Source organism: Varroa destructor, unplaced genomic scaffold (genome assembly GCF_002443255.2).
Source record: "Varroa destructor unplaced genomic scaffold, Vdes_3.0 BEIS01000004.1, whole genome shotgun sequence".
Taxonomy (NCBI): Eukaryota; Metazoa; Arthropoda; class Arachnida; order Mesostigmata; family Varroidae; genus Varroa; species Varroa destructor.
Window position 1 is genome coordinate 4,249,026 of NW_019211457.1, and position 69,401 is coordinate 4,318,426.

Here is a 69,401-nt window from a genome sequence, read left to right on the forward strand (position 1 = left end):
ATTTTTTTGTATGTATAGGTACACGATTCTCACAAGAGTTCTCACAAGAAGAAACAACGACTTCCATGCACTCATATACTAGATTATCTATATCCTGCTTCTTCGACGGCCTGCTATTCACTTAATACAATGGCAAAATTACCAAAAAAAATTAACCGGTAAGCTTGGTCCTTGTCATACCGTACGAATGTATATTTGGCCATTTGATGATCCTAGAACCAGTTAACAAAAGATAGCAGTTCATGTGAACATGGATCAAGTACGTTTTACGTTATAAGGTAGTGTTTCTAGGTAGTATATTTGTGCAGTCCCTACCCAAAGTCTAAAGTGAAATTATCTACTGATGGATAATTTTACCTAAAAACGCATCGCGAATCAGGTCAGTAGATTATTAAGCCGAGAAGAGAATAATTTTTTGATTTTACGCAAAACTAAAAAAATATCACATTACTTTTCCTTTACGAGAGGTTGTTAACTACGTTAAGAACGTTAGGATCGAACCGACATGATAAATGATTACAAAGTGTAACATATACCACTCAGCCACCCCAGTTATCTGTTGAAAAAAGCTGTCGTATAAAATTATGTAAAAACTACCCAGCATTGCGGTCATTAGAATTAAGGTACTACGCAAATATATTCCAGAAAATCTAGAAATTGTAAAAAATCTAGGTCAATGTTTATTGAAGCCTAACGAGAAAATATTGGTACATTTTGTGTTAGATCCTGCTATGGATCGGTAAATAATCCCTGAATTTTACTCCATATAATTACGAGTCCATTTACCGTAAATTCAACGCCACAGAGACAAATACATATAATGTCTAAATAATAAAGTTCTTTATTTATTTAGTAATCGTCTCCTTCGTTTTTTTTTAGCGTCAATATATTTATACAGTCCAACAGGCGTGGGACCACAATTCAGTGGTCACAAAGCATTATACTACCATACACCTCCTAGAGGTGTTCATATTATTAGCTTACCGTTGTTTTTTATTGTTGTTCTTACTGTTATTATTGTTTTTTCAGTCTGTTACTTATTTCTACTAAATACACAATATACTCTGTACATAGCATCGGGTCGGTGTTCCTTCGGTTTTTATCCTGCACCAGCTCGACAAGCTGGAATTTCTCTCTAGGGATCAAGCACGCTTATTTGCTTCAGAGTCCAGCCACTAGTGAAGAGAGTTCACGAGAATCAGAAGTGCCGCCTTATAACGGTCGAATAAACTTTCGAAACAGACTCATAACGTAACCAAATACTCCTTAGTTTTCTGGCAGTTTCTTTTCTCGTTTTTTTATCTTTTTCTCTGGGGATTTATCAGTTAATACACAACACATATCAACGCACCACAGGGCATTTTTTCGTCAACAGCGTGCCCACCCCGCCCCTAACGTGTGGGGTTTTCATGCTAGCCTAAGAACATGTATTCGAACACCTAAAAAGTGGTAGCCATTCCAAGTTCCTGTCTTTTTTTTAACCTTACTCAAGATACCTTAAAAGGTTACTCTGGTGCTATTATTTGTTTTAGTTATCTCGCATTATTCCAATAATTTGTCCCAATACAATAATCTATCCCCATTTAATAACCATTAACATTAAATCAGATACGGCGCCTATATAGGTGTAATCACGTATGTTGCCACGGCAATTTTTTCATTACATTAACTCCTTTATATTCATGTTCGGGAGAACTCACATGTGCAACCCCACATTCACTAACTCAAACCTAGCAAATTAAAGGTAAGCAGTGTAAAATTTGCAAAACAGAAAACCAACCTTTCTATGAGTACCAAAATGTCTGTGTGGAAAAGATTATTCAAATTTGTGTAAATGAAAAGCGCGACAAACATAAAGTACTCATCTGTTTTACCAACCTGCCTTGCAATTTGCAAAAAAATTTAGAAACAACCATCAATTGCCCCCCCCCCCCCACAAAAACAATCATCTACCCTGTTCGCTTGTTTTTTACGCTATCGAAATATATACGCTAAGGACAATGCTGCTACTATGCTGCGTCAAGCGTTGTATCTTGTCTCAATTGCTTTTCAAGCCTTAAAGCTCTTCATACGTTTTGAACTGATTAATGCTTACACAACTGCTGCGACAACTATTACGATATCTATCAAAATTTGATTTACCTCTTTTCACTGGCTTTCTGTCATTCAATTCAAACTCTTGTTTCTCCTCCCCAGCCGTTCTCCACAATGAGTCTACAAAGATGCGAGTTTGCAAACTATTAAAAATAATTGAGAATAATCGTTACCGTAATAATAGTATCAGTAGTGACGCGTTATAAATTCGTGTACGGGGATCCCTTCGTGCCACAGCTCAGTTACTATTTCATCCTTCATTAATCGGCGAACTAATATTTTAGTTTCTGAGCCATGAACGCATTTACTTTTTTAGGGCATTGTGCTTGTTGTTGTGTTTCGGTTTTTACCGAAACAAAAGATATCTTTACCACTTCTTAAATCTTCTCGGTTATGAAGGTATGCTGCATCGCTTGATTGATTGTTAATCTCTTCGACGGATCGATGGCAAGGATTTTATCGAGAAGTTCACGCAGTTGCTGTACCTGCGACAGCAATAAAAATATGTTAACATATATGGTTAACGGATATAAAGATACTGAACTGAAGTTCATTTAAATTGAACCACCTATTTGCAGTTGAGAGCATGTTCTGCACGAAGTATTCTCCGATATAAGGTTTCTGTTTTAGTATTAACGATCATGTAGTGCTGATTATAAATGACAGAGGAATAGGCTAAGAAGGGCAAAATCTGTCATGAACATGGAAACGCTCCTATTTCTCAAGCATTACACATTTCTAACGCGCAAATAATATTCCACTCATAGCTACTTACTTTGTTTAATTGGGCTGGTGGGTTTGAGCCGGTAAGTTCGTTACCAAGGTCACGTGCAGGGTTAATGTTTTTCATTACAATAACCTTTTCCTGTAAGCAAAACCGCACCCAGCATGGATAGTATATAAGCTTACGAGTGGCCGAAGTGTAGCAGTACTTGAGTATATCAGGCTTGAAGTGATTGAATATCATAATACATTGGAACAGAAACTCAAATAAAAATAGAACACAGTTTGTAATATATACCAATGTGACACGGCGCATGTATGATTTTGTCTTATGTAAAATTACTACAATCACTTGCTGAGTCCAAAGGCCTATTTGACTGTATCACACTGTTGTGTACCTATTGCATTTTTAAACCTTAAATCCGCGTTTACTAAAACTTACTCTTTCTGTGACTTTATCGACTTCATAGTACATGAAATTCATATCTGCGTCAAAGTGTTTGTTACGCAGCATTTCCGGACTCTTCTTGATTAACTTGTTGGGGAAGCGACCTTTAAGCTCCATGAACATCTTCAGCATTTCGTTGTTTGTTTTGCCAGCGAACATGATTCGTCCTGTGTAAAGTTCATACAAGGTACAGCCTACCGACCAGAGATCGATGCCAAAATCATGTCCAATTCCAAGTATAATCTCGGGTGCTCGATAGAATCTCGACACTAGATATGGTGTGATCTCCGAGTCTGTCCCGGACGACGCTGAACCGAAATCACACAATTTTAGCTGCATTTTATTTCCATTAACCAGGATGTTATCTGGCTTGATGTCAGCATGCAAAATGTTACATTTCTTTAGTAATCGCAAAGCGAGAAACAGCTGGTGAGCATACGATCGAACGGCTTTAATATGTAAACCCAAATCCTTGCCGTACTTCTTCAGAACCTGAAAATCACATAATGATTACGAAGATAAAAATAACTACATAACTTCAAGTTTAATTATGTATTTTTTGTCCATGATGAGTTTAGATTTAATATCTATGAGAAATCACTGCTACAATATCGAATTCCTTTTACGATTAAAATAGAACTATTGGCAATTGCAGTTTCAATAGGCAAAGGTCTAATACATACACTTAAATTTTACTTGCATTGAAAGTTCACAGAGTCATTGACTTTTGACTTAAATATGGACGATATATCTGGAAAGCACTACTCCTTGATTTGTTACGTCAATCTATTCACGCAAAGGCAGTGCTCACCTCTCGTAAGTTCATGCTGAGCGATTCAAAAACGAGACATAAATGCTGGCGATGTGAGAAATTTCTATACAACCGAAGACAATGATATTTATCATCAGGGTCAGCATCATTGAGTTTTTTGAGAATCTCGAGCTCCTTCTGGCCTGTCTTCATCATAAGGTCATTGTTTCGTATAATCTTTATAGCTACTTCCATGTTGCCGCGTGCCCTATCTCGTCCACGCACTACCGAAGAAAAAACACCTGTGAACAAATAGAGGAAATGAGAAAGAAGAAATATATTTAGGTAAGGCCGAGACGCTTCTTTCGTGAGCACAAAACTGAGTCGGAACATTTTAGTCCGTTATGATCAGTAGATTCAGTGATTTTAATTATCTATGGCAGATGCAACTTAATACATTCTATATTGTAAGCAGTGCATCCCACAAGATTTTTGCCTAAGCGCAAATTCAGACTTGAAATACTGGTAAGCAACAGGATTCTCGCTTTGCCGATTTCAACGATCACCTTTACGTGGTATAATAAAAGAGAACGCATTTTCAAACCTACATTCAACGACACGGTTGTTTTGTATGATCCACGACATGATAATAGTGCATACCTAATTTATTATAAGTCTTTAACCTCTAGTACGGTCCTACCTTGCCCAGTGTAGCCGTAAACTTCATACCGTTGATCAAGCACTTCTCCGATGCGTACCCGATAGTAACCCTCGGCATCATCCCAATTATCGTTGAGAGCCGGATTTTCGTTTGCAAGAGACCGGTTGAGTCCTTTTGACTTCGGTGACGAAGCATTATAGTGCTCTGAAAACATGTCGTTTTCTTCATCCCCGGACCCGCTACGACGTCGGCCGTCATCGGAGTCGTCATCATCGCCGGTAACGCCGCCCAGCTGGAATCCACAAAGAACAAACAAAATGATACACGTAAAGCGTTAATCTTGCACTAAAATTACCTCATACTGATACCTACAAAACATTATTTGCCTACTAAAAGTATTGCTGAGAGAACTTCACGGTAAAGCGAGTCTCAATTATCATCTCATAGTTACAAAGTGTGGGACGTAACTAGTTTTTTTTAACTCACCTTACTAAATGTCGTATCTCCATCTGAATCAAGGATGACCGGTTGAGGACTCGTACTTCTTGCCCGTTCATGTGACCTCGTCCCATCCTGTGTTGAAGTACCAGGCGAGCTAGCGCTAACGCTAAGAGCTGCTTCCGGAGGCTCCACTTTCTCGTCGGAAACTTGATCCTTTAACGATGTTATTTTACTGCTGTGGTTATCTCTGTCTTTACCTTTACCGCCCGTTTTACCACCCTCTAAGCGGGCGACAAGCTCCTGCCTTTGACGACGCCGTCGTTCAATCAAGGCCTCTTCATCGAGGTCTTCCTCTTCATCCGCGTCATCTTCATCCTTAATCTCTTCATCGCTGTCCTCCGAAGATGAATCCCTTGCGAGTCGTCTATTTCGTCGTTTAGAGCCCAGTCCACTCGCTCCTGCTCCGCCTCCACGTTCATCTTCTCGATCGTCTCGACTGCGGCTTCGTTTTCGATCTCGGCGCCTGTCCGCTTCATTTGGAACATCTCTGCTGCGACGATTTCTCGACAGCTCGGAATCTGCCGTTGAGCCGCGATCCTTTCGCCTCATGTCGTCCCGATCATCTCGCCCCCTAGCTCGGCCGTCAATGGATCGTTCTCTGCCACCCCGATCAAGGTCGCGATCTCGACCATCTTTTTCTCTTCGTTTGAGACGATCGTCTTCACGGCGCTTCTCATCGTCCCGACGACGATCGCGATCCTGCGATAAAAAGGTTGATTAATTATGTTTTTTGTTTATTTAATCACACCTGTCGTGTAGCATATGTTGTTGGCGTAGTTTAAGCCAGCGGCCTCTATAGTGTCAGCGTAATTATTATTGACTGATTATGTGCATTCTAATATATCAAAACGCATGGACTAAAATCAGTTATATACCGACAGGCCAACGTAACGCATTTACTGTCAGAAGCTCTGCTTAGAATTCGATTTACATCGTGTGTGCGGAACAATTTATGTCTTGCTAGGAATAATGATAGGTTACACACATAAAAAATCGTCTTTGAGATGAAGTCCAGTAGAATACTTTGTGAAAAACTTAAAAGCATCATGGATCAAGCGTCTAGTAAAGATTTTGTCATGTACATAACTTCTAAGTGACTCAAAGCAGTATATTAGTTTGCAGTTCTACAGCCAATATAAACTTTTGATCGCCTTGACTTTTTTTACCGATCATCATCTGCAAAACAGGGAGCCACTTTTAAATGCCCTCGATTTTCACTGTTTTCAATTTCAGGCAGCTATATTCGACGGCTGCACCGGGTTGGTCGAACATACCCGTTCACCATGGAATTTTCCACAACCAGATTGCTGGTGGTCTTCGTCGAACCCCCAAATTTTCCATGGCAAAATCGTTCTGCTGAAACAGCTCAGCGTCCAAAAATGGCTGCAAAAAGTTGAAAACAACGTAAATATAGGACAATCATAGGGCGGCCTCAGTTTCTTCTCAACAACCCTCTATAGTGTGTTCATATGAAGCAAAAAAGTTCTTTTATTATAAATTGTGTTAAACTGTTTAACCGGTTGGTTACCTTCAAAGACAAAATGGATTTCAAGTGTCCAGTCGGTTCAAGTGACTTCATTCGTGCGATGATATGTTATTATGATCACAAACGCCACAAATATTCCGCAACACAGCCTGCTGAGTAAAGCTCTTCTTACTAAGAATTACCTCAAACATCGTATCTCAAAGAAAACTGAGTCGAGCTCACGACAAGCACAGTACGATAAGCTCAAGATATACATGGACGACAGTCCTGTAAACCGATTCCATTGGAAGTTTTAAGGCCGCTGTGTCGCTGAGTTAGCCAGCAACCAAGAAAAAGTGTCACATTTAGCAGCTGCACAAAAAAGTCAGCAATCCAATTACATAAATGTACTTTTCTTTAGAATACATCGGGTGTCTACTTATGGGACACCCGGAACCATCTTTCCAATAGTTTTTAGTGGAATGCATGCCCGTACTGGCTGAGCCTAGCCAACCCTATAATTCATTCTATCAAAAATCCCACCGGCGTTCAATGTCTATAAGACCAACTTTTAAACATATACCCAAACGAACGAAAATAGATGCAAGTTCTTTTGAAAATTGTACTGAACACCAGTACATATATTTGCTTCAACTGGTTTTTTTTATTAGAATAAATGGTAACAAAATGCTTTTATTACCTCAGAAAACATCCTCGAATGGCTGGTAGGTATCCCCCGCCTGGTTATTACACGCAAAAAACTCTTATATTTTGTTACCCATTTTTAAACTTCTTGTATATTGTGAAGTATTATACTGTCTATTATAGCACACAGATTAATTTAAACTGATTAATTTCCTGTTAGTAGACAAAGTGGTAATATCAATCAAGCAGTTTGAGATGAATGCAATTTATACAACAAACCGTAAAAAAAACTGGCGAATTTTTATAAGGTAAACTAAATTCCGATAGACTTTGTCTCACTTCAAACAACTGAAACATTCATCGTTTCTCTCACGACTTTCATGACATTCAATCAAAACGTTCTGAAATCAAGATGAAAATTTTCTTTATTCTACGCCGCCATTTATTTAAATAAACATCTTAAAAGAACACTGCTTTTCTGGGTTCTTCTCCAATTCTATTTGTTGCTATAAAAAAAATCCCCTCATTTTACCAGCCATACACTTTTGAAATGCGTTTTGAGTTTCGCATCCGGTTCTACTGCCATTAGGTATTGCCTCAGACGATTGGCTCCTTCCAGTATAAAACAAATTGTGTGTAAGCTCAGTTTGAACCCTCACCATTTAGTGTCTGGTGTCTGTAAGCAGACAAACACATTACCACTGCATCATCGTCCAAAACAATCGACGTTGTTCCTTTAGTAAAGGGTATTCTTTTTTGAATTTCCTGCCAGATTCTCGCCATCACCTTCATCATTGCCTGCAACTTACCCGCTCTCTCTGGCGATCCCTGTCACGTTCTCGATCCCGTTCCTTATCACGTTCGCGATCCCGGTCCCGGTCCCGTTCACGCTCACGATCCCGATCGCGGTCACGATCCCGTTTTTGTTGCTCTTTCTCTTTGTCACGCTGACGCTGGCGTTCCTTTTCTTTGTCACGCTGCTGTTCACGCTCTTTTTCTTTTTCCTTTTCACGTTGTTCCTTTTCTTTCTCACGTTCCTTTTCCCGCTGCTCCTTTTCACGCTCTCTCTGTTCACGGTCTTTATCACGTTCACGCTCTTTGTCACGTTCACGTTCGCGGTCACGTTCTTTGTCACGTTCGCGTTGCTGCTGTTGTTCTTTTTCTTTCTCGCGTTGGAGCTGGTCACGCTCGCGATCTTTATCACGCTGTTGTTCGCCAACAGGGCCGCTGTTGCCGCCCCCGCCGCCACGTTCAGATCGTTCTCCGCCTTTTACCAGCTGCTTCGGTTTGTCTTTGTCGCGATCCTTATCTCGGGCCACGCGCTTGTCGCTATCGCGATCTCGTCGCTGAGAAATATTGGATATAGAGGAAGTGAAAGAAAGGAAGAAAAGAATACGGATGGCATAGAGTTACATCAATAAGAGTTCGATGTGAAATATTACAAAGTGTGCCTCTTCATATGGTACGTAAGCAAAATAGAGTATAAAATAAAAATCGATCATTGCGCTGATACACGTTTGTTTCTCTGCTCTTTTTCTATCTACTTTTTAATATATATGAAGAACATCAAATAGCTAACAAGGTTGAAAGCGTTAATTTTAAAAGTTAGCTAGTATTATTTTACTATTTATGCCAATTTGATATATAATAGGACGTGACGTTAGTAGCTAAACAATGTATATTTTATACGCTGAATTCAACATAGAGTAACGTGTACCTATTGATCTGTAGCTTTGAGTACCATTCTGGGATTTTATATGCACCAACCTTGTCATCGCGATACTCCGACCTATCCTTGCGATCATCAGGAGATCTGGACCTTCGACGTTTTTTATCATCTTTAACTACATCTTTATCTGACTGCTCCTTGCTGTCTTTCGAGTCTTTCGTCTCCTTACGACTGATTTCTTTGGCAGTCTTTAAACTGGAGCCGTTTTTCTGTGGCTTTTCAACAGATTTTTCTCTATCGCTTTCCGAGGCGGATATGTCTTCTGTGTCACCGTTCGTAACTGTTATTTTAGTTTTTAGCTGAAAAGAGGAAAACACGTAAACTGTATGTCCCATGCCTATACGAACCAATACGTGTTGTGCAGTGTATGGTAATTATCATTACTGTTATTATTTTTATTATGGTTTTTTATAGTTAAAGTAGGCTCATACAAAAAACCGAACTTTTTGCCTCGAATTGCTATATAAACCAAAATAGTGTATTGAATATGTTTTCAAAAGCATGTTCTAACCAATCTCATTCGAAATTTATTTTAGGTTCTTCATACTAGTTTTAGAGCAGGAATACTTGTGACTTCGCCGTTAGGCAAATCTTATCCGTTAGCACGAAGACCGTTGCGTCATTTTAACATCAGGTAAGCCTTAGCTAACTGATGCAAATGAGAAAAAAATTCTAACAAGTACTCTTCATTTTTAGTTTCAGATTCCGACCCAATATTTTAACAACTACAAATCATAAATAAGCATACAGTCAAAAATGTACGTAACAAGGAAACAGTATTTCATTCCATACCGCAGTGATTTGGTCCTTCTCGGTAGCGTCTTCAACTACAACTCGCCGATTACCTCCTCGTACAACTAATTGATTCTGCTCTTCCTCATCCTGGTCGACCATCTGTAGCGATTTGAGTAGTTCCAACTTCTTACGCTCGAGTTCTTCAAGCTCCATGTCACCCATGTCGGCCGCATCAATACCACCAACAGATGGCAGCGCTCGCCCTTCGCCATCCTGTACACAACGATAAAGACAATATATCAATACGAACAGTACTTGAACCGGATTTATTGCGCCGCTTCTTACTTGAGGGCATAATTGCGCGCATCGCCAGCACAATAAATCGAAAAGGGCCAAGACAGGGTAGATCGTGCAAGAAAACTATGATGAACCAATGCGCTTTGGGCTATTATGACCTGTTGCATTTTATATTTTGACGTGGTAGCTGCCTTACCCTAGTGTGATCGCGGTCACTCTTATGACGTTTATGCTTTTTGTGTTTTTTGCTGCTGCGCGAACTTCGATCACCTCTTCCACCCCCGTCACGCTCTTTTCGATCCTTGTGCCGTCGCTTCTTGTGTTTTCGGCTTGACGACTTATCTTCACGCGGGGAATCCGACTCTGAACTGAAATTCCGTAAAATTCAAGAGCAAAGACTTTCAATACGGCAACGGTAATACCTATAATAGTCGCATAGTTTTTCAGGGAACATCTTATTGTATCTTCAAATTAACAGAATTCCGATAACAAGTTGAAGAATCTGTATCACTGCAGCTCGGAAGGAGCAACAGTCAGATTAAGTCCCTCAAATCATCATCATATCACCATGATCAAAATGTTTGGCATAGTGTTTCCTGTATAAATTCTGTTCATGTTTTTGTAAAGGACTACAGTTTAGGTAGCTAACAAATTGTTTCCAGCAAGAAAAAGAGCTTTGATAATATACTACGAAAAGCATGTGAAGACAACTCGAGTAATTAAATAGATTTGAATTATTTTGTCTGCTAACGGCGCAAATTTATTTCTTTGCATTATACGTGTCATTAGTTCCACGTGAATTAATCGATGCGCCTAGTTTGCGTTCATACCAAACACAGCTTATACTGTCACACGGTATCATCGGTGCATTCTACCCGACTAGGAAACACATCGTCGGATTTAACAACAAGCGAAGGCAATTTTCCCATAGAAGATGCCGCGGCATCGCCACTATAAATGTTGCACCAATCAAAGGTTAGCCTTTTCTGCTTATGACGAAGAGGTCGAAAACACAACACGACGCGGATGCCGCTAACGGGAAAGCATCACAGCGACGACAGGGGGGACAATCCACCAAAAAGTAGAATCGCAACGTACTGCACTTTGTCACTGCGCTCCAATTTTTTCTCTCCACTTCTCCAAACAATATTTGAATTTTCGCCGCTCTGCTTTCTTGTTTTTGAACTTCGCGCTGTTGTCGACACTTCGGAATATCTGTGATTCGGTCTGCAATATATCACCAGGCAAGTAGGGGTTAATTAGAACGTATTGTATGCATCTAAACAAGGCATAAAATTGATATTAGATAACGGTATTGCGAGTGAAACGAATCCGGGCGATAACCACACCTGATGATACCCGTAACGAGCACTTGACGATACAAAAACATAGAAGCATAGCTTGAAACAGGCAAATGTGCATAAACCGTTTCGATTAACTGAGTTAACGACAATAGTTATGTTATCTTTTTTGTTTGGCTCACATGTACTGCATCATTTTGGTAGAGCGATTAACTTAGCGTTCAATTTAATTTATTGTCGATTGGTTGTCTCAATGGCCGTGAAATTCGGTGAGCGCAGCGCTTCAATTGGAGGGATTATCTCTCTGAGGCACGTCAGCATACAGAAATTGTTATTTCTAGAATTCATAATGGCTTCCGACAAGCAGGTTTGGATCTCGCAAATCTCGAATTCCTCTTACCTATTCGCTCTAATCGAAAGCTTCGGCGGATTCCCGCAACAACGTATTTCTCATACTGTTCCTATTCTAGATTATATCTTGTCAGTATCACAATGCGGTCAATTACAAACAATTTAGCAATCAACTGCCTATACTTCATCGCGCAGAAATTTCACACGAACGCATTGATACGTTTTCAAACTATTGTTATAATTAGTGCTACCAGCACTCGCACAATCGATCACCGATACACTGCGACGCGCACATTTTTATACGAGCCTATATACCAAAGTAAGATTTTGATATATATTGATTATATATACTCAGTATGCATACGCACTAATTATATATCTATGTGGAGATATATAGAGCAAATTTATGGTTTGCAGCCGGGTACCGGTTGCGAAGTGCCACAAAAGCGGGATTTAGCACCGGAGCTAACTAGCCCAGCTTTTCCACGGGGAGATCACACTGACGTTTGTCATACTCACCTGATATCTGCGGCTCCTGATCTATCTCGGAAATCCATTTTTCACTCGAGAAACAGAATTCCGCCGACAGAATGTCTGGTGTGTTTACATCGGCTCTGTCGACTAAATCGCACAGGGAGAACCGGCAGCGGCGAGGAGGTCTTTAGCAGGACTTGTCTAACCCCTCAAGTTCGTCGTATCGATGAAGAATAGTCGAGCGCCACACAGGAGCTTACCGTTGCGTAAAAGGCCGAGTAGCTACGACGGACACAAATATCTTAAAATTGTGCAGAGAAAAATGCACTCTAAATGCACATACCGAGAAAAATTTGACTTCTTAAGAAGTATACCGCATCATTTTTACACCATTCATACTTTGGCAAGATGCAAACCTTGCTGAAGATCGAAGACCGGAAAGGGTATAGAGCTCACAGATCCTAAACATAATCTTACGGGCTGAAGTCAGCTTGCCCTCATCAAATACCCATTAGGCTCAACGACAAGCCCATTTCTGGTACGGTTAAATTATTCATTGAAATTATCCTAGATGATTATACCAGCACTCGTTTCCATCCGTCAAATCCTCATTCCTATCGATTATTTATACAATAATAACGAGTAATAGGCGCCAGTTGCTCGTGGCGTCTGCTTGGCTTCGCGCCTGCTCATTCACCGAGTAGCCACCGCGATCTAGTGTTTAACAATGTATTACTGAATGAACTATTCCTCTATGCGTACGCAATATGCAGTAGCAAATAGACCCCGTCTATTATTGGGTTAAAAGAGCGAAACAAGTGAGTTCTGCTCACGGCAGCTTGGCTCTCAACGAGAAGGGTGTATTGTTATTACTGACGATTGTATTGCCTACCGTGAGTGGTGGGCGATGTTGAAGCGTTCGAACCGAGGAGCAGTGGAGTCCTGCAGACTCGGAGCGCCACTGTGAAAGGACAGCAGCGTAGTAAATGGCTGCGCTCCGATTGCATGAACGAGCTGTTGTGATTCGGAGTAATCAACACTCAAAACGAAGCTCGTGCGGGGGCAGTATCGCGATTTAGTACTCGTGTGGTTGTTTCTGGATGAGGTATCTACCCCCAAAAACAGTCGCTCTGATTGTGTAGTTGGTCAAAGCTAGGGAGACACAGATTCGCTTGCAATTGTCGCCCACATATAGAAAGCACCATTTGGTTGAGTCATTGTCTTTTTTCTATTGACGTGATTCTCACTGGTAATTTAGAATTATCGTAGTTGTGGTGATAATAGGAGTAGTAGGGGCTGACCATTTCAGTACGCGATTAAACTTTGTTGACTGAGTAACTTTTTTGTCAGTTACTCGTTCAGCTGGTTCACCCAGGTAAACTGCTGCCTGTCCACTTAACTTTTGACACATAATTTTACGTCTTTCACCAGCTGTTTTGTGCTCGGCCACAAATTTTTTTGTCGGCCACACAGACTGAAACAGAATGAGTGGATGCGTATCGGCAATTATATATTGAAAAGAAAAAAGGAAATATATCTGTTTACGGTTTATTGAGTGTAACCCTCAACACAGACCAGAAAAGTAAGACAAAGATTATCGGTATACTCTAGTGACCTGTGAAGTGACTGTCTCCACACCGCAGCTGACTTAGACCGTAACCTTTTAAGATTTGGGAGCAAATTGTATACGATTTGCCTTTCGTCGAAATCCGAGAGCGACTGAAAAGTAAGGGTAGACGTAACAGTGCCGCGCAAATACCGTAGGGGAGGGGGGGGAATACTTTACATAAGAATCGCGGACTCAAGTAGATACAAATTACGATAGTGGATACAAGCATTAGGGATAACTGTTAGCGGCAAGGTGTGCGGGTGTTTATCCAGTGAGTGACATTATCTGAAGAATCATGGTAAAAGATCGAGCAGACGAGGCCGTCACCCCAGTTCAAACGGGGTCTGGAAATGGCGCATCTGTTGGAGCAGGAGGCGGCGGCAGCCGTGCAGGCGGGGGATCAGATCCTCCGTCCAGGGAAGGACTTCAACTAAGCAGATCGCTTCGCAGGACGGTCAGGTATGTATAACACAAGTTAACTAAATATGACGGGATATTTTCTAGACTGGAGACAAAACACACACCGCTTGATAGATCTTTAAAAGGAACGTTCGATCGGCATTGAATCGTAAACAGCAAGATAAATTAATTTAAAACTATTAACTAACCCATTAACGATTAACTAACCCATATATTCATTGGATGGCTACTGAACCGAGCAAACCCTGAAGATCTTGATGGGCCTAAGCATATTACCAAAACATTTTCACATGGAGTTAAGTTATACACTACATATATGTATTATTGATATGTGTCCAAGTCCATTTCCAAGTCGGTAATGAAATGGCAGATTAAAAATAATTCAATCAACAACTTTTGGAAAATATCGTAAAGTCGGCATTCATATTGCACAGAAAGGTAGTTCTCTTTGTTAGATGACTCATTTAAGGTGCACCGAAAGCAGTAGCTAGTTGGTACCATAGCAGTAAGTGAACGGCTTACGTTAACAGTATTTCGATTTTCAATGTATCGAGTTCAGCGTAGAAACGACGGTGATGATAACAATAATAATCATAAGCATCTCTGTTATGTCGGAAAATTTCGTGGTGAAAAGTATAGTTTTATACTTACGGGATGTATGCGTGTTAGACAAATAACGCGGCGTTGTGGTTTAACCGAAGAGTGGATTGGTTAGAAATTGTGTTGCTTCTACTGTCTAATGGAAGTGAATATGTTTGTTATGTTCGAGTTTGAATTTCTTTTTCATTTTGGCAGAAAAATCTACACATTTATCGCATACACCATCTCTATATATTAATATGTAATTAGATAAACATTACCAAAACCATTTTTGCTCGTTCAAAATCTACTTATCTACAAAGAAGGAACAAAGAGACCAAGTTACGATGTAAACTACCGAGTCCCGTATTGATTACGAAACCTTTTTAAGTCGAAAGTATTTCAAGTGACATTTTCAATACAAATTAGTGAAGACAATGTAATGGCGGCACAGCTCTAGCGGACTGGTATATTCGAAGTGAAACTGTTAATATTAATTAAAAGTTGACCTGAAGATGGGCTTCCCATGAATCTTCTACTTTGCCCTCGTAATGATACTGTGTATTTGCTTGCTAAACTAAAGCACACAAGAGGTAATCCGTCTTCAAAGCTAACTCTATATATTTTTGGTTTTGCACTGAAAGGGCCGTCTGAGACAGTCCGTAAGTAGGGCAGTGCCGGGCACAACAGTCAAACAACTGAAGTACTGCTTCAGGTTGGCTTGTTTAATATGGTTAAACTTATAAAGAAAAGAAAATTGATTAAAAAACATAAGTGAATGCAATCGATTCTGTTGGATATGCCTTCAATCAATTCCTACCAACGATACAGTCTATGCAACCTGTGAATAGAGAAAATTATAATATTGACATTTTCTCTCATCTCTGCATCTGTAAATCTGATTCTGGAATAGGTCTTTCTGTGGTGAACAGAAAGGTCAAATTTGAACGGCCTTAATTTGGTAATAGCAGACATAACTTAGCGGTAGGTACTTCCTATATTTGTAATGTTTTTTACAAAATTTCAGCATAGACCATCTGTCTGTCAATTTGTCCACCGGGTTTCGTATATGCACCAAGTATTGATGAAGTGGCATATGACTATTCACTTAAAAGAGCACAGGTGTAGCCACGCAGAAGGTTCCGCGATAGCGCAGTGGGCTACGTATTTGTCTGCTAAACTTACGAACACTTACTGCTGTAGACTCGCATCGGGCCGTAGACACTTCGCTTCGTGCTTAGGGGAGCCAGCCGTCTCAAGTAATGCCCAACGGCTTGAGTACCGGACGTAAAACACGAAAAATATAAGGCGTAGGCACGCGGGCCTATTCGATCACTATAGTGAGATTTGGTTCAAATTATTTTCTCACTTGAGTTTTATCATTTAGAAGCCCACCATCTTAGCATGTGGTCAATTAAATTTAGGTTATATTTAGATCAATTTAGACAATGAGCTTAAGACGCGTTCCTACATAGGACACGCAAGCCGAAATAACACCAAAATGCATCTATGTATTTAAAGAGAATTTGGATTTGCAATAATTAAAATATAAGAAACAATCAATTTGTAACTAGCTCAACTAGATTATTTATTTTCCACACCATTAGGTCATAGTGAATCCAATATCTTACTTCTAACATCGCCAGCGCCCTATTCAGTGCTGTGAATTTCCTATTTCGTATTCTCGTTACAATTGAATCACAATAGCAGTATTTTCGTTTCTAGTCTCCATTAACGTAATCGCATCTTTTCAATGAACCAAATGTCACTACTAATCCATACCAGCCGTGCGGATTCTCACAACTCCATTTAGCTTTTACCCATTTAATGGACCATTGTCTATAGTGGGGTGCACTGACTTCCTAGTTGTGCTCGTTCTATAGCCCAGCCCAAAGATAAATATTGCCACTTCGATGGCACCAAGAAAGAAGTTGCATGTGCCCGTCTTCCATAAATCTGTGCGTAACAAACGCTCACGTAAGTTAATAGTGCAGCGTACCTATGTGATAGTCATCAGCCGCAGATAAAAAAGCCAATATAACGCCAGCCAATGTCACTAATATTTATAGGAACGCAACCAACCATTTTTAAAATGGAAATAGGATGACGCTGATATGCCGCTCACTTTTAAGTGTGAGCAATAGCCTATTAAATGATTGACTACGAATAATGTCGGTTGAATTTTTGAAGGATTAAAGCATCGTGATGTATGTGTATTATTATACGTATATTATATTACGGGGCGATCGGGAAATTAGTGGCGCTTGTCTATTGCTTATGTTGCCCTTAAATGGAAATTCAGGTGCATTAACTTGCATTTGCTGAAGGAGACATTTAAGGATGTATTTACACAATGTCCAGTGACACTGTTACTTGCTTAAAGGGTGCGACTTTACCACCCTAAAACGCCCAGAGGTCATGTTCAGATACCTTTTTCAAATTTGCGAATATTTATTTTATTAAAGTTAAAATCCAAATAAATCGTGAGCAAAAAAAGATTCAAAAGTAACCCTGACGTAAGCAATGTTGGAGAGTGTAGACCGGTTAGTCTTGCTTAAACCCATCCGACAAAAAATTCAAGAGGTTGTAATCTTGGACTGACAATAGGTCAAAAGTCAAAAAACCCAAGAGTACAAAACGGTCAGAAAACTCAGGTGCCAGGAATTATCTGCGCAGCTAAATTGACGAATATCTTCTCGAAGCAACCTGTAATATCTGCATCAAAGTTTTGGGATTATGAGAGATGATTTTCAGCGTTCTGTCAGTACATTTCCGAACTGTCAATCTAAGCCTTACTGTAGACCTTTTGTTTCGTCTTCTGATTCTTCGAAAGCCGCAGGCAGACAGGGTGGCTTGCAGCAGTATAAACCCTGGATGTTGCTTAAGCAAGTAGGTCCGTAATATAAATCTAAAATCGGTGTGAAGACATACGATCATAGCTAGTTTTTGCTCACATATTAAACACAAGGCCCCTTCGGTGAGCTTATGGTTCTGCTCTAGGATCTGTCTCTTTCTAACAGAGAGGAACAGTAAAAGAACGTATACCAAACGACAAACACAACACAAGAATGTACCCCAATCTATTCGAAATATTTTATACGGATGTAGCAGACCTTCTAGATATAATCGATTTTTACTACTTCTCAAACAATGCAGTGTTGTCTAAGCTGCTATAAAAACAACAGTAAGGCCATGAGAAGTATTAGAGAATAACTAATTTATTTAACCGAAGTGACTTTATGTCGTTATTGTCGTAGTATTATCCCAGCTATGATCATGACTCACATTGAGTTCTTTCCACTAAGCTGCATGGTTAATGGACGAACGTTGTGTATTGTTGGTTGACTTTGTTTACTTCTGTGATATCGACTTTGACTGATAACTTTTAGTATGGCAAAATGGACAGCAAAGACGTAGGCTTATATGAAATTTGCCGACACTCTATAATATTCAAATCGAACACGCATTTGTCAACACGCATTTGTCATAAGAGTTCAGTGTTATGCTGCGTAAGTAATACATTTTATTTTATAGACATTACAAAGTATTCCTTCAAATAGGTGGTATATGCTGAAGGGTCGGATTTTCAAGTTGATTGTATAGCAGTTAACGTTTTTACTAGAGTTGAAATATTACTCAGAACACATTACACAAAACTGATTGTAACAGCTTCGAATAGAATTATGACAGTGTGTAATCTCCTTTGTTCATAATAAAAGAAAAGGCGAGGAAAGCGTACACACCTCAGAACGAAACGTCACGATGAACGAATCGCATATCAATGAGTAGCGAATGAAAATATCAGAAAGAAATTTATGATTGGTTGCGAGCAATTGGTATCTGAGGGTATATAAGTTATGCTATAACTTGCATGTGCGTCCAGTAAAACTGCTACGCAATAGTAAACTCCGTTCCTTTAACCTTGCAATAAATACTACTAGATAAATTTAAGTTTTGGATCGAGTAGTTTCGTACACGCAGGTGTAACTGCGTAAAGTTCCGGTGACGCGTGAGACAGTACAGAGGATGCTGTCAAGCACGAGTTTTACGATAGTTGTGGGCGAAAGTCTCGCTATTCGTGAAAAACGTTTTACGGAAATCTTTCTTATAATAAAAAAATACTTCCATAGAAAAGAAAGATTGAGCTAGAGCTAAAACGACACACATGAAGATTTTGTGCCTACGAGGTCTTCTATTCGCGCTTCACAGCTTCCATAAGAATGTTCAAAAACACACTAGAATCGGCGCTCCAGGTCAAGCGTCAACTTAAAGAGGTTGCATTGTCTTCGAGATTACTTATATCCGACAGTTACTGAGTATATAGACCACTTGGATTCAATCACTGTTTTTGTTAGCATTGGTAAGAATTAGCGTAGCCGACTGCTCAAAAATAAACCGTAACTCATTGAGTGCCAGTCATCGGAAGACCTGGCGCTCTGCTCGGTGAGTCATTGGCCTTCTTAGCCAATACCACGACAAGGCGTGCTCCTTTTATATAGGCACCTGCATCACTCCTAATGGCTATGCAGAACTCATCGCATCGTTAGAGCGAGGAGTTAAACAATGATATCATTAGTCTTATTAGTCCTATTTGCAACCATAGTGACCATCCTTTACGTAAACCTTTATAAGATGCATATTTGAGAAGAAAAAAAGTGATATAATATACAATAAGGTTGTAATAAAAGCAGCAACTCGTAGCGTGAAAGTTTTGCAGTTGAGCTCGGAGCTATGTGGTAACCAGCGTTATACCAACCATAATGCTCGCTTGGGTCGACACCTGTCACCCAATCCATGGTAAAATATTACCACAGTGATGTCTTTGTTTGTTCCGTTCAGTCCCCAGGAACTATTCGTCATCGTACCAGCTAGAGGGCTTTAGATCATTGACAGTATAATCTGCCAACGTGCCGGTGCGGTATTTCTTTCTAGTATGAAACGCGAAATACAGCCCATGGCTAAACAAGGGCATTAGTTAAGGATCAAACGAGGATACCTCAACTCGTGAATTTCAGATTTTCAGATCTTGACCACATCTGAAGTTGCTGAATAATTAAATCAGTAAATAGATTATAAAGCCAGTAAATGAGTGTGTTGTAATAAAAGCTAGCTTTACACGGTCATTTCTAGTTTACGGTCAGTCCATTCGTATGTTATGTTATTATTGGCTTCACCAGCTCTAAGCGAAAAATTTGTCAGGTACAGGCGATCTGCCTCAGCTAAACAAATGCAAACTAATCTGCTTGAGGATAATAATAAAATCAAAGCTATAGGCCACAACTTGTTTTACCTTCAGTCTTCGACAAGAAACTCTAGCGGGAAATTTGTATGAAATGTTCGCTCAATGAATGTCTCGTGTAATGTACATCCCCTAGCAAAAACCTGGAACGCGAATCCGATCAGTTCTAAGTTAAGAAGCTTTTATTCCGTAACAAGGTTACAAATTGCTGTGCGCAGGACGACAAAGAGGATCCCGGGTGCGGTAGTTAGCCGTCACAGTAATTAACGAGAAAACACGTAATTTGTTACAGGTTTTACACAGTCCATTTAATACAGGCAAATTTATTCTAGTTTATACGAATAGATTTACATAGATAACACTGTATGCGTGGCATCAAACAGTTCTACAATACTGCTAGTAATAGGGTGTATAAGAAAAGACGTAAGGGGCTAGCAGAACTCATAAACACCGTTTACCTAATCACGCATCCAGGCAAGGCTTTATTTCGGTTAGGTTTCTTGGTTAGGTTTGCTCCGAACCTTTCGTTTGTGCTGTGACTGAATAACGTTAAAATAGTCTGTAAACTATTTCATCCGGAGGCAGTGGAATTGCTTGTATAGTTTGTTGCCTTCGTTGCCGAAGTTGCCGAACGCAGTGTATTACACCAAGAGATAATCCAGTACAGTCTTGTTACCCTGAATATATCTGCGAATCAGTTTATTCCGCGTTTCATTACAGCCAAGTCAAGGAAGAAGCGCAGGACTTTCTTCTACTGACGGAACAGTCGCGGAGTAAATTAAAAGAGAGGCGACGTTCAGTACTGTCCAAACGCTACAATCTCAAAACATGTACACCCGATACAACACCAAAGCTAACAAAGCCATCGGTGCTCCAACTCGTTGTCGAAGGCTGTCAGAAGCTCCAGAAGAAAACGCGCAGTATCATGGGCCGTGAAACACCAACGGAAAAGCAGTCTGAGGTTAGTAGCATCATATATTAGGTACGCTGCGAAGTGTTCGGTCCTGTTAAAGCCTGCTATAACATCTGTCTCGATTATCGAATCGAGCCAATTCAATTAACTGATGCATCTTTGCAATCGAGAGACTTTAGCAAGTTAGCATTTACGCAGGTAAAAAGCGGATATTTTGAAATAAACAACTTCTCATTTGATCTGGTCCCTTCAACTTTTGACTAGCGATAAGACGTAGCCCTACAGCATGTAGCTGGTTCGTCTATCTAATATAGGACAATATAGGATATATTGTTTCATTGTTCGGTTTCAATCCTTTCACAGATTGCCATGTACACGGCGCCGTTGGCGGAACATCGGATGGCCTTGTTCCCCGAAAGTAGGAGGATACGAATGCAAGCCATGCTCCGACCGGAACTCGAGGGGCGAGCGCTATTAGATAACCTTATCGACGTACCCACCGCAGACGACGAGGTGAATTGCGACGAAATTAGACTACCAGTTGATAACTAGCCACGAATGAGAAGCTAGAATAACCTGCATTTCCGGTGCATGCCTTCGTGCGTTTGCGTCCACATATGCATTCAGGGGGCTAATTCTTAACCGTCGCACGTCATTTGCCAAGAAGACAGTGTGCTAGTAATAACTCGCACTAGCTATTGCAACTGAGTTGACAATTCGCCGCCTGAAGCGAAACTCGCCAGCAACTATTTTAGACGTTCACGTTACAGCTTAGTCGACGCAGTCATTACTCCAATAATGTGGGCCCTGTCGTTGCCATGAGAGCCTGTAGTTTGTCGTCGTTTGAACTCTTTCAATGCGCATGTGAAGTCAATGTGCCTTATTTGTGTACAGATAGATGATACGCTATTATAATAAATTAGAATATATTTTGTTAAAGACAAACACTGTCAGTTAGTCGAGCTATCGGCAGTTCTGTGATTGATTGTTCAACTTGACACAATCTGTTAACGCGAGTCATTATTATTGTTGGTTTAGTTGTATTCACGAATGTTGTTATTTTCTATCTAGATTTCAGCACCAATATGTGAGATTCATTTGTTCAGCTTTATCTTAATTTGTTTTCTGTGTCTAAGGTTTCCTTCATTCAGAAATAGCGTTATGTATCTACCTATGCTTTTCAAGTAAAGACGAGCTAATCTAGGGCGGATTTTAGCTCAGTATTGTTTAATCATGCTGCGATAATGGATTGATTGGCATAATATTTGAACTGTTTTTTTACGAATCTAAATACTTACGTAATCTAACATTGTTCGTTTTGAATAGAGATTCGAAATGTTTTAGCATGTATTCATCATTCAACGCTTTGCTCTGTTTCCCACTAGGCTTTTTCCGTGAATTTGAGTTTGAGATGCAAGACCCATTGAATCCTTTTTTAGTAAGCTGAGTTGAGTTTATCCGTGTTATGCTGTCATGCCACAATTATTTCAACTGTGGAAAATCTAGATTTGTCCATGTTTCACTAAGGCAAAACAATACACTATTTTTTGCGTCTACTGTCTGAAAACTATCTGGCATGTGTTTGTGTTGGTTCCTCACTTTCTCGGATTCACTTTGATACTTACGGCCCATGTGTCCTTCAGGTTGACGTGTGTCTAATTGTCATATTGTTGTTTTCAGCCTGATTCTGCTACAGGGCACAGTAAAGGAAAAAACTGGCTTTGGTGTAGAGGGACAGCTCCTGAGGACCTGAAAAAACAGAAGCGTCAAGTGAGCGTCACGCAGGGCTTGAAAAAATTTCTTCAGATGCAAACTGTAGACGCGATTGAGTATCGGCCTATTTTCACCTACTATGTCACCGTAGCACAGTTAGTAAGTATACGCGAAAATTTTTTGAGTATTCGTCAGTACTATGGGAATCTGTATATAATTTTCCACGGCATTATCCTTTATTAGATATGTGTTGTTGAGGGTGGTCCTTTTTGCCAGTTTGCCTATATTTTTGTTTTAAAGGTTATTATGGAAATTTCGTTTACGGACATGGGGCCTCATATCTAAGCTGTGGGCATAATATCTATCTACGAGATATAAACTAGCATTTCCTAACTGCAATAGCACCCACTAAGTTTAGACCTTATCTTGTTCTTGGTTCTGCGTTGGTATTGGCTGAAATTAGCTACTTCGACTTCTATTTATTTGAAAGTGGCTTTTTCATTGCTTTTTTTAATATCGACCTTAAAGAGACCTAATTCAGGTCTGTTAGTAGAACGTCGACTTGGCCGACTCGAACTATGAACATCGTCGAGCCATTGATCAAAGGCCGGCTTCAATCTGACGAATAGATCAAGCGAGCATTTTGTATTTACTGCTCTCACCACTATGTTAATTTATGATGACTATCTACTTAGGTAACGACGACAAGAGAATTGAGTGACAACTGACCGTCGTTGATGTAACGTGCATCTGCCGTTCATAGGCTCCTTTCCAGGCTGCTTTCAGACACAACAATCTGTACAAATTACGTTCCCCAACAGATAATGTACAGTTGGAAAACCACTCAACATTAAAAAAAGCCCTGTTTTTTTGCCTCGGATTTCAGACAGAAAATTATTCCATAGACCACTTATTAACCATTGTTATTTACTGTGGCTACTGCAAACTCTCCGTTTAAGTTGATCCTGGTCTTCTCTCTGAGCATTTACGGTTTCGGACCGTGGGGCTTTACGAAGGAACGCAGGGCCAATCTTGTGATGGTGACATCTTTGACCCTTGAAAACGTTGACGTTGAGGAGCCGCAGAATATTTGGTTCGGGAACCGTGAGGCAGACCTCATTCATCTTGGTGCACGATTCACACCGTGCATAAGGGACGATCCTGGAATTCGGGCCGAAATCGTACGTGATGTTAATCGGGAACGGGAAACGGCTTGTTGTGTACGCCATGATAGATCGGGATGTGTACAGACGCAAAAGGACCAGTGTTCGGTATGGCTCAATAAAAAGCGCAGCTTTGTTTCGACTATTTTTTTATGTAACGAATAATCAACAACTTTTCCAGCGCCCAATCCTTGGTACAGTTGTTTTCACGGGCATCGTAACTTGAGATATCATGTACTGAAGTAGTCTTAATATTATGGACTTCGCTTTTATTTGTATGTAGCATGATGTTACATACAAGATGAAGTTTTCTCGTAGATATTCCTGCTTAAAGCCGGCAGGGGCAATTAGAAATGAATATATATATAGACAATATACAAATTATAGACTCACGAATAATTATTGCTGCAACTCACTGCACTAAACAAACAGTTGAAATGCTGAAGGGAAGTCTCTAGCCAATCTCAATAGGCTATTGGCAGTGAAAGCTGATCTGGCGATTCAACAAACGGTTCGTTCTGTTATTTCTAATCTTTGAGTGAAGAATGAAAAGCAACAGGTACATTACTGATTAATTATTGCATCCATATATGAACTAGGTGACAGGTGATGTCTGATGGGCTAACTGACCTTATTATCTTGACACTGGTTGCGATTTTGGTCTCTTTGTGGGTTGATACAATTTATCTTCTGTGTGCAAGTCTTCGCTTGAGGGATCTGTATCTCCTTCAACTTCGTCATCGTCTGCTGCGGCCCTATCTAGTATCCCTCCGCCAAACGTCAGCAACAGGCACAAGGTGAGAGGCGATGAGGTGATGCAGAGACAAGAGGACTGCAGCTTTCTTGAGCCAGTGTTGAAGATCTAGTTTGCAAACAATCCCATCATACCCTTAGCTTGTTTTTTTTTGCTTCACCAGCACTTCGCACTAACTTGCTTCGAAGATTTGAAGTGGGAACGGAAGGCGAAAAATCACGGCGAAGCTGTAATGGAGCTATCTATTTATAGTACAACTACGGAATCAATAAACTGCTTGACTATGGCTGGCATTTAAAATGACGACATAAACGCCTTAAGCCGTTCGCCAGTCGGGACTCACGCACTGTTTTTATATTTCGGCGAATCACAACGCAGCGAAGAGGCAAATAACAAATAATAAAAGTGAATACAACAAGCATCCGAACAATGTGATATTTACTGAACTTTTTCGTTCGCGTTAATAGCATCCTTGTAACAATGAAAAGATTTATTCTCGTGTTTTACTTTCTCCTCATCCAGAATGGAAAAGGAGTGGCCAACACTTCGGACAATGACGAAGTAACTGTGATATTTGTCAATGGCCAATGAAGCTGTGCAGACGTTCGAATAGCATGATAGTCCTGAAAATAACAGCCGTTACGAATTTTATTTGCCATCCGACAGGTCGGTATCTGCGTTCGATACATGACCCAATCCTGGATAATTAATTCGTTTTAAGCCCGACGTTCCCGCATGGTTTCGTTTAGGAATGGTAACCACTAGTGAATGCTAATCAAGCAAACGATCATTGAAGTATGCGTGCCGACGACATTAATATCAATTCATGTTATTTGTAGTATCTGTAGCTGGAGTGTTTCAGAGCATGTTATTTAAATTTGACTGTCGATGCGTGCGCCTGTGTACAAGAGCAGCATTTGTAGCAGAGTGTACTTCAATCTTTTTTCTTCCTATATTTAGTCGTCTTCAAGCGAAATCCTAGCGGACCTCACAAATGTACTACAATTAAACCTATGCTAGTGTCTTGTGTACTGTCAGAGGAAACTGATTTTGTGGTCAACTAACGGCTATTTTCATTATTTTTTTTTAATTTGTGTTCTCTTTTTTTACCTTTTTTTTTTACTTGCTCTAATTATATTCCCGTATGATGGCAATCTACGCTTTCGTGCCACCTTGGAATCATACACTGGTGCAGGAAAATCTATCGACGTGGCACAGAAAAATTCATCACGGCAGCCTCGTTGGGTCAGTCTGCGGCCAGGACCCACGCTACTGCAACGAGCCCGCTTCCATTGAACCCTATCGCTGGCCTGAAGATTTCACAAAATGGCCAAAATGTCGTAAACAGCATGTACCCTCATCTGTTCGAGGAAGCGGAAGCGGCGCTGGCGATCTATCGGCGACTGGCGATGCTCATATGGCTTGCCAGGTCGTTGGTCGACCTTGCTGTCTTGGCACGTACGGCCAATGCGAAATCACCACAAGGGAGTACTGCGATTTCGTGCGAGGCACATTTCACGAAGAGGCCGCTCTTTGCTCACAGGTCTCTTGTTTGTCGGATGTCTGCGGAATGTTTCCGTTCATTAGGTCGCCAGATCGTCCCGACCAGTTTTACCGACTAGTGACATCGTTATTCTTGCACGCTGGCATCATTCATTTCGCGCTGACGTGCTTTCTTCAGATGCGGTGGATGCGTGACGTTGAGAAGATCTACGGACCACATCGGATCGGCACGATCTACATGCTGTCGGGGGTTGGTGGAAATTTGGCATCGGCTAGCTTCGTACCGTATCGCGCTGATGTTGGCCCATCAGCTGCGCTCTTCGGCATCATGGCCATATTCATCGTCGAACTTTGGGAGATGTGGGACGAAATCGCAGATAAACGCCGAGCCGTGTGCCATGCGGTTGCGCCTATTCTTGTTGGCCTTGTGTGTGGCTTCACGCCGTGGACCGACAACTTTGGCCATGTGTTCGGACTTATTATCGGTGTGGTGTTGGCCACTATGCCTCATGGGGCAAATCATGGCGATGCCAGATTTCTCAGCCGCCGCTGGTTCTTCGGCCTAGTTACACTAATCACCATCTTTTCGGCGCTTACAATCTGGTTTTATTACTTCCCGTATCTACAGTGCAGCTTCTGCCATTACTTCACGTGTTTGCCACAACTGTTTCAGGAGGCGTGCGAAACTCATTCCGTCAACTATAAACCTCGAATGAAGATCCACTTCTAACTCTGCAATAACACTATTACGAGCATTAACGGGTACAATGATACCAACGAGAACAATTAATAACACTGTTGTAAAGATATATCTATTATAGTAATAGATAGGGTTGAGAAATAGGTTCGGGAAGTAGCATCATCAGAAATTATAAAGTGGGAAAATGTTTGATCTGCGTAACTTACGGTGTTGGCCTTTTGCTAAGCACGAAGTTCGTAAGTTCAATAAAAAAAAGAGATTAGATATTGGTTGATTAATGATTAACAGTACAAGTTGAATTTGACGACGAGCTTTGTCGTTTTTATAACTCCGGGTAAGTAGCGACCGAGAAAAAGAATCGCTAGAAGGAATATAATCTTCACGACAAAACTTGTGCGTTCCTCAGTAACCGCTCAAATAGAGAAAACACAAAAATGTAAGTGGGTGAAGGCTTACTTGGACGACATGTCACCCAATAATTAAGTGTAAGACACTTGACAGTACTCAAATACGTCGAATATAAGCAACGTGAGATCATTGTAATGTCACCGCATAAGAGCATAATAATATAGCGAACCTGTCAGAGCAATTGACAAATCGTCATTAATTGTTTTCAAAGTCTACGTACTATGTAGAAAGCAGCAGTTGCAGATGAAGATGTAAAGCAAGCTTTACTCACGGAGTAGCTGGCTAATATTAGTATGTATTTGAAACGGTGCAGCAAAGCGTGGACTTGTACTGATCAGGCTGTCTTTGAAGTCGCAGCCATTAGCGACATAACGCTAGTATCACAGAGTTACGTTTTCGTTGGGTTTAACCCTCTGTGATGCGCCCGTGTTTATTGGAACGAACGACAAATCGCTAGGCAAATGGCTAATTCATGATGAAACCGGACTATTATTTAAAAGAAACAGTGCTGCCAGAAATAGCACGCGATCCGCTAGACTTTTATGGGAGCGATCAATCATTTTGATGGACGCATGTAATTGGCTTAAACATGTGGAATTTAAAAAAATAGATTTACTTGAGGGGAACACGTACGACTATGAAACAGGCTGTTTAACTTCCTATATCCAATGGCAGCCTAATGGTATATGAGTTGAAAAATGAGCGCACGGAAGACGTAAGAGATATCGTGATTATCTAGTCAAGAACAAAAAGAAGTATATTTGAAGTAGTGACGTAACGACGAGTGAGAGAACGAAAAACCTACGAATTCGGGGTTGTCGAGACCCGTTCCACCTTTTGAATTATTTACTCATATGAAATAGGTTGCGGACAAGGGTAAGGGAGAAAAGATCTGGCGCAGACACTTGTACATACGTCAAGATGCTTGAATTGACACATTCCTCTACAAAGAAAAAAAAACAATGGACTGTGGAAGCAAACGGGCCAGGGTTGAAGATTTTGTAGAACAAAAAGTTGATACACACTGTGCGGGTAACAGCGGTTTGCGGTGGTCAGTGGTTAACTTTCGGTAAGCGATTCTTAATCATAGCTGGCTTGCAATCATCGAATCGATTATGTGTTACATAGACTCTCTTTGTTCAGTAGCTAACGACCGTTATGCAAAAATGTTTGTTAGATTAAAAGAACTCGTTTTAGCCGAAGTTCGGCATTAAGGAAAGCATTATATAGGAAGTGTGTTCCTTATATTTTTGAAAACGGCAATGTACTATTATTGTTAAAAATTTTAGATTTACCATTCATAAATTATAGAGGACGTTCTAGTTTCATTCCTTTCCTACGTGTTAGATAAAAGACAGACGAAACTAGCAAGAAACACACCTATGAACATATGGATAAATATGGATGTAAATAAAATAATGGAAAAAATCGGACGCCGAAAGACGGTAAAATATATCAGAACAACTTTTGATTTAATAATAAAAGCTGCAAAGCACTGCCGCCAAGGCAGGCTCCAGCAAACAGTCACCAGGCACAAATATAATTATACAATGTGTTCGGGATAAATTCAGACAGGAGCGATGTTACTTCTTTAAAAACAGCATCTAAATGAAAACAGATATTGAGGTGATTTTTCTGCATCTGCTGACATAGATATTTGCGATGGACGTATTTAATAGACGTAACTGCCATTTGCTTCAGTCACAGGTTTAACTTAAGACCTGAACCGGTCACAAGTTCAAAGATGCCTCTGTTCAATTATCGAAGAGCTTTTAAATGTTATAGTAAGAGTAAGTGCAGTGATATCGGTGCCGCTATGCTCTTAAGGCGTCGCTCATACAAGCCATGTGCAAAAAATTAGCCAACCTACTTTCTGAGCTCACAGTAAGCCAAATATTTTAAAAATATAAAGCTCAGAAAAGGCCAAAAAAAAGAGGAATGTAAAAGGGCGCAAAGGGTTCAAAAACAGCCATTAATGATTACTGGCAATATCAATTTACAGTACAGTACGACTTACTATAATATAATACGCGCTATAACGATAAACTAACAACGGCTGAGCCATCAAAAGTGTTAGTCTCTATTTCCAATACATAGTTTTTCCCCGTTGCACAGCTTTCTAACAAAAAGGTTCTCCATTCAAAACTAGCCACTATTCTTTGCATTATAGCTGCGAGATCATAAAAAATAGCTTTTTGAGTCATCTTGGTAAATTTTCGTTTAGTTCAATTTCTATCATGGGTATTTTTATCTGCCTTATGGAAATTTTTCCTATGAAGATATCCTGAGAGGCCCCGTGAATACAACAATGAGGCGAACGGTATCGATCGCTTATTTTAGGTAACTAATAAAGCTTATAACCTTGGTCGCAAGTTGTCCAGTGTGAAGACATTAGAAGCTAGCTGACCTTCGTTGACAAGTTCAAGACGAGCCTACTGCCTTTGCCATTGTAGGTTTATGATTTTGTTCAAAAAAAGCGATCTTTTTTAGGTACCATAAGCAGCGGCTGTTGTAGTTTATCCCAAGCACCCTGTATAACTGAACACGCGAACGACACGAGTCCCCTTTGGTTTGTGTATAACGAATTGTTCTTTATTTGCATGTACATGACTTTATAAAATATTGAATGCGAGAGCTTAAACGAAAATTGGAGGAATAAAGTTGAAAATGTGTATACCATTCGTAGACCGTGTTGTAAATAATTGGGCACCCTCGGTACTGGTCGAGAAGACAGCTAGCTCTTTGATTGCGATGCTAAATATTAGAGCGTAGGGCAAACATGAATACACAAGCAAGCAAACTACAACCTACTTATACTTCGTCTTTTATTAGGGTCAATTTATACATTTCGTGTATGTTGCTAAGAAAGATTGTCAGATTGCTACTAGACTTACTGAACCATCGAGGATTACGATGTTTAGTAAATTTGTGCTGTAGCCAGTTGATTATCAACTGGCATTTCTCCTTCTCTTCTTTTTAACGTATTAGAGTATGTGTTACAAAGCACTGTTATTTAAGTAAGCCAATACACGTTTAAATGATACAGCGAAAAAGAGGATAGACTAAAAGCTGTCGTAATACGTTCGAAATAGTCTATCTCTGGACATTTTACTAATTTACATCACGCTTGCGCTTGCATAGACACAACAATTTTATAGATTTCATTCTACTCTATTTTAATTCAAAAGTAATCATCGTATATCCTATATTCAATACAGGCATCTATTCTGTGAACAGCAATATATTAATAGGTTTATGTTACATAAATGTTCGAATAAAGTTTCATATAACGTACTCCTATAATCACAGATTGTGACGTCAACATATAATCCTATCACATTTTTAATGCATATATTATTAATTAATAAGCTTACGTTCCACAATGTACTAAATGTTTCGAGTTTCACGTTCGGCACCGTCATTAGACGTCTCGTCAGACAGCTGGCTGTCGGCAGAAAACGGAGTATGTCTACGCCAGGATTCGCCTATCAGAAAGTGGGTTAATCCATATAAAAATAAATAACTCTGTAAAGTTCTACCTAAAAAAGCAGTATTCGCTACGCAGAGTAGTTTCTTAACTATTGTTATGGCGCTGACCTTAAAATTACTGTGCCAGGGCGAAGTCGTTCATTTCGCTTGTCCATTAATCACATTAGTCGACCGCTTATAACATTATTAAGTTTACTTAAATCCTAATCAACAAAAATGCAATTGCCCTATACTTTTTACCAGTTTAAGTAATTAAGTCGTTAAGGATTATTTAAAACTGTTGGCTTTCATTAGAATGAAACAAGGTGTGCTACATCCGGATTCAAACGTAGACCACTAGGTATCTTTAACTTAGTGAATTGAGATCACGCTCGACTGGTCCAGTCGTGCTCTTTTAAGTATCCCGGCTGCTATTCGAATGACGCGCCTTGCTATGTTTTGCTTGGGTTTCGATATTTTGGCGGGCAGCAGCCACTCCGAGGACGGCGATGCATCAAACTGGGGAGGCGCTGCTGTGTTCTTGGCGGTTTTGAGAATCGAACGGCGGCCGTTGCCGCAATAGTAAATTCGTGCAAAAATAAAATGTCCAGTTGACTGGATTCCGAATTTGTGACATACACGTTAGACTAACTTGTGGGACAATGCATATAACAAAGATCATTTTGGATGGGTTTAAGTCGTACGCGACGAAAACGGAAATTACGGGTTTCGACTCGTCGTTCAATGCAATCACCGGCCTTAACGGCTCGGGCAAATCCAACATTCTCGACTCAATCTGTTTTGTGTTAGGTAAGGACAGACAAGTTCAGACTTTTCAATAGTATGAATAACCTGATTTACTATAATTAAGAAGTTGGTATAAATCATCAATGGCAGTAATCTAGCCATAGCATCCGGTCTCAGCTGATGATTGTGAATAGGAAAACATAGCGCACTTGTGGAAAACTCTTCCCGCTCAAAACTATGTAATATAAAACTGTTATAGGGTTTGACAAAAAATAGTGGTGATATTATCCAATGACGGGTAGTGTGCTGATTTATTATGAATGAATTAAGCTTTTTTCTTATGACATGGTGTTTGGACGTTATTTACTATTGCTTTTCATAGATTTTCATAAATAAGAGTAGAATGATTCGATATGATCGGTTATCCGAAAAGCAAGATGGAGTTTCGTGAATGCGGATATTATTTGAAGTGCGTTTTTGTGGCAAATATATAACTTAACTACATGTGCTTTTAAATTGTTCCTACATAAAAATTGTCACCAAATAAGCTGCGCGTTTTAAAATAGCCGAATTATTTAACAGGCACAGAAGCAATGCAATTGCGTGGTTTTCCGACGAATGAAAACAAATGGTCACCAGAATTTGTCAAAATGTATGTCACAGCAAGTATTATCAAATTTGGTTTTTGCAGAACTGCTGTTTCGAGTGATGTTGATCGTAACATCGCACTTGAGAAAAACTTATTCATTACGACGATTTTAATCGAACGGGTTAGGTTCTTTGACTTCTAAAAAATGTGTTGCACATTCTTTATTTATATTTATATCTATATTATTTATTCAACATCAACTACACAAATAATCTTACATTTAGTTTCTAAAATCGTAAGTTGGCCACATTATGACATTTCATATGTACGATATTTGATGACATATGATAGTAAAAATCAGATTATGCGACTATTCGGAAAAAGTATCTGAGTTATGCTACTGAATGCACTTCTTTATAACAAATGTCGGATACTAAGGATCTATTTCACAGGTTTACATATTGACCGGTTATGCAAGGCTCATCGAAACGGACGGATTCAGATGCGTGATCTTTTTTCGCATTTAAGACTTAATATGCCATTAAGATTAACATCCGTAATTTAATGACTAATTTCATATAATTCTCAATCTAATCTAATTTGATTACTTTTATCGTGGTGCGTTTATCTATATAGGCATCACAAACTTGTCGCACGTTCGTGCCAACAGCCTCCAAGAACTGATTTACAAGAACGGGCAGGCAGGAATCGAGAAGGCAACCGTGTCGATAGTGTTTGATAATGGCGATAAGTCTCAAAGTCCTGTAGGATACGATGCGTGCCGCGAAATCACAATCACCCGACAGGTTTACAAGCAACAAGGCAAAAACAGGTAAGAAAAATGCTTCATCATAGCGAGGGCATACGAGAAAATGAAATCTCACGATTAACTAATATTGGTCGGCATTTGAAAAATTCAGTAGATAGACGCTCAGTCGCTCTCACAATAATAGAACTTGGATTTTCTCATTAGTAGCACACTGTGAACCAATGTTAGAAATAGAGCGTCACGAGTTGAGCTAAATATAGAAAGAAATATAAAAAAAAACGAGTTGAGTAAATATAGAAAGATTCAACAAAAACTATCAAGTTAACATTTCGGCGCAGTTACTATATTTCTTCAAAAAGTAAAAGCGTACTCTTCAGGGAAAAGTGAGTACAATATGTAGAATTTTCGCAAATAATTCATACTAGCATTCTTATTGTAAAATATTAGAGTTTCTCTAAAAAGGGCTTGGTAAATATGTAAGAATTTTTCCACAGTTAGGTTATCTGAGAATCTTTACAGCGAACGCACTAACAAATCTAGGATTAATTTCTCGACTGACCAGAGATTTTTGATCAGTTATGCACTATGATTCAGATATTATAAAGACGAACTGTGATGTCTCCGTAAATCATTTTGAACGAGTTAAATTTTGTTATCAATTTCAGATACCTAATAAATGGAACTGTTGTTCCAACAAACAAAGTCAAGGATCTCTTCGGATCAGTGTCTCTTAATGTGAACAACCCACATTTCCTTATCATGCAAGGTAAGTTGGCTTGTCCAACATGTAGATCGAAGACATCATATTGTATACACGCGTCAAAAAAGATTTAAGTCAAGGTTCTCAAGTCTCATAAAGTAATTAATAACATGTTCACTTTTCTAGATTATATATATATATATATATATATATATATATACAGATTTGTTTGTTGTCTTTATTATAGGCCGTGTGACGAAAGTATTGAATATGAAACCGCCCGAGATACTCGCTATGTTAGAGGAAGCCACGGGTACTCGAATGTACGAAGACAAGAAGCGTGAAACACAGAAAACCATTGAGAAGAAGGATAGCAAATTGGCACAAATTAACCAGATTCTCCAGGAAGATTTGGAGCCACAAATGAAAAAAGTGAGCCGAGCATTAAGTTACCTATCATAAAATGAAGAAAAACGAAACAAAAAAAGTAGAATTGATCCCTTTGTTGTTTTCAGTTGACGGAACAACGTCAAGCTTTTGCCCGCTATAATACAATCTGCCGACAACTGGAGCAGTTGCAGAAGATTCACTTGGCATGGCAATTTGTCTGTGCTGAAGAGGCTGAGCGACAAAAAATGACCGAGCTCGAGGCCTTAGAAAAGGTCTTAGAAGATAACGTGACTAGAATGGAGGAACTAAAAAATTTCATTCGACAACTTCAAGAAGAAGTCAAAGAGCTTGAGATGAAAAAAAATGCACAGTGTGGTGACAAACTCACGGTGAGCTCTCATGTTTGCTGCGTGGAAATAGATTCGTCGGAACCTTAAGCCCTAATAATAAACTTCTCGCATTAATAGCTGACTCCAATTAACTCAGATGTAATTGTGGTTTATTCATGCTTGTGTTACAGAGAAATGTATTTTCTAATCTACATAATTAACAGAAATCGTAGCTAGGTAGTTAGATTTTTAAAAGTATACAATCCCATGGTTTTCAGATTTTATATTCTTTTTCAGAGGTTGGAAAAATGTTTGAAGGACAGTGAGCTTGATTTGGCGAAGAGTGAATCTGACCTAAAGCACATTAAAGATCAGATTCGGGGCGAGCAAAAATCGCGTGCTGAGGTCAAAAAAAACTTTCAAGAAGCTGAGACACAAATTAAGCGAAAACAGGATGACATAGAAAAAATTAACGCTTTCTCAGGGAATTTACTTGAAGACAAGAATCGTGCAGACAAAGCTTTGGAGCTTGCTAAAAAAAACCTAGAGGCTCTTGCCATGGGTAAGTTATTACTTCGTGGCTCTGACAAATGAGTGCTATTGTTTGCTTGACTGTTGGATAAGGCAAGGTACTAATTCTTATGGACGGTCACAGAGAATTTCAAAACAAATTTTATTTCTGTTATCGGTGCCTAATTGCACAGTGTACACAAAAGAACAGTTTTTATCTACAAAAACTACGTAGAATGTGTGTATCGTTCATTCGACTCTAAGGAACAACTCTGCTTTCTCTCAGCATGAAATTTGGTCGCTCAAGACGCATCAAGCTTAACACCCAGGTAGGTTGTAGATCACATTAATTATAATTTCCCATGCAACTTTGAATAGAGGTGCGTTCGGGCTTGCGAAGCAATCTCGTATTTGGAAACCTTTTTATTCTTGTTTAGAAAGAAGTAGCGCCTATAGTGTAAACCTCGCTGTGATGGGCTTTTTTCGTTTTCGATGACATTTTGAAGGTATGACCGTGAACGAGGAAGGAGTGGCAGCGACTCTTACAGAACAATTGCGACAAGCGGAGGTAGAATTAGCCGATTTCACTGACAAATTACAGCAGGCCAAGCGTGCTATAGCGCACATCGAACCCTTCCTCAAAATGAAAACAAAACAGTTTGGCGAAACTGAAAACCTTCTCAAAAAGGACAACGCCGAAATCAAGGTAAAGGAGATCTTTCTGTGTATTGCCACTTTATGTATAAGTATTTTTCTTGAATTTCAGAGAGAGAATATATCTAACATACGTAGCTTGTTAATTATAAACTGCTCACGAATTTTCACTATTGTTGTATCATATTTGTAATACGAGTAGAGTCATGAGGATGCCGTCACCTACCTTCAACAGCAGATTCAAGCGCTCAATTACGATGCGCAACATATGGAGGAGCTTGATGTACAGAAGTATGAGCTAGCTCGCAAAGTTCGTCAACTGAAGGCTGAGGTGGATAACTTTGATGCCCGCAATCCGCACCTTACGTTTAGCTACCATGATCCCTACCCCAGCTTCGATCGATCTAAGGTTATAGGACCAGTCTGCCAGCTTTTTCGGCTGAAAGATCAAAAATGGGCACGCGCGATCGAGGCCGCAGCCGGCGGCAAACTGTTCCAAGTAATTGTCGATACAGACGAGACCGCTAAGGAGCTTCTGAAGCATGGTCGACTCCAGCGACGCGTAACAATAATTCCGTTGAACAAAATTCGAGGCTCAAACGTCGGCAAAGATCGACTTCTGGCTGCTCAGAAAATTGCCGGGAAGGACAACGTGTTTAATGCACTTGATCTCGTTACGTTCGACGGAAAGCTTGAAGAGACGATGAAATACGTGTTTGGTCGAACTTTGATTGCCTCTTCGCTCGACATCGCTGAGCGAATAGCCTACGATCATTCGGTGAATACCAAAACTGTCTCGATCTGCGGGTCGACTTGTGATCCTAGTGGAATGTTAAGTGGAGGATCGTCGGCACCGGGTCCCAGTGCTCTTGAGAAACTCGAAGAACGTCGTGGAAATGCCGTTGAACTGGAAAGTATCGAGGTGATTAAATGAGTCTGCTTTCGGTAGACCATGCATGTTTTGGTTAAGCGTTCTACGTGTTATAGTTTGCATAAATAGTTGATTTTCTGTTCAGCATAAAGTTCTAATGCGCTTCGTACAAGATGAGTCAATAAATGAGAATGAACACTGTTCTAGTGCAACTTGTTCTAGAAGAAATACTATCATTTCTAGTTTGTTTCACAAATGGCATGTGGAGGTATCACTTGTAACTTCAAATGTGACTTCACTCACGTGATGTCCTAAATGCAATTTTATTTTACTGATTTCTTAATTTTATATACTGTTTCGTACAGGCATGTAATAGGACTGTATTGTGTTGAGTATATTTATTACATATTTCTATTTCATGCTACTTTTTTATATTATGCCATATTAGCGGCGGTACTGCGCTGTCATAGATGAGTTACGCAAAGGAGAGGCCCGCACGGAACGATACAACAAGCTTAATCAGGTACTGATGATGCGACGCTCAGAATGGGGACAATGTAAAGCCCGACTTGCGAACAGCTTCCATGCTCAACTGAAAGAAGAAGTTGAATCAATGCAGGCTGAACTTGGCAAACATCGGAAGACCTTTGAGGAAATGGGTGCGCGCAAAACCAAGGTTGACGCAAAAATTAAAGAACTCAAGGAACACATGAAAGATGCCAAGGGTCAGCAAGAGAAAGCTATTCAGGAGGCAAAAGCCAAAATTGACAATTGTGCTAAAGCTGTAAAGGCAGCAGCTCAAAAATGTGGAACAGAAGAAGCGAAACTGAGAGAACTGCAAGGAGATATTGATCTTCTCACTAAAGAGATTGAGGGTATGCATATTCTTATTGCGGCGAACAGTTGAATTCGAGTGTTACTTTGATCACATTCATTTCTAGTTAAATTTGAGGACTAGTCTGGAGTTTTTATGGTTGCGCATTTTTCAACAAGGACGGTTTTTTATGGTAATACTTTAATATTTTTATGTAGCAAAAAGAATCGATGAAAATAGGTTTTTATATTATGTTCACTCTCATCATGTTCATATTAATTATTGTGTGTGAATGGATTTTTCACTTCCCGATCGCATGCTATTATAGACTCGTGTGTTTTTGTTCAAATGTAATCTTTTAAGTTCATGTCTCTATTTTTCTCGTTTGCCGATTTACAGAAGCGCAGCAGAGATCAGCTCTCTGTGACGAGGCCCTAAATAAACTAGCAGAACAGTTAAAAGTTTCGGAGGATGTTAAGGCTTCCAAGGTCGAAACGAAAGGACAAGCTGCGAAAAGACTCAATGAACATAAAGAGTTTCTCAAGCAGCAGACAACGGCGATTGGTAGCCGCTACAAAGAAATTGAGCGCAAACAAAAGGAGTCGGATGAATTGAAGCTCAGCAATCAACAGACTGAACACGACGTTAAAAAGAAACGCAAGGAGGCCTTGGACGCGGCGGCCGATGTCAAGGCAATGTTGACCGATCACCCGTGGATACGTAGGGATCGCGAACACTTCGGTAAACCGAGTGGCGATTTCGATTTTGCACGAAATGAGCCACGTGAGATCAGCCAGAAGGTTAAGGAACTCTCTGGACAAAAGGAGAAATTGTCGAAGACGGTTAATACACGTGCTCACACACAGGCGGATCAGGTAAATTCAGCGTTGAGATTATGATTACCCGCAAGACTACACCTGATCAAATAAACGTTTTTTGTAAGGCTATATATGCTAACATATAATTTGAATTAAATTAGGATTCTACCTGCTGCTATGCTAATTTAAGAAAGATTAGCTTTCTTTGGAAAGTAGCTTTTAAACGGACTACCGTTTGTATGGACTGGATTTCAGATTGAGATGCAATACAAAGATCTAATGAAGAAACGCGCCCAAGTTATGAAAGATAAAGATAGTATCTTACAAACCATGCAGGAGTTAGATAAACGAAAAGAAGAAACTATTAAGGCAGCCTACAAGAAAGTGAACAAAGATTTTGGTGATATTTTTAGTAATCTTCTAAAGGGAGCTAGTGCTAAACTTCAACCACCGGATGGACGCAGTCTTCTCGATGGGCTAGAGGTTAAGGTATGCATTATAATTAGTACTGAACTTTTGCACTTTGTGCATCCTATTATACATCCCTATAATTTCTTATTTTTTTTCTAAATGTTTTAATCACATTCAGTGACATGACGTTCTGGTCCACGAATATTATTGTGAGATATATTGAAAAAATTTATGTTAACTTTCAAATACTTGCTTTGAATCAAGTGAACCTTCATATATATAAACCTACAATAGGTTCACATCGAATTTATGGTGTTGTAACTATTTGCGTGTGTTGACATTTGACGTCTGGTGATTTTTTCTGCTTGAATCATGATGGACTTTTTAAAGGTGTCATTTGGCGGGGTCTGGAAGGAATCACTCACGGAGTTAAGCGGCGGTCAGCGATCTCTCGTAGCTCTGTCGCTTATTCTATCGATGTTGCTTTTTAAACCGGCGCCAATCTACATCCTTGATGAGGTGGACGCCGCCCTTGACCTTGCGCATACTCAAAATATTGGGTTAATGATCAAAAATCATTTCAAGGGGTCTCAGTTTGTCATCGTATCGCTAAAGGATGGCCTATTTAGTAACGCAAACGTTCTGTTTAGGACTAGATTCGTCGATGGTAAGAGTACTATTGAAAGGTTCACTGCTAAACAGCACTGACGCTCCTGATGTATGAAAAGGTTTTGCCGGGTAACTCATGATAAGAGAACAACACATGACGACGACGATGTGTGAAACAAAATTCACTCGTTGAACAACAAAAAACAAACTCGCGCGAAATGACGGGCTTGCTTCTCTACAAAATAGAATACAATTACGTTAATCATATTCGAAAGGTTCTACATGCAACTATGTCTTACCTAAAAAAATGTATAACCCCATATCATTGTGAACTGATAGCAACAAAATTTCGAGGGAAAATTATTAATTATAGGTTACACTCGAGAGATATGACTGAAGGGGGGCTATTTTTTATGAGCAGAATGGAAACTAAAAGTGCGCCACCAAGTTGGATATATTTGATTAGCGAAACAATGTCTTTTACTATGTGCAAAGTTGTTGATACAACAGGAACATTTTGTGGTAGTGTGAGCGTATGTGTAAATTCTGTTGTGTTTATAAATCCAATATGAAAAACTGGGAGAATTAGGTTAAGCAGCAGTTATTAGGCTCAAACGTTTAGGAGTCCGGAATCGGTGACACCCACTACACTGTATGGCTAAGCAGTTGTATAATCATATGTATATATATATATACCAAAGTTTTAGACATCTTAAAAAAACAAAAAATGCTCATTTTACTGTAAAAAGCACGTGTAATAAAGCCACATACAAGCCGGATTTTACATTTCAGTTAAACACTTTAATATTATTAAACAAAGCCGCGATTTTATATTAAGATTAATTTCTTTTCAATATCTATTCGGTTACCAAAAATTATTTTCAATTTGAATTTCTTGTAAGAGCTCATAAGTTTTATGACAAGTTTTTAGGCGCCGTAATGTTTCATGTCACGTCCAAATGGGTCGCTCTTGTATTTAACTATTGCAGCATAAAGGAACTCTATAAAGTAGGCACGCGTAATATATTTCTAGATATATCCTGGAGCAAACCATTCTAGTTCTAGAGAGCAGACATTTGACATGTTTGTTTTTAACCTTTACTGGAGAGCTCAGCAAAAACAGCATATAAATTGTTCAAATGAACGTGCTATTTAAACTTACGAGACGTTTCAATTTTGCCCAGAAAGTTACCTCTGTGAGTATTTTCAAAGAGGGCAGAGGTGTGTAATCTCTATTCGTAAATCTGAATTTGGATCTAGTAAATAGTGGATTCGTCAAAGCATGTGTGATGTACACGACGTGGAGGCACTTAATTGTACTTTTTGACGTTGTGATCGGATAATTGGGTAATCAAAATGGACCATAATCATTATATAAAAAGGATAGTTTCTCCTTATACCGACAGAGTATGCAAACATTACTGCGGATGCGCAAAGTGTAAATCAACAGTTTGACTTGTTTCAAGTTTTAAGTAGTGAACGATTCAGCAAAATGTCCTCAGCTTGAGTAGAATAATTTCACACTTATCGATGTAGCTGATTCTTACCGAACGATGTCAACGCAATGTGACAACAGTAGCAGATTAAACTCTTATTGGGGTTACGTGGACGCATCTTGCCAGCTACTGGAGATTTGCATTTATATTTTATCAGAGTTTCATTACTCTTTTCCCAAAACACATCTGCATGAACGCAGCCTTGTAAATCAACCACAAATAGTACATACACCCAGAAAGAGGATACTGTAAGACACGCAATATCTAAAGATAGATACAGAGAAAATAGTCCAATAAGTCACTAAATCAATTAAAATATGTTTTATTTTTCTAGAAAATTCCATTACTTTGCTACCTTGGGAAAGGAATTATGTATTGCTTTGGTCACAGACGGCTGACAAAAGTTAACTTTGTTGAGATCTGTACACTGCATATAGGACTGCCGGGATACAGGAATGTGGCTCTATGTAAATCCTTTAAGCGTCAAATCTGTGAACTAGGTCCATCCAATTTGTCCATTTGGTGATGCACTAGATCAATGATGTTCCAGAACTTTACAAACCAATACCGCATTATTCTCTAACAGGCAAGAAAACTTTGTATGTTTTATAGAACAAAGAAACGTTTTTGGGTTTCGCTTATATCTGGCTTTCGGCTATCACTCTTCCGCGGCTCAATAAGGTCTGATGGTACTATCTGCGGGAAAACAATTTCATTTATAAGTGTCTCTGACTTTATTCGTTTAATGCGAAGGTTTAGAATAAAACATCATTTTGATTAATCTTTAAATTTATCAATAGTAGCTCCAAAATACCAAAGAGTTACAGCCAAATATCAGATGAACAATCTCCCCCAAAATAACGTAATTCATGGGCAAGAACAGGTCCTTCAGGCTCATCACCAAAGTCCACCAAAAAGTCCTCATCGACGCGAAGTCCGCCGTGGTCAGTATCAACCAACAGTCTCACCATCATAGAACCGTTCTCGATCATCTCGGGATAAAATTGAGCATCCCACCTTGAAAATAGCGAGGTCGTAAGATAAAGCCGTTTTCCATCCAAAGATAGTTGCAGCATTTGTGGACCCCCTCGAAGCTCCTTACCGACAAAACGGGGTTGGGACGGCTGAAACTGCAAAGATAAGTACATAACAATAATGAAAACCTATTCATGACAGTAAAAAATTGTTTTATTTTTAGTGTAAAATATTTTTCAAGATTTTATTATATAGTACAATTATAGATTTAAGTATAAAAGGCTTTCCCCAACTCTATTAGTAGAAAAACGCCCCAGGCATGTTTCAAGTCTCAGTAGGTTTTACTATTCTACTTTATTTGACGAGATTAATATTATACTCTTTCTTATTATAATGTTCAGTTAGGCACATAATATCTTTTATACTATTCCGTATATGCCAATACAATTTAAACTGCTTCGTATATACAGTATTGAAATCGTCAGGTAAACGTAGCTACTTACTCCATCCTCACAAGTGACGTTAGCCCGGATACAGCCACCAAGTTGGCACTGAAATAATATTCATTCATATATATATCGATAGGCATGCTTAGCGACTTTCCATTTGAGGATTGATGAGCTATTCATTAAAGAACAAAACAACAGAAAACACTTCACATAAACACAGAAACCTCAGGTCCTATGTATTCGAACACTTATATAAACAATCGTGGGGCTTATAAAAGAGTGCCACTAATATTCGATGTTTAGTTTCTTTTAAGAAAGTGCTAAAACATACTGTTTAACTTAAGGAAAGTTTTCTTTCGCATGAGACAATATTAATATTCTTTTATTAGGCATTTTAGGAAAGGTTTCACTTGTCTTCGCTTATTATTGTTTTTAACTGAAAACACAACAACACCTAGTCGACGAATACGTGTTTATAATGTCAAAAAAGGATACCATACCAGCCCAACCAGCTTTGGATTAGCCGGATCTTCAATGTTATACTGACGTACTTCTCCTATAAGCCAACAACTGAAACAACAGTCTTGCCGTCAGATACATCTAAATATCGCAAAAATAAATAGGTAGGTAACAGCGATTCCCTAAGGGGATTTTAGAGTAACAAGGCACTACCAGGTCATATTCAGCCAAAGGCCGCTCATTCAAGCTCTGCCAAAGGCATATTCTAAGCGAAAGGTGTTTTTAAATAGAAAACATTCTATTATAAACAGATTGTATCCTACTGCACATTACATTAGAGGGTTGTTTAGATTTGACCCATGCGCTCTATCAAATTTGCGCCAGTGAAAGCCACCATATCCCAACCTGTCGAGTTTCCCTACCTGATATAGAGGAATCGATCATCGAGGGATATCAAAATATCAGTAATTACTGCAGGCATTTCCGGAAGACACCATCCGTTAACCTTAACATGTGGTATGGAAATAACCTTTGTGGCAGTCCATGTTTCCATTGATTCCTTTTTGCAACAAAAGTGGAATACGGTGCTTGTGATGGCGCAGCCAACGTATCCTGTATTAGAATTAATCAGGTCGACTTCAGCTATACGTTTCAAAAAGTTTGATCGGGAAGAGCCCTTAAACATACCATTGTAACCACTGCTTACCTTCGGCCTTGTCCGGATTATGCAGGAAACGTGTTTCTAAAGGCATAAAGCCTTCTTCACCCAGATCGAGGCTTTGCTGGTGTTCACCAGTTGAATAGTTCCAGAAATGAAGTCGCCGGCCATATTTCTCATCTTTAACGTCAGACACCACGAGGTGAGCAGGATTGAAGCCGTTTTCGAAGACTCTGAAGTTTCCCAGTTTAAATTTTTATTAGAATCAAGATCGTTTTTAGAGGCTTGGTTTAAACTAACGTAATTAAACTCTACCACGCTGTTTGTGTATGCCTGAAGGAACTACTAAATTAGAAACTAAAACTATGATACTGTACTACTTTTATTTAGTTAAAACACCTACGTTTAGTCATGTCATTTAAACAGAGATATTTCAGATACAGGTAAATGAGTTACGAACCTCGGTGCGCCCCACTCAGAACTGACCATCACATTGTGGCGCGGCTGGTACCAGTAATCGTATCTGTGAATGAATGTCGAGATGTTAAGCGGTACTTAGACTCTTTGAATTGAACCGAACATGGAGTTTTTCAAATTCACATGTTCTAGAGCACAAAAATAGTGTAGGAGCGATGCTCTTTTTCAGTTTGTCTTTCTAGTCGGCCCATGTCTTCAAAAATGAGGCAAGACAGCGCCATATAAATTGCAACTCGGATAAGGAATATACTGCCGGTTGAAATTTTTGTTTTAGTATTAAATTCACGAGATAGCTACTTAAGCGAGATTACCACATTGAGCTAAAACACGAAATATGTTAGTTACCCGAAAGGCGTTTTCTTGTTGCCCCATAGTCCAGCCTGTTCCGCGCCCGGACCCGGAGTCCTTTTAGGTTTGAACGTCTTACCGTCCAAAAGAACGAAGCTGCCTACCGAAAAAAGAAACAGATAAGCACATTCAAAAGAACAAAAAAAAGCTGCAGGCATTAAGGCTTTCTGTTCAAATTCGATGAAGAGACATATGACAGCACGAAGCCTCGCATTTATTTGCTGTACAGTAATGTTGATACTTTTATTGTTAATTAATGAAAAATATTTTGTTAGCTGACTAGTCTGCTTTTAATACCCTGTCCGTTGCGCTCCTTATCACCCATCGTGCTAATTAGAATGTCTCCTCCAGGAAGGCAATGCGGCGTGTGTGGCGAAGACACGCCTAAAGCAGCCATTTCAGAAGGTTCTACCACCGCAAACAACAGCGGTGCAAGAGGATCCTCCAGATTCGATGTGGCGTACGTAAATTTAATAACGCAATTAGTTAAAATCCTCGAACTTATTGATTAATCTCTAAATCTAGAAATATAGCACTGACGAGACAAGTGTTCTGTAAATCAGAAAAATGTGTCTCGTTTTTTTATAAGTTTAGACGCTCATGCCTATCTGGCAATAAGTAACTTCATGCTCGTTCGTGTAAAAGCTTATAGATAATAAATAAATAAAAAATAAAGACCAATAGAGATATCAATTATACAACTGGACATTGCCATAGACAAGCAGTAGTAACGACTACCTTGGAGAGATCAAAGGTGTAAATCCGATTAGACAGCAAACACGGCAGAATGAGTTTGTCCCGTTGCTTCGAGGAGTCGTTATAGCACGAAGAGCAGGTATTCCAGTTCATATGGTGAACTTCATCGCCCAGATATGGAACAGAACTTCGGTGAATCACCTAAACGTGACAAGAAGCTCGTGTGTACGCAAAAACCAAAGTTTTTTAAATTAAAAGCTATATTTACGAGATTGCCATACACGACATACCATTATAGATATAACGATGTGTTTTGGATTTCAGTGAAACAAAAATCATTTCAAGACAGAAAATTGGCGTTTAAGAAATTTCAATGAAAAGTTTTGATTTTTTAGACTCAGTCATGTAATAGGCGTACCTTGAGATAATTATTTGACTCTGGATCAATGTCTATCACAGCCAAATAGTCTGGTCGATCTTTTTTCGGTACAATACAGGGAACGTACATGATCTTCTCACGGGGACCCTTCATAGCCGCCGTTGGTGAAGGATATCCCGGCCCTTTACGGCAGCATCCACCTACCGTTGGCACCATATAAATATTAATCAACGGAATCTATAGCATCCCAGTTGAAACTGGCAATGAGGGCATTTAAGTTGATACAGCATTCCGAAGAATCTGGTCCGGTGACCCTATATCGGTATGAATTCTTATGAATAATCACCGTAATAATTGTAATTCGAATTCTTTTTCAGTAATCATATCATCTAATAACCTTCATTATTATAATCTTGGTTGCATTATCTTAGATACTTCACAGCCTGTGTGAACCGAGGAAGTTATTGTTTGTTAATACTCTAATATCATGCGTATACAAAGACATCTGTATCGTTTCAGCAAGCGCCATACCATAGGAATTACTTATTTTATTGGCCTTGCGAATAATAATGAAACTAATCAATCTTTCATAGAATTTATTAAATGTAAGATAAACTCCCGATGCTTAGCTCATTTGCTTATTCTGCCCTCAAAATCTACGGGCAGCGTCATCAACAATAACAGTGGTGTAATGTTCACCTAATGCAGCTATATACATGCCACAATTGCATTGGTTCGCGAAAACATGCTTCTGTATTTAAACAAATAAAGGCATGTTATGCATCCCTTTAAGAAAAAAAATATTGTTAAAATTATCACATAAGAAGATAAATTCTTTCGAGCTCGTGATAAATTCCTTGAGAACACACGCTAAACCACCAGGCCTTCTGCGGAAGTTCATACAAATTTGTAAAATGATAAATATTTGTGCTGTAATAAAGTAACCTGCTTACATATATAAAAGTACCTCTGTTTACATGTGCATTCATAACGAATCACACACCATCTTTAGGCTTATTGCCTACGTCGCAAATAGATTTCATAGCTGTAATCCAGCTCGTTTCAAAGGTAGCTCAAATAAAATCTTAGCTTTTAAATAATAGGCACTTTTGTATCTTAACTCGACATTTCTGTATTTACACTGTCGCTAATTTCGACTACAAAGCTCGTATTTTTAATAATAAAAAGTATACCGATAGCTATCAGCAGTTAAATTAGATATTACTAAACGGACATCGAGAAGTCTCCTAGTGAGCGGTGCAGAACGAACTGTCGATATGTATGTGTACAAAGTTATGGATAGTAATCAGCTAAAGACGTGAAACGATTTCCCTTTTTTCGTTTCGGAAAAACCGTTCCTGTACAAAAATTTCAAACGTAAAAATAAAAGGTATCTGAACCCACAGAATCTTTGCAAAATCTTCCTGTTCGAATTCCTCTAGGTATGAGGTTTCGGCTAAGACTATAGCAGCCTGCATTATGGCAGTCAACGTCTAAAAGTACTATGCTTGATTTACAAGCTTATTGATTACTAAAATACCTTCAAGTGCCGAAGTGGAAACCTAAAATCACTTGTCTGGAAAACTTCACCCAATCCATTATAGATCCGATACCGACCTTACAGATAGGTAAACTTAACAAAAAGCTAAAGCTCGGAATATACAAAAGAACAGATAATTCCCAATAAACGCACAATATGAAGTTTACTTCGTGGTACCGGAACTTAGCTAATACATAATATGTAGTTTTTTTTTTTAAAACATTCATATTTCGGATGTCAAGAGGACTCTGAATTATATATACGTTTTACGTTACGCGCGCTATAATGGATGGACAAACATAAAATTTCTTGAGATAAACATAAAAAATCCAGTTTTTCGTACGCGCGGACACAAAACAAAGCAATGAAAATGAAAAAAAATGAAAACAATGAGAAGCAAGCAGCATTTACTATATACATGACTCAAAAAAAAGTCCCGCAGATAAATTAGTGTGCCACTATGTTTTTACATACATACCTCACAATTTTATGAGACACTGAGTAAACCATGGAGAATCGATTCCACCGTACAAATACTTACTGGTTTGTATCTGTGCTGACATTTTGTTAATTCCGATGCACTCTATACAAGCGTAAGCTTGCCGCTAAACCATAGAGCACTGCTTGTGGCAACGGCACAGGTCGAATAAAGAGTATTAGAGACTTCGAGGTTTAATTTGGTATGTACTATTAACAAAATGATGTTTTGAGCAAACAGCAAACTCAGAGGTCAGCGGCTCGCATCGTTAATAATCCTATTTTAAAGCTCGAGCTATGTAACCATAAGAGACTATGAGAGTACACTTTCGGCGCATCTGTTGTAACAGTTACTTTTTACGGCGTGTCAACAAAATCTTTGTTTGTCGCAATTACTTTGTTAACGAATTCCCTTTAGCTTCGCCGTGGACGCTTGCCTAAAGCGGAAAGACAGAAGCAACTGCCGGGACTATCACTCGGCCCTCTTTATCCATGCTCTTATCAGCGTCTCGTATACGAAGTGGCTGGGAGTATTTTGCAAGGGTTAAGCTGACAGAGAAGATTGGATTATTCGACACACAGCTGCATAAAACGAAACAAAAATATGAGATGATTAAAAATAAAGCGCAATACAAAGTTTTTGCTTCTTCGGGGTCAACAAAAGAGTTTGAAGTTAATCAATTGACTCGAAATACTCCGTTCAGCTATGCATTTAAAATAGCTCTGTGTCTCGTTAATTGACCGTTAAATTGCATCAGTCCTGTCCTTTAGATTAAACCATTATAGATTTACGATGATGCAGTAATGTTATTGTTTTGTTTTTTACACTTTCTTAAATTTTTTTCACATTTTTTTCAATTTATATTTTTCTTCTAAATCTAAAAATAAAAAAAAACACTCTAAATCTGCAAAACTTCCATCACTTTAAAACTATCTAAGCAAGTTCATCTCTGGACACTACGACAGGATTGTCCCATGGTAATACGATAGTGTCGTAGTACCAAGTATTGTATGGGAAGGCAATGTTTCATCATAAAAAGCAAGTATTTGAATAAATTATTGGTAAATATCAAAAATGATAAGTTACTGATACACTTCTTGCATAATATCAAAAATAAAACAACGTTCGAACATTAAGCCTGAACAAAAAAAATTAGAGACTATTATGAAAATAGGGTATTATTAGGAGAATTAAGTGCAGCAATTTAAGTAATGATCCTTTGACTTGGCAATCTTTATTGATTATTCATTGGCATCATTGATTGATGATGAAAGATAAAATGTCTACGTCTTTTTTTCTCCAATGACAACTGCAACCCATCTAATAGGCAAACAAAGTAAAAAAGCTGGACGACAAATACTTGTTCTTTCGCGTTTAATTGGACTCACAAATTTGTTCTTCTAAGTTCCAAAACTGCATTAATGAACAACATTGTCTTATCATTTGTACCTATATATATATATAGCTAGACCTCATAGTATCTCGCTGTATATTGAAATAGAAAGTAAAATATCACGCTTATTTACTTATATCTACAACAAATTTTGCCTTAAGTCATATCTGCTTCGTTTTACACATCTCAGTATTGTTAAGGTTAGTGTAGCGCAACGTAGTTCCTATGCTCTTACATGGTTTACATTTCTGTACCCCGCTTTAACAAAACGAGAGCTCAAAGAATAATAGATCCTATGTTTTGAATGACGCATCGAAATGAAATGAATGCATATCACTGCACTATACAGCATCCAAACATGATTATCGCCTTGAAAAGCTGCTCAGATATAATTCAAGAACGTCGTTTCAAATTTACGGGTTCCTACGAGTAGACGAAGATTTACTGAAAATTATATATATATATATATATATATATATATATATATATATCGAGATCACTTATAGAAATTCAACACACGTTTGAGAAGAGGTGGGGAATACTTTAAAGCATTGTTTGTTTGTTCTACCTTGGTTCATCGCTCTTAGCCTCAGATTGTGTGTCTGTCACAGCTTAGCATGTACGTTACAGGGTCAGCAGCAAAGATCTACACCCTTTTCTTCCCTATTAAAATTAACAATGGATTTTCATAAATTAAAAATAGTTTTTGTAAATTTATGTACATGAAACAAGGATGGCTATTATTGTATAGAAACACACACAGTGAATGTTTTATTAAGAAAGATAATTAAAATAAATTTTAATTTTCGAAAAATTTTACGTTTTATTTTTTATATACTTAAATAATTATTAATAATTATATAATATATATAAAAATGTTTTAATTATATTTCCGTAAACTTTTCTTTATTTCTATATTCATTTACAAGCATTCTGCTTAATTTATTATCGAATGGAAACAAAAAAAAAGATTAACCAGATTCACTCTCTACTTTCTGGGTCTCTAGTGCACATTGGGAGCCGTATTCTTTAAAACTTAAGAAGTCGAGAGCTTTTAAATTTTCATCATAAGAAGAAACATTTATCATATGTCATGCGAACAATCGTCATTACACAGGATAAGTAGACTAAATTCTTATTTACTTTATGGGATTAGTACCATCTTTACATACGATTCGCGCAGTTGTCAAGAAAAACGGTATCAAGATCTACTGTTGTCCACCTCTTAATTTTCTTTTTTTATGAGCTTATTTAGAGATTTTTCTAATCATATTTATATGTAATATAAAGTATTCGATACGAATAGCAACAATACTATCGTCCAGTTTATTGACTGTCAATTTATTTAAAAATTATTTTAATGATAGTATTATTCCTTACAGGTCTATTTAAACCTAATTCATAGAATGACAACTATAGCGGGGATATATGAAAAAAGCAGGAAAATTAATAGAAATACGTAGCTATAATCGTAACTACAAGGCTGAGCTAACCAGCTTCTTTGAAAACGCTATCTGATCATGCTAACTTTTCTAACTACATTACGAACTCAGAACTACATAAATATCAGAACGAAAATGTATGACCTTTATGTCAATAGTAATCGCCCACCTGCATTCTACTTGAGACGCTGTTAGTTAGAATCACTTCGTTCTCCTTTCCTGTATCAAATAATATTAAAAAACACGTATAGTTGCGACGTACGTGCATCCTACTGGCGCGACTTGTGATACTTCGGCGATCGCCTATTTATCAAATAGCCAACAACCTAGAACACGCTGCTTATAAGGAAGAATCAGCGAGCCAAAATAAATCCATTTATTCTGGCAAGATCATCGTCATCATGTTACTATTGAGGTACGCTTTGCCGAAAACGAGCATTCGAACAGCAGGCAACGGAGAGCAGTCGAAAACCCTCATATTCCTGTGTGGCGTGGTCGCATTTACGCTGTAGTGTATGTTCTAGTGTGAGTAACTCGCCGGCTAATAGGTTGCGGTAGTGTTGGTAACTTGCTGCGATTCGCACAGCTTTGTTTGTCGCACACTGTCTAGCCGTTTCGTGGCCTGTCGGCAATCTTTGGTCTCTTGTTCTTATCAAGTTGGTACTCGTTCAACCGCAACCACGGCGCCCTCAACCGCAAATTCTCTTCAGAATCTAAAGATGCCGAAAATCACAACAGTTCGGTTACATCCGACAGCCTTGTTCACTATCGTGGACTCGTACGAGCATCGAAGTGAAAACCAGCAGAGGGTTATCGGCACCCTGCTAGGATCGTTTGACTTCGCTAAGGGAGCCGTCGATATTACCAACTGCTTCCACGTAAACCACAGCGAAAGCGGTGATGAGGTAAGGAATTGTATCGAAGTGAGATTCGATTCAACGCACTCGGATTCGGCGGCACGGATAATACGCAGAAGCACAGCCTATTCTTGTAGAACTCATCAAATACGTCGGATGGAAATGCCCAATGTTTACCTGTTCCAAAGAAGTGCGGGGTCAGTCGGTGTGTATGCCGCTAATGCATGCTGTAATAGATGGCGGATACAACCGACAGGGCGCGACAATATACTAATTAATCCTGTTGCCCGATGTTAAAGCAGAGGGTTCTTGCCTATCTTCGTTTGAATTTTGAATAGATTTAATGTTTTAATAGAGCGCAAACTTTCTGTAATTGGAGGGTGAAATATGGGTAGTCTTCTCTAGATGCGTGATACTGGATAAAATTAGTAGTGTACGTTTGAAGGTGTTGAGGAGATGTATGTGTTCGCAGGTACAATCCAATGTAGAAGGTGCAGCACTAGCTGGAAGTAGATATCTTGCAGAAGGGGAGAGTCTTTGGAGAGAAAAACGTGTTTTCACTGAAATCAAAACAGAACATCGATAGATGGGCCTGTCAAATAAAATATATACATAAAAGTCATCACATCCTAGCCGTCAAAGATCCAGTTCCGTTCCGTTCACCCAAAAACTGTTAACATTCTCAGGTTTCCCTTTTTCCGTCACGTAAGCTGTCCGCCTGTATCATCATGGCTAAGTGTTAATGAAAAAAAAGATTTACTGGTATACATAAAAGTCATCACATCCTAGCCGTCAAAGATCCAGTTCCGTTCCGTTCACCCAAAAACTGTTAACATTCTCAGGTTTCCCTTTTTCCGTCACGTAAGCTGTCCGCCTGTATCATCATGGCTAAGTGTTAATGAAAAAAAGATTTACTGGTATTAGCTAAGACGAGTAAGATCCAAAAGTTGTGTTCCATTACTCGAATAAAAACTAACGTTTTCTTCCTGCATTCGAGGGATCGCGTAACAGTCTTTAACAAGGTTACAATGCTTATAGTTTATGGAATTAATTGCTGACCCCTCAAAAAATATGGAATTAATTGCTGACCCCTCAAAAAATGAGTTACACAGTTTTACATCTAAAATAATCATTGTTCTAAAATATAATGAACGAAATCTTTGTTTTAAAAATTTGTTCATGAATCCACAGATCCCGTAGCTGCCTATTTTTTTAGTTGGCAAATTCCATGATGTATTTATCATTCTCCAGATTAACCGTCGCTTTGTCCATTCCCTGTCTGCGCCGCTGATTCCAGGTCGGATTAGATTTGGAATACGCAAAAACGACCACAGAATTGCACCGACGCGTCAATCCGACCGAGCAAGTGGTGGGTTGGTTTGCGACCGGCGCTGAAATTCCTAACACGTCGGTGCTTATCCATCAGTATTATTCGTCGTTAACAAAGCACACACCGGTTCACGTTACGGTCGATACATCGATGGAGGGTAGCGATTCGAGGATGGGCATCAAGGCTTACGTTGGCGTTAATTTTGGAGTCCCGCGACATACAGTTGGTACGTTGAGTATAATTAAGACAAAAGTAAACGGGAAGAAGGAAGTTAAGTTTCTCTCAGTGCTTTCTTCTCTTTTTGCATAACATTAGAAAGTGAATGTGTAATAGTTAAGTAAACTGCGTTTCAACTATTTGGTGAATGCAAGAGGTGTACCCCTGGTGACTTTGTCCAACAGCTTTCTATTGAACACCGGATAATTTTGTACTTAATTTTTTATATGGACTTATATCGAGATAACTTGATCGGCTGAAAAGTGCCCTGCCACTCAGTACATCTATATATTCACCCGTCGTGTGTATTACATATTAAAAAAAGGCTTGCAGGAGACGTCGTGTTCCTATCTGAATAAACTCGAAAAAGCACGTTTACTCATGTTCCCATATAATTGCAGGCACAATGTTCCCGCCCTGCAAAGTTGAAATCGTTGGCTATCAGGAAGAAACAGTATCACTGCGAGCTTGCCAGCGAACGCGAGAGGTTCCAGAGGGAAGTACGACTGGTGTGGAGCTACCGACTGACCTGGACACGGTTATCGAGGCCTGTGTGGATATGCGACAAATGCTTAAGATCGTCATTGAGTATGTAGATATTTGGACCGAACAACCACACCGCAGCAATGATCGATAGCTATTTCTGATTTTTTTTTTCTGGTTAACTTATTAATTGGTGAACCCTATCAAGTCAAGCTAGAAGGATGTTATTCCTGAAAACACCATACCTTTTGATATTTCTATGATTTTTTTTCAAATTTTCTCTGTGGTACAATTTTTACGAACTTTTTGAGAAAGAAAAGTCAATTGTTATCATGTTTATTATTTTGTTATTTTATTTGACTATTATTACTATTTGACAAAAAATATATCTTTTTTTTTCGTTAGTTACGTTGATAATGTGCTGGCAAATCGCATCCCAGCAGATAACACCGTGGGTCGTCGACTAATGGACATGGTCCACTCGGTGCCGAAAATGGATAACGAACGTTTCCAGGAAGTGCTCAACGGAGACATGAAGGATCTACTAATGGTTGCCTATCTAACAATGATCACTAAGACCCAACTGTGCATCAATGAGAAGCTCTGCCTCATGTAAATCAACACCGATCGACTCAAGCAACGCAAGGAAATTTAATCCAGCGTAAACAACACTACCAGCAAATATTCTGTTAGCTAGTACAACATACAAATATATTTTGTTCACGTGAATCTGTTTATATACGAATTCCTGCTGATCATTTAGTGTTAACAGCTGATACCGAACCCGATGTCGCGTCGTAACGACATAATAATTAATAATGAATATGATCGCTATATTAACAAAGGGTGGCAAAGAAAGGAGACGAAAGAGTTCCGGCTGTTGCCGCGATAAGCTAGTATGCTGGGAGTGCCGTGTTAAGGAACGACGGAAAGCGAGGAGCAAATGTAGAACAATTTGCGCACACACAGGAAATATAGACGAACATAACGTAAGCACATTATAAATAAGCGAAGTAATAGTGGGAGGGGATGAAAAGTATAACAGTAGTAAAATCGCTAAGAACAACAAGAGCAACACTAATTACCCTAAAAATAAATTCATGTAAAACGTTTAATTTGTCTTAAAATCTATCGGAATCTTGAATTTATCGCTTTCGCTAAACTTTTAGCGTAGATAGAGATCTACAAATGATTCATTTTTGAAGGTGGGGAAAAATTGAAGATCTTTGAATCTACTTGGAAATACTAGCATTGGTTCCCTCTAAAGTAGATTTGCGAATCCTACCTACGGCGGATATTCGATCCTGCAATTTTACGGGGGGAAATGAACCTGATTAAACGCTCGCGAAGAAAAATATTTAGGCTAGATGGAAACGTTTTCGTGTGCATTCCTAAGATGTTTAAGACAAATCCGAGCTTTTATATCATTAACTGTGATACGAGTAAAGGACATTCTTTGCGAGCTATTCAGGGTAGTGACTCCATAATACAAAGTGTGCCTTGAGTACGCCATTTTCAGTTATAATACTCGAGAGCACGACTTTAGTCCATGCGGGCATAAATATCTACCAATAAAGACTTAGCTTGTTCCCGGATTCGATTTGAAGTATATTATTGCCATGAGAAAACCTATTGTTCTTGTTAAATATTACTATCATCGATCAGCGCTTTTGCATTATACTATTGTGGTCCCCTAGATCACAAATCCAGTTTCTAATTCAGTTGCTTACTATATGTTATGTTGGCGAGTTTCTGAGGAAAGAAAATCTGAACAATATTATACAATGAAAAAATCATTCGTGGAAAGTCTCTTGGGAAAACTGTTTACTTCCTTCGCCTAAGGATGAGCTCAATTGTCGTTTTATAATAAAATCAAACCACAAAGATTTGACTATTTAATCTAGACCTTCCCTGTCTATGCAAAATTATTACACCTTTTCGTTAACCCGGTAATCATGGCTTATTCAAGTCTCCAGCTGTGTGGCGACGTATGTGGAGATGATAAATTTCACTCATGAGGCCTTCTCTGTGCTTGACGGAGAGATTTCTCAATCCTGACTTTCGTTCTGGTTGCTGTTCTTCTACTATCTTTCGTTGTGCCATGTTGCTTGCAGGGCCTAAAGAGATATTCTATGCAGCATGCAAAAGGTGTTGCTTGTATGAGCCGTTGCAGTTTGCTGAAGGTATGGTTGGAAATGTCTGTGGTCAGTTTGGATCAGAGTAAAGAACAGGTTAACTTCGATGCTTGGCCATTCCAGCCACTTACTGATATTAGTAATTCAAAGGCATAAACGCTCGGTCTTTTGGCCAGGATGTGGCGAAAATTTTGGAGTTATCGTATTGTCTAATTGTTAGCCTCGTTGTTTAAGAATAACTTCTGACGCAACCGAAATGCCGCTAGTGAAATGTGCATTTCTTTACCTTCTTCGTACCTAAGGGCAAAATACTTCTTACCCCATTCTTGACCCGCTTTATTAAATCTTAAATTATAAGGCTGGTCTTATTAGTTTCGTAACGACTTTGTCTGAAAAGCTTATTATTATTAAAGAAGAATCGAAATTACCCAATGGAATTCCTTTGTATTTGAAAAGGAAATATTCGTCTCTGTTTAATTGGCAGCTGATCAAAATATATCAAATTGACATTGTGTAACAACATTGAGCTGTACAAGAACATCATACAACCTTTATTAATTATCCATAGGTCTTCTTTTTTTTTTTGGCAAACCTAGTATTTAGTTTGTTTGGCAAATATTGTTCTGGGTGATGTAATAAAACTATTAGAAATAACTTTAGTCTAACAGGTGGAAAATCCGATGGACGTGAAGATCTTCTTTTAATAAGCACACATATAAAAAAAAAATGCTGTGTTTGTCGATGACACATGGCCCAAAGGTATTTGATTTTGTTACAGTTATAGCCATTATTTTATGTCCAACTGAAATCTTAACATTCTAAGCATCTTGGAGACTGGTTTTTATTTACGGTCGCTAGTGCCTCAGAGCAGTCTCTGATTAGCTGAGCGAGCAAACTGCACCGCGTCAGATCTCGGGTTTCCAATTCTAGCTCTTTTGTCGCCCATTGAATTTTTGCGGTTAGAATATCGGCTGCTCCGGACAATCTGTAATATACAGGTCCAAATTATTAGTGCAACAACTATTAGTGCAAAATATTTTTTTTAATTTCATTTACGCTTAGTTATATACTAATCAGGAGTATCCTTTAAAGTATGTCTTTGTAAAACATGTTCGTTTCCTTCAAATTATATAATACGTATACAGTTTAACTAGAGTAGCTCTATGCCGCCACTCATTTCATCACAAGGTCGTATGCAACCGAAAAAGAGCAAAAAAGTATGTCGTAGACTTTTAAATGGTGCATCGATGCATTCTATGGTACTTTGGTAACGAAAAATGCACCTGTCGCGATAGGGTCCGCATTCGCAAACAGTATTAACCTATGGTTAAATAGACAGGAAATACTATTTAATCTAATAACAAAATTGGAGTTACCAGCTCAAATGAACTCATAATGAATGTGAAAAAAATACTAAAGCAAATTATATTCGATACCTTGGGCGGTCGTTGTGGTGGTGATTTCTAACGTGACTTGTACATGATGGCGAGGCCATGAACCCGTTTGTGGAAGCTGTTTCAGTTGTCTTTGGAAATTTTGAAGCTAATGGGGCGGTTGAGACGGAAGAACCCTGAGATTCTGCGTCGCCGGTTCGGCTTTGTGTTGAACATGTCATATCGAGCCTGCGATGCCGCTCTGGGCTCACACACGCGAACTCATCATTAGCTGGACTTCCTTCTGGTGCATTAAACATGCAGATAAGATGCGTATGTTATATATAATAATAAGTATTATATATATAAAAGTAATAGATGTCGGTGATAAAATGCTTGTAGCTTTTTATTGTGTTAATTTAACGCTACAAGCACAGACTACAGTTCATTCTTCAATCTGGGCAATTATTCTTTTCGATAACAAAATGCAAGCAATATTAGGCAAAGTTACAAACCGACTGACTGCACCGAAGCTTCCTGCCGCATAGGGTTGTTTTCTATTTGCGCCGGGGAACTAGGTAGCGCTTCTATCGTTAATGCACTATGCTCCTGACATAGCCGACGAGCTGCCTGCTCATTCATGACGGGATCATCCTTGGAGGTCTCCTGGGCATCCACTTCATGGCATGCCACACAGTATTTTACACCCTGTGTTCCAAATTCAAGCAGAAAAAACTTATTTCTACAATTGGTGTTTTTCTTCAAAGTACAGAATATAAATAGGTGGCAAATAATAATATATACAGGCAGGAAATAAGAAGCGTGTTATGCTCTTTTTAATGCTTCACGTTCTTCACGAATTTTAAACATTTGGAAGTCAAGATGATATGTTCTAGTCAAATCAAAGGAGCAAATGTGTATCAGCGTCTTCCTTATCTTTACGATTTTAGCCATAGAACTCATCGATAATTAAAATAATTCACAGTAGTTTTATTTCCAATATATTGACCATACTAATTTATGGAGACTCTACATCTGTAATTTTTTTCAGTTACTGGGACGTCTCGACATCAGTTTTCATTTTTTTGCAGACACATTTGCTAGAGGTCCAAAGTAAATCATTAATACAACTAGTAACTATTGCTTTTATTGACAAAATCTTAAGTCATTTTAAACAAACCTGCCGAGTTTCCAGAATAATTGTATCGCAAAGTTCACAAGTTTCACCTGTAAATAAAAAAAATCAAAGCAAAATTGATATTTTAATCATCCCAGGATATAAAACATATGTATTGGTATTATTATAGAAATAAAATTTACATTTATTTTTACTAACAGTTTTGTGATGATTATAAGTTGTGCAAACTGAGAAAGGTTACCATATTCCTTGTCTATACAAACTAATTAGTTCGTAAATGAGATTCCATAAAATGAAGACACCTGGCAAGACTGCAGAAAGGTACAGCTCAACATTTTGACCTACTTCTATTAATATATAATAATATACTAATAATATTATGCACACGAACATTTCTTTTTGATTCAATTATTTTCGTGATGAGGAACTTCCAAAGAAAATATATCTGAATAAATATAAATATCGGACGGTGGATACGCTCTTTCGTTGAGTATCACACAGTAACTTACAGCTGCGTTCCGACTGTTTAGTACACAACTTTCCATATGAACCTCTTATAAAGCAAAACAGACCATGCTGCTACCGCCATTAATTTCCTCTACACCCTCATGAAACTTAACTCACTTTTAAACAGATTAGTTGATTATTTGAGTTAATGATTCAAATTTATCACCTGGATAAAAGAATTTGGAAAACAGCAACCATTATTCCGACCGAAATTCGTACCGTCATTTCTAGTCAAACAACTACCTCGCAATCAACACAATTCAGTACAGAATACAGTCTGTAGATGCGACAATTATACTTTATTATTTTTCCGTAACGGCACATATTCGTCTACAAAATACAAACACTGTAGCAAATATTCTCATCAATAAATAAAGTTACCTTTTTGAAATACGTATCACGACTAATGCATTTTTCTCAAAATCAGAGAAATGTTATTATTTCTGAAATAGCCTAGAATGCACCAAAGCCAATCCTTATTCTGGCAAGATCTTAACAAGTCTAACCAGTTAAGCCATAAATAGAATTTGAAAAATAATTCGCAATGGTAAATACAAAAATTTTTTAAAAATCGTAAAAGTTTCCTGAAATAATATTAATAACTCAATTATAATTACATAAAAAGACTTTCCATGTAATGGATTGTGCTAAAAAAGCAAAAAAGTATCGCGATGACATCGGTATTTCTCATTTTGAAAGAAAAGTGCCGAAATGTATAAGTCGGAACTCAAGGATATATCCTACTATAAAATATCATGATTGTCTTAATTCTACTCGCATTTAGTTTGCATCTTACACTATGCATGGGTTTAGAGAATTGTTATTTTTTCTTCTCATTCTTAGTTTATTTTCGATCTTAGTTTCTCGAAATCGATCTTCGTTTATTATTCATTACACTCTTTCAAGATAGCTTATTTGAATCTGAAAAGGCGTTTTTACCAAGCATTTTGTAGCCGCGAAGAAGATAACCTCCTATTATCGAGCTAATTTTGTCATTGCGTTCGCGACGAGCCTCAATCACTTTCAACTCCGCCTCCGTTGGGGGGCGCCAATCATCACACATTTTGACAATTTCCCTTGAGTTCTTCAAGAGCGTCCCGACGACGCTCTTCAGTTTTCTATTATGACTATTGGAGTTAATTCAGGGTTCTGCCGATTTTTGGATTTGCCTCCACTACCAACCGACAGCCGGCGAACTTTGCTTTGGACAGCTGACCTTTTTGAAAATACACGGAACCGTTTGACAACGATCGACGCTTAGCGGAACACGTATTTTAAACAACAGCGCCGCTTCAAAAGATGAAGAGTGCTAACGAGAAATTGCGTCTTGCTTCACATCAAACGAGGAAGGCCTATGAGCCAGTACGATATTCATGCGGCCACTATGTCCATGCGGTTGTTTACATCAACACTGGACAGTAAACCAGCCGTCGTCTGCTCTATGACATCGAGCACGCATTGGATACAACATATGGATGTGCAAATCATTTTGTTTTTGTTTAACTAGCGTAAATATTTTTTTATGCATTGAAATTCGATGATATTAATAACGGACTGGCAAGAAATATGAGTTGGAAATTCGGCAAATTGGAAGCAGACGTTTGGTGCCTTAGTTTGCTTACGAAAAAAATCGAAAAGCCTGCCAGGACAAAAACAACAAATTTAGTCAGGATATTTAAACAGCTTATTAAAAGCAATAAATTAAAAAGAAACGGTACAAATTTCATATAGTTTCGTGTAGTATGAGTTAAGACGAAAGTACTCATATGAGTTTAAGATTTTGGCACTCAATGTATCGAAAAGGCATCGGTTTGAGCGTACTACAATGCAGAATTTACGAGCTATTAAATCCAAGCTGGAAATAATTTACAATCTGCAGAATACGAAAACATTAGTGCCAGGTCTTAATTGTTTGCAAATGTTCAAAGAATTAATTGAAAATTATACAAGCACTTAACGATTGGTACGCATCCAGCTTCATATGCTGTATCGAGCTTCTAAAATTGGCTTGACGATAGACTTATTGTCAAATGATTCAGTGCGAGATTTGTATTTTTATTCCTTGTTTGAGTAAATATTTGTCCTTTTTTTGATTATCTGAAATGGTTTCTGTTACAAAAATGGGTTCCATGACTAACATGAAGGTTGCTTGTATTCTTGAAGGATGCATATGTGTATGTGCAAAATTTTATCTGAGTTTCTACCGAAAAAACACCATATTTCTTCTTTACGTCGCCTCTTTCTGACACTGGCCTGTTGCATGTTAAAATAAGTCAGAAAAAAAAACTCCACCTGTTTCGCTTCTGTCCACATTAAGTTTATAGTCTCGAGTTTCTGTTCCATCGTTGTCTGCAATAACCTTTAGGTGGACCAGAATCACAGTATGTTGAGATCATTCAAAAAACCGGCGCTAAGCCTACTTTAATCTTATAATGCATAATCTAAGGTTAAAGCGGCATTAAATAGTCCTACTGGTCAAAATCCTATTAGTTGTACATCGCTTGTTTTCACAAACGCTTTCTAGGGTTAACTTTGCTGAAACGGTCTACATACGTATATATCAGCAAAGGTGACAAAGAATAATAATTCAACGAAGTTGATTCATTTTTTGTTTTTTTTTTTTATGAGTATGCTCTATTTGTTGTTAACATCATCCGTATCCATATCTAACTGGCATCATTTTATATTAGGTTAGTATAATTCGTATACACCGCCTATCGCACAGACTTTTACGCGCTATCGCAAGCAAAGGTATATATCCTCTTGTGTCGTATCTTGAGTATACATTGCTGGGCATATTATGCTTTGCATTCATAATTTGACTAAACCAAGTACATTCTTAGATAAACGTGTACAAATAGCCCAGCCTATAATGCAAAATTTTCTAATCATATCTGAATAAAGCGTCTACTTAATAACATGGATAAAATTTATTAATAATAATCGTAACATGAAAAAACAGTGAATAAGCAATAGCCGATTAGCAATACTGTAGAAATCGCTATTCTCATAATTTTTTTTTTCTGGCAACGATCCGCGTTGGTAAAGGCTGCATAGAATCTTCGCGCACCTATTTCAAACTTTCACTTCTCTTTAATACCTTATACGTCAGTGGTATACAGGAGAAATTCTACGCCACCTCAGCGTAGCCGCTTGTATTCTATATTCAAATATCTACGTCAATAAGACTCGATTTTGCTCGAGTCTCCGTTTTCTGTTGCGTTGAAACATACTGAATAGTTATCTATAGAAAGAATCATATTTGGCACAAGAATCACACGGACATTGTGGTTATTGAAACGTACTGAAAATAGCGATTTTTTCTTCGTCTACGAATACCTAGTAACCATTAACGGTTTATTCCGTTTTTGAGCAAGACAAAATCATGCTTACTTTCTCAGTCAGGATTCGATAACACTTCACTCTAAGAGTTCGATTCATTTATTGAGTAGCTTTGACATTCAAAACGTTCACATCATGAGCAAATGATCCGAGGGTTGATTGCGACGTAGGGTATATTTACATAAAAGACGACTACTTGCAAAATATGGATAAACTTACAGCATTGATTGATGATCCCTCGCTTTACTTTGTTCGATAGATAAGTTGTGATTTTCACTATTGCTCCTTCGTATGCATCCTGTGTGCTGGCGGATCTAATCCTTAGGTGTCACTGGTGCTCCTTTGTTGGACGGTTGTCGTTTAACGTTTTTGTAAATGTGCTAGAACTTGTTATTATCTTTGGTAGAATCATATATATCTAGAACTGATATCTTGCCGCATCTTTGCGCCACGACTGTCGGACGTATTCCATTAGGACATACATTTTTCTAAATACATTAATACTCTAAGCATAAATTAAAGTTAAACAGGAGAGAAACGAGCTGTTCGTTCTTTGACGCTAATGAAACAGCTCAATGTCTTACTGATGTATCATTTTCATACATAGTTAGTCATGCGATTATGCGCATTCCCTCAACATACAAAGTTGTTGAAATTTATCTTTTTATATGTGAGAAGAATTTTAACTAAACGCATTTGTCGTTATTTTTTTAACATGTTACCTTTAAATTACATTAAGTTATTAAAAATGAGTGTCATAACTTCCGCAAACACACAGGCACTTATAATATCCCGCCGTTCTTTCGTGTTTTTGGCCATATTTTTATCGAACTATTTTTCCTTTAGTGAAATGTCTGCCGTGTTTATTTATACGTAAAAACGTTGTAAACGCTTCGACGCATGGAATATGTTAAAGGACTGAATCACCTACATAATATGACATGGTAATGCTTAGGTTAGATTTATATATATTTGTATCACTACTTTTGTTCATCCATAGTATAGATTATTAAAACAAAGGTACTAAATCGTTTGAAGTCATTGGACTACTCCGAGATCTGCTGATGACGAAGTGATGACGTACAGTAACATCCTTTTTACTCAGCATAACGTAACTCCCTTTTCAACACGCAGTTGTCATAAACTCTACAGGTTGGCGATCACTTCCTCTATCGACCTCGTCATTAAAGTCAACACTCTCCGTGGACTCTCTTCGGTAGGTGACTATCACATAATCCTCAAGGAGGAACGTGGCGACCTGTTTTCGTTCAAGAGAATCAACCTTCTCCCAGCCAATTGATGTATCAGATATACTAAACGGACCAGTCTGATGATCCGACTCCATGGTGAACAAACTGAAAAGATTACATCACGATTTACTTTGTTATTAGAATTTTAGACTAGATCATATATCTATATAGGACAATACAACGAATACTACTAGTACCGTGAACTTGTGGCACTGAAAACAAAGAATAACTGTCTTAATAATGTAACGTATATGAGTAAAATCATTTATAATAGTGGAACATCTTAGCGCTATCCTGAATTCTTCGTTATAAAACACAGCCTTTATACTATTGTTAAAAGTTACTTAGCGTATTTACCTTTGAAAAATATTGTTTTTATTTCTTTCGTAGTGTTTTAAAAAATGTAACTGATGCAAATAGTTTCGGTTTTTAGAAAATAGCTTCCTATTTTTAAAAATCTTTTTCTAGCTTTACCAACAAAAGAAGTGCGGTTATTTTTGTTTACCTTGCTGGTGGAAATCGCCGCAGGAGATCTTTTGCAAACACTACTCGGTCTTCCATGTCGCCACGCGAGCACTGTAGCAGTGGTAACACCTGACCCAAATAGGCATGAACGTTCGCCAACGAGCATTCCTATACAATTGCAATAACGATAATATCAGCAATAATATTAGCACAACAACAACGGGATGTGTAAAAAAGGTTTTCTCATTTTGATTTGCGCAGTATCGACCACGTTGGTTGGGTTAGTGGCGTGCTAGTAAAGGGTATAATAAGATGTCCCGTTGGTCACGCTAACACGTAATTAAGCCCAGACTATTGTAGCCTATAAGGAATATTGTATACAGGCGACAGAGGACATTACAATGCGTATGAAGTTCGTGCAGTAGTATTCAATTCCTCAGACCGTTTTAGGTAGAATCAACGTTTTCGTGCGGAATATCAGCAGGAAGATAAGTTGGTAGAGTAAATATGGCCAAAATGAACGCTTGTCTTTTAACGTTCTTCTGTGTTATAATAAAGCTGTGTCACCTAAGGGCGATAGCTGAATTTCAGTCTACCTGTTTGAGCAATTTTTCTTGATGAGGCAGAACGATAGCCGCTGCTAGGTATACAGGCATTAGGTCGACCGAGGACATAAACAGGTCAAACAATCTTGTTAATGTTGGATAATGGCTAAGTTCGTGACCGTACCATGTCAGACACCATGGCAGCAAAAATACAACTCCTAATAATAGAAAAGAGCAGCAGATTAATTTATAGCAACAGCTGTGAATCTAAGTGCTTCAGACTAGCGTGACTTCGCTGAATATGTATAAAAGAAGGATTTTTGCAAATGATGGCAAACATCGATTACGGCTATTTTACAAATATCGTTCTATTTGGCATAGAAAAATAGATAATCTTCAAACTAATTAATCCAGCACATACCGCAGCTGGTGTTTTCGAGAAATCTTCGTAGTGAAGGGTTGACGGCACCCAATAAGGGGTAGATAATACCCAATTGGCGAGTGGTTCCATTTATCGACGATTCCATAAACGCGCGTAACTTTGTTTGAGACAGATGCTCCATGATCCTGAAGGCAGCCTCTTCGTTGCCTAAAGAGTCGAAAAAATACTGTACAATTAAAAGAGGTGTCATGCAATATCAAAGTGAGTTATATTTCCATAGCTAAGATAAGGTAAGTACAAAATTTTCAAGCATTTTAGGAGTAACTGAAGTTTATCCTTGCAAGGCTTCTACCGTTGCTTTTATGTTTTGCACTTTGGTATTAGCTGATATAGATAATGACGAAATAAAATATAGAACAGAATAGATAACTGGGCAGATCAAGCAAGGCTCATCAGGTTCCAAATGAGATTAATTTTCAAAACATTTTTTTCATAATGCAATTAGAGCTTACATGTACGAAATTTCTATCCTTTCTATTTGACATACCATTGACCACAAGAAGAACTGTTACGCAAATGTCGTGATACCCTTGGTAGTAATGCAGTTCTGGAATGGCCGTGAGGACACGGGAGATCACTGCAAGCAGGCTTTCCTGAAGGCTAAGCCTCATCTTTCGTGGAATCGAAGGCGGAAAGCGGCGAATCGTTCGATTTACATCTCGTACAACCTTTGATGAGGACAAATACACATCCGAACATATAATTAAAATTAAAGGTTTATTGATAAAGTCGTTGGCATAACAAGTGCAACCTCATTATCTGTAACTGACTCATAATGAATTCATTCACTTTCTACTTTAAACGATTAAACGCCATTGGGTCTATCTCTTCGCCTATGTTTTCTTTACATATATAGGCAGCTTTGCTCGAAGCATAACTTTTTGTAACCCAAATTAAAGTGAAATGTCCTACATTTTATGTTCTTCAAATCTCGGTGTCCCAATTATACGCTCTGAGCAAACTCTATAGCCTTTGTCATTCAATAACTTATCAGTCTGGATGATCCATATCAGGAGATATCAGTAAGACCCTTGTGGCTTAAAAACAAGTAAAAACAAGGTTTGCAATGTCCTGCCAATTGGATTGGGTTCCCGAATCCAGCTTTATGCGAATAAAAAGCTATGACAGCACACGCCAGACATGTTTTGAACTAACAGATAGGTTTCTGTATAGTAGATATTTGTGTTTGTGCATTTCATCCATCCGAATCGCCCTTTTTCTCCCGCCCTTTCAAGTCACATGTCCAGTAACCTGATGACGACCTCAGATGAAGGTAATTTGCCGTCGATTCAATGGATCCATCTATATATAACCCCTTTTATACAAAGCTGTCTTTTCAGCAACTTTTTTGTTAGAACGTGCGACCTAAATTTAGCAGACATTGCCCCCTCGGGCCATATAAAATGTCACAGTATAAGCAGATTGCAGCTCTTGTTCTTTCGTTTTATAATAGTACGAAAAGGTAATAGTAAGACTGAATCTATTGTCGATCGCAATAAGGCAGTTGAACACGCTAGAGTAATTGTTTACTTACATATTGTCATTAATACCCTTTTCCCTATTTTAGGTGCTTCTTGTTGTAAACAACGAGTATCTATTTATTTGTGCTGTTATTGTTAAACCGCGTGCCTTGGTATAACGAGGCGGGAAAGGAAAAAACAGGTCAATGGACAGAAGCTGAGGGCAACGAACCTGTGGTCATATTCTCAACAGCTGGCGGTAATGGCAAATCTCTCCGATATTTAGACTTACAAATATCGTTTATAAAATAAGGTTAACTAAGTTGGTACACTGAATTCGTCTCGTCGATGGTGCAGCACAAAGAACAGGGTGTGATGTTAAACAACTGCGTAGATTAAACGTGTATATAAAATAAATATACCATCGAAACCTAGGATATGATAATTTATTAAATTCACTTAGTTTTTAACAACGTATAATATAAACGGATTTTTTCTAATATTCCTTTGGTACTGTTGATTCCAAATAACTAACGCGGCTGGTTCTTTAATCGCTACTGGAGAAAATCTCAGATAACATGGGCATCATCTACAGAGGGCGATTAACAGAATCTTTTGTTTTTTGGGCTTTCGCTTACAACCTGATTTTACCCAAACAGCAATAAATATTCTCATTATTATTACTGTTCGTTATGGTGGAGGTTGTATTTGCACATTTTTTTAATCATTTTTGCTGTAACGCTAAGTGTTTTTTTTTCACAATATCTTCTGCGTTATCAAAGGCACGTGTTCTACTTTTATACTTATTACAGAACGTATTATATTTTTGACAAAACCATTCAAGTATTAACATTTATTCTACTGTGCTTCGCAAGGATAAGCGATTGTTAGGAGATTATTGCCAAGTACCTCCGTTGTAGTGAAGAGCTTGTTTGTAGTTATGGCTCTAGAGGGCCTTAGTTACCAGGATTAGATGAGTATCCAATCAACTGTGAGACCTGGCAGGCCGACAACAGGCCCTACTGGCAATAATGTAATGGTAAGGCCATGTGCCCGAAGCGTAACCTGAACACCATTGACGGATCGTCTACCTTGGTCCGTATAAATCAGTCTCGTTCGCCTATGGCCAAATGGTACACTCCTAAGATCCTGCAATCTCTACTGTCGGATACTTCTGTTCTGCATACGATGGCTCGTGTTAGGATAACCGATAGACTGCTATGACGACCATTGTAAAAGGGACAACCATTCCATTCTGCCACAGGTTGGTTAAATAGTGCGTGGATCCTTTGTCGCTGTTAAATTCACTGCCCTATTTGGAACAAATAATCATTATGCGATCTACAATTCGATCTAAGTAACAGCGGCGATGAGTTTTGAATTTGTGCGTTCTGTTTTCAAGCTTCCGGTGCCAGCCGTCGTGGGAATAGGGAGTAGCGCTCATAAACGATGGACTGCTCACTCTCAGCTTGTTCAACGGAATGGCTAAAGAAGTAGGCTCTACCTTTGGAGCTACTCCAGGTCGTTGAAACCGTAGGGTTCTCAGTTTCAGTTCCTAATGGCACATACAAAACGATGAGATCTTATACGTGCAAATTTAATAACAAATATATTATTATTATATAGGTTTGGTTTCAGCAGATTGTTGTAAGGACGCCTTCTTTGTGATAAAGGTATTACAGTGGAAACAGAAAGCAGGCAGTGTAGAACTTCCGGTTGTACTAATAATTTAACATAGACGTTTTAGATAAAAAACTAAATTTCATAATAGTCTAATAAAATACCATCGATTGTAAGTGCGCCAAGAGGCACGTAACTGTAGGCATTCACGGTGATGTATAGGATATCCAGAATAATAGTGACTATTTTACACGAGTCGTGCCGCTTAATCGGCAGGTATGGTACAGATACAGGCTCAGCAACGCTATACATAGACGGCTAAGCACCTGGATGAAAAACATTAAAAGTCCCTGTTTCAAGTTGCGCCAGCGACGATCTATGTGAATTATGGAAACTACATGCAAACACGTTTATGAAGATCTAGAAACTATTTAAAACAAAGATTTGACGATGTAAAAACAATGGTTTGAAATCGGTTAGTTACTTGAAAACTTAATCATTTTCAATGTCAGTTTTTATGATGAAAAAATGATGATGCTTTTATTTCACCAAATTGAAGTTAAATTGAAAACTTTATAGCAAGAAGAGCGAGGCAAAGTTGAGCTTTTAGTACAGCGTGTGCTATGCCACTCCAAAGAACGCATTGTGCAAGCTTCGGTTACATAAGCTGTTCTGGATTAGCGTTACTGGACAATCAGTATATGGCGGTCTAAGCTTAGTTCACTGAAGCCCTAATGAATCCGTGTCCCTGCAAATTTTGGGGTTCTGCAAAAAGCTATGGCGTTTCCTGCTGCGAATCAGCTGGCTTAAGCCATGCTCTTATTAAAATTTGGCTCATAAATGCTAAAATCTTAGTTTTGCCCCCTATAGCAGCTGTTCCATATAATGTGAGGTACTGTTTTTCTCTGACCGAAGTTCGCTGACCGAGGGCTATTATATTATTGTGTACTTATGTATGATATTATGCAATAGAAAACTTTCAATCGTAACAAACCACGTACCCAAAGTACCACGAGTAAATTGTCAAGGTAGAGCATCATTTGTGGTCCTAGATAGAAAAGTAGAACTAGCTTTCCTAAGGTCCTCATAATTTTTATCTTCCTGTTGTGCTGTCACATCTGCATAGTCTGGCCACCCTGTCTCTTCACATAAGCTTACCAGCAAAATTATCTGTTGTAGACCTGTTGTAGTCTGCTGTAGACTGAATGAATAAATGAAACACCGGAACATCGATAACAGATGCAGGCCATAGAGGAACCACAGCCTTTTACTAGGTACTGCCAGCGTATTACCTAGCATTTGTCCGGCAACAACATTTATTCGTTCCGCTATGGCTCTAAGCGTGACTAGTACAAAATGATTCCACTTGAAATAAATTTTTGTGTAGTATACTTAATAGTGGTTGTAGCATCATCTCATTGTTGACACGCTTGCGATATTAATTTTTCTTGTACGTTTGCCTCTCTTTTTCAACTGCTTTAATAAAACTATAATTGGAGTGTTAGCAAAAAACTTTAATTAATGCAGTGAGAATTACATAATATGTAATTAGCGAGAAAGTATAGTACGATCCACAGGAACTTGAAACTAGTAGAACTGCGACAAACATAATAGCAACATAAAAGCTATTTTGTCCTTCCTTTTTGCTCCCATTTTATGAGATCATTTTACCCGACTCCAAGATAAACTTGCACCACTCATTGTCAAGAGTACATGCTGACCAAGTTCCCCAGGGGCAAACTTCTGATAGCGGCTCTAACGATGGGACCTTATCATATCATTAACATACATTGGACAGCCGGTTAATATTAGCCCTTTAGCACAACTTCCATACTTAAATGCTCGATGCATGAGCGCACCTTACGCACGCGAGCAGTGCTGCAAAAAAACCAATCTGGTGTCAATCCGAGAAGAGCACCCTTACTCAAAGCGCTTTATGGTACAGTGGCGTCTATGAAATATGCGTTCGATCGGCAGTACCCCATATATTGCCAAGCACACGAATAAAGTTCGTAAATATTGAAAAACAGTCACAATGTGATATATACGCCACTACAGTTCAGCTACTTGCTATGCTGCCAGAGCGGGCAGTGATGTAAAGCATGGCACACCATGCAAGAGTCAACAACGCTATGCAGGCCCGATAATGAAGGAACTGCTATCGCAGCATGAATGACCCAGTGCTCCATTATAGTCGACCCGTCCACGCCTACTAACCTGCAGCACGCGCTCTATGGTACATCTACAGTCAGATATATACCGCTGCAGAAGAACTGCGTTGATTGAGCCGTCATCAAAGAAGCGTGAAGTGATATGGATCGGGCGTCTTTTCTGGTAATGTTTAGAGCACGAATTATGCGGGCGTATGTATGAGTTCTATATATAATCGAGGCAACAGCATTTTTAAACGTTGCCCTACGAGACATTTAGTTCACTATTGGGACGCCGCCTTCTCTTACGAACTCGAGTCATTGGCGATCTCTTCGAAGTTCTACGCAATAGCATAATCCAAGCTAGCCTTGATTTAAGCAATGCAACATAACCCGTAGAGTTCGACCATTTTAACATTCGCTGCAACAGCCATCGTCGGGGA

General features: G+C 38.7%; 7 protein-coding genes and 2 long non-coding RNA genes across 25 annotated transcripts in view; 4 read left to right on the plus strand and 5 right to left on the minus strand.

Annotated features, from left to right (window-relative positions):
* Positions 1-818: 818 nt before the first annotated feature.
* LOC111249678 (uncharacterized) lies at positions 819-12,423 on the minus strand. 3 transcript variants are annotated; one of them, XM_022803874.2, is made up of 12 exons: positions 12,221-12,421; positions 11,148-11,276; positions 10,246-10,417; positions 9,810-10,025; positions 9,056-9,316; positions 8,098-8,634; positions 5,164-5,877; positions 4,717-4,969; positions 4,077-4,318; positions 3,260-3,757; positions 2,870-2,959; positions 819-2,579 (listed from the first exon to the last, which is right to left on the minus strand). In XM_022803874.2, exons 1-12 carry the CDS (start codon positions 12,256-12,258, stop codon positions 2,472-2,474), a joined length of 3,258 nt encoding a protein of 1,085 aa, XP_022659609.1. In that variant the 5' UTR covers positions 12,259-12,421; the 3' UTR covers positions 819-2,471. The 3 variants fall into 3 exon arrangements, with proteins under 3 accessions (XP_022659609.1, XP_022659611.1, XP_022659612.1); XM_022803876.2 differs by lacking the exon at positions 11,148-11,276 and having other exon boundaries at positions 12,221-12,423; XM_022803877.2 differs by lacking the exons at positions 11,148-11,276; positions 12,221-12,421 and adding an exon at positions 10,880-11,140.
* A 460-nt stretch (positions 12,424-12,883) lies between these two features.
* Positions 12,884-29,857, plus strand: rho-5 (rhomboid-5). 2 transcript variants are annotated; one of them, XM_022801732.2, is made up of 7 exons: positions 12,884-14,243; positions 20,743-20,983; positions 21,299-21,448; positions 22,616-22,807; positions 23,608-23,919; positions 24,513-24,608; positions 25,761-29,857. In XM_022801732.2, the coding sequence occupies exons 1-7, from the start codon at positions 14,080-14,082 to the stop codon at positions 26,796-26,798; spliced, it is 2,193 nt and encodes a 730-aa protein (XP_022657467.1). In that variant the 5' UTR covers positions 12,884-14,079; the 3' UTR covers positions 26,799-29,857. The 2 variants fall into 2 exon arrangements, with proteins under 2 accessions (XP_022657467.1, XP_022657468.1); XM_022801733.2 differs by lacking the exon at positions 24,513-24,608 and having other exon boundaries at positions 12,885-14,243.
* Positions 20,178-31,068, minus strand: LOC147755752 (uncharacterized). Of its 3 annotated transcripts, none has more exons than XR_015327421.1 (4): positions 30,774-31,068; positions 24,442-30,661; positions 23,378-23,809; positions 20,178-22,684 (listed from the first exon to the last, which is right to left on the minus strand). It is a non-coding gene; the product is annotated as an uncharacterized LOC147755752 (long non-coding RNA). The 3 variants fall into 3 exon arrangements; XR_015327420.1 differs by having other exon boundaries at positions 20,178-21,814; positions 22,561-22,684; positions 23,378-30,661; XR_015327419.1 differs by having other exon boundaries at positions 23,378-30,661.
* A 106-nt stretch (positions 31,069-31,174) lies between these two features.
* On the plus strand, positions 31,175-39,692 carry LOC111248790 (structural maintenance of chromosomes protein 2-like). 3 transcript variants are annotated; one of them, XM_022801731.2, is made up of 13 exons: positions 31,710-31,860; positions 31,974-32,043; positions 32,617-32,812; positions 33,415-33,515; positions 33,697-33,881; positions 33,965-34,228; positions 34,466-34,730; positions 35,185-35,384; positions 35,535-36,254; positions 36,652-37,078; positions 37,417-37,892; positions 38,091-38,324; positions 38,637-39,692. In XM_022801731.2, exons 1-13 carry the CDS (start codon positions 31,843-31,845, stop codon positions 38,952-38,954), a joined length of 3,474 nt encoding a protein of 1,157 aa, XP_022657466.1. In that variant the 5' UTR covers positions 31,710-31,842; the 3' UTR covers positions 38,955-39,692. The 3 variants fall into 3 exon arrangements, with proteins under 3 accessions (XP_022657465.1, XP_086844700.1, XP_022657466.1); XM_022801730.2 differs by lacking the exons at positions 31,710-31,860; positions 31,974-32,043 and adding an exon at positions 31,175-31,454; XM_086988574.1 differs by lacking the exons at positions 31,710-31,860; positions 31,974-32,043 and adding an exon at positions 31,668-31,689.
* Positions 39,693-40,649: 957 nt separating this feature from the next.
* Positions 40,650-50,067, minus strand: LOC111248593 (methanethiol oxidase). 5 transcript variants are annotated; one of them, XM_086988576.1, is made up of 12 exons: positions 47,206-47,340; positions 46,874-46,952; positions 44,832-44,992; positions 44,456-44,614; positions 44,015-44,159; positions 43,715-43,817; positions 43,353-43,415; positions 42,941-43,125; positions 42,657-42,846; positions 42,276-42,345; positions 41,830-41,877; positions 40,650-41,481 (listed from the first exon to the last, which is right to left on the minus strand). In XM_086988576.1, the coding sequence occupies exons 2-12, from the start codon at positions 46,893-46,895 to the stop codon at positions 41,173-41,175; spliced, it is 1,455 nt and encodes a 484-aa protein (XP_086844702.1). In that variant the 5' UTR covers positions 46,896-46,952; positions 47,206-47,340; the 3' UTR covers positions 40,650-41,172. The 5 variants fall into 5 exon arrangements, with proteins under 5 accessions (XP_086844702.1, XP_022656895.1, XP_022656899.1 ...); XM_022801160.2 differs by having other exon boundaries at positions 47,164-47,303; XM_022801164.2 differs by lacking the exons at positions 46,874-46,952; positions 47,206-47,340 and adding an exon at positions 49,908-50,067.
* Positions 50,068-50,093: 26 nt separating this feature from the next.
* eIF3f1 (eukaryotic translation initiation factor 3 subunit f1) lies at positions 50,094-53,658 on the plus strand. Its single transcript, XM_022801167.2, has 4 exons — positions 50,094-50,550; positions 51,800-52,058; positions 52,450-52,636; positions 52,937-53,658. The coding sequence occupies exons 1-4, from the start codon at positions 50,365-50,367 to the stop codon at positions 53,145-53,147; spliced, it is 843 nt and encodes a 280-aa protein (XP_022656902.1). The 5' UTR covers positions 50,094-50,364; the 3' UTR covers positions 53,148-53,658.
* A 1,538-nt stretch (positions 53,659-55,196) lies between these two features.
* Positions 55,197-59,137, minus strand: LOC111248596 (uncharacterized). 3 transcript variants are annotated; one of them, XM_022801170.2, is made up of 5 exons: positions 58,624-59,137; positions 57,220-57,266; positions 56,555-56,747; positions 56,103-56,301; positions 55,197-55,651 (listed from the first exon to the last, which is right to left on the minus strand). In XM_022801170.2, exons 1-5 carry the CDS (start codon positions 58,745-58,747, stop codon positions 55,477-55,479), a joined length of 738 nt encoding a protein of 245 aa, XP_022656905.1. In that variant the 5' UTR covers positions 58,748-59,137; the 3' UTR covers positions 55,197-55,476. The 3 variants fall into 3 exon arrangements, with proteins under 3 accessions (XP_022656905.1, XP_022656904.1, XP_022656903.1); XM_022801169.2 differs by having other exon boundaries at positions 56,103-56,340; positions 58,624-59,124; XM_022801168.2 differs by having other exon boundaries at positions 56,103-56,343; positions 58,624-59,113.
* A 2,840-nt stretch (positions 59,138-61,977) lies between these two features.
* Positions 61,978-69,401, minus strand: part of LOC111248594 (TBC1 domain family member 20-like) — a 19,310-nt gene continuing 11,886 nt past the window's right edge. For all 4 annotated transcript variants that reach the window (XM_086988581.1, XM_022801165.2, XM_086988579.1 and 1 more), the window contains 5 exons: positions 64,216-64,396; positions 63,708-63,875; positions 63,338-63,504; positions 62,782-62,909; positions 61,978-62,381 (listed from right to left, as the gene is read on the minus strand). In XM_086988581.1, coding sequence (XP_086844707.1) covers positions 62,150-62,381; positions 62,782-62,909; positions 63,338-63,504; positions 63,708-63,875; positions 64,216-64,396 — 876 coding nt within the window. In that variant the 3' untranslated portion in view covers positions 61,978-62,149. The remainder of the gene's footprint in view (positions 62,382-62,781; positions 62,910-63,337; positions 63,505-63,707; positions 63,876-64,215; positions 64,397-69,401) is intronic.
* On the plus strand, positions 66,046-68,326 carry LOC147755753 (uncharacterized). The gene is made up of 2 exons (XR_015327422.1): positions 66,046-66,452; positions 66,591-68,326. It is a non-coding gene; the product is annotated as an uncharacterized LOC147755753 (long non-coding RNA).

Bases quoted from the DNA above. Each gene is read 5' to 3' on its own strand.
- LOC111249678 (XM_022803874.2), bottom strand. From the start codon at position 12,258: ATGGATTTCCGAGATAGATCAGGAGCCGCAGATATCAG. The intron at 4,970-5,163 runs GTGAGTTAAAAA...TGTGGATTCCAG, and splicing joins GAGATACGACATTTAGTAAG to CTGGGCGGCGTTACCGGCGA. The intron at 4,319-4,716 runs GTAGGACCGTAC...ATTTGTTCACAG, and splicing joins TTACGGCTACACTGGGCAAG to GTGTTTTTTCTTCGGTAGTG.
- rho-5 (XM_022801732.2), top strand. From the start codon at position 14,080: ATGGTAAAAGATCGAGCAGACGAGGCCGTCACCCCAGTTCAAACGGGG. The intron at 21,449-22,615 runs GTGAATTGCGAC...TGTTGTTTTCAG, and splicing joins TACCCACCGCAGACGACGAG to CCTGATTCTGCTACAGGGCA. The intron at 23,920-24,512 runs GTATGGCTCAAT...TCTGTGTGCAAG, and splicing joins CGCAAAAGGACCAGTGTTCG to TCTTCGCTTGAGGGATCTGT.
- LOC111248790 (XM_022801730.2), top strand. From the start codon at position 31,307: ATGCATATAACAAAGATCATTTTGGATGGGTTTAAGTCGTACGCGACG. The intron at 32,813-33,414 runs GTAAGAAAAATG...TATCAATTTCAG, and splicing joins AAGCAACAAGGCAAAAACAG to ATACCTAATAAATGGAACTG. The intron at 38,325-38,636 runs GTATGCATTATA...GACTTTTTAAAG, and splicing joins TCGATGGGCTAGAGGTTAAG to GTGTCATTTGGCGGGGTCTG.
- LOC111248593 (XM_086988576.1), bottom strand. From the start codon at position 46,895: ATGTCAGCACAGATACAAACCA. The intron at 42,847-42,940 runs GTAAGCAGTGGT...ATTCTAATACAG, and splicing joins TAATCCGGACAAGGCCGAAG to GATACGTTGGCTGCGCCATC. The intron at 41,878-42,275 runs GTATGGTATCCT...ATATTATTTCAG, and splicing joins ATCCAAAGCTGGTTGGGCTG to TGCCAACTTGGTGGCTGTAT.
- eIF3f1 (XM_022801167.2), top strand. From the start codon at position 50,365: ATGCCGAAAATCACAACAGTTCGGTTACATCCGACAGCCTTGTTCACT. The intron at 52,059-52,449 runs GTACGTTGAGTA...ATATAATTGCAG, and splicing joins AGTCCCGCGACATACAGTTG to GCACAATGTTCCCGCCCTGC. The intron at 52,637-52,936 runs GTATGTAGATAT...TTTTTTCGTTAG, and splicing joins ATGCTTAAGATCGTCATTGA to TTACGTTGATAATGTGCTGG.
- LOC111248596 (XM_022801168.2), bottom strand. From the start codon at position 58,747: ATGTGTGATGATTGGCGCCCCCCAACGGAGGCGGAGTTGAAAGTGATT. The intron at 57,267-58,623 runs GTAAAAACGCCT...TTTTATTTACAG, and splicing joins TCGCGGCTACAAAATGCTTG to GTGAAACTTGTGAACTTTGC. The intron at 55,652-56,102 runs GTATCGAATATA...TGTATATTACAG, and splicing joins CACCACAACGACCGCCCAAG to ATTGTCCGGAGCAGCCGATA.